Raw genomic sequence first — 72,089 nt, 5'->3', positions numbered from 1 at the left:
AGTTTTTTTTTTTATAAATAGACCCCCCTTTTTTTTGTCTGTTTAGAAAAGATAATAATAAAATCATTATAATAATAATACACTGGTGGTATTTTTTGCCTAAAAAATAAAATTAATAAATCAATAATTCCATAATCAATAATGCCAGAAAATCTAAGTATTGAGCCAAACATTCGTCCAGTGATTTTTTTTTAGAACTAGACTTTGTTTTTTTTGTTTTTTTTTTTTAAATACATTATACTGCCAGTATTTGTTGCCCAATAATAATAGAAAAATATTTAATAATGCCAGGAAGTTATTGTATTAAGCTACAATTTGTTTTTTTTATAAATCGGCCCCCCTTTTTTTGTCTGTTTAGAAAAAATAATAATAAAATAATTATAATAATAATACACTGAAATGTATTTGTTGCCTAAAAATAAAAGTGAATAAATCAATAATAATAAAGAAAATCAAAGTATTAAGCCAAACATTTGTCCAGTGACTTTTTTTTATAACTAGACCCCTTTGTTTTTTAACCACTTCCATACCGGGCACTTACGCACCTTCCCGCCCAAGCCAATTTTCAGCTTTCAGCACTGTCGCACTTTGAATGGCAATTTGCGCGGTCGTGCGATGTGGCTCCCTAACAAAATTGGCGTCCTTTTTTCCCCACAAATAGAGCTTTCTTTTGGTGGTATTTGATCACCTCTGCGTTTTTTTTTTTTTGCGCAACAACTAAAAAAAGACTGAAAATTTTGAAAAAAAATTACGTTTTTATTTTTTTCTGTTAATTTTTTTGTAAATAAGTAAGTTTTCTCTTTCAATTACGGGCACTGATATGGCGGCACTGATGGACATCGATGAGGTAGTACTGATGGGCACAGATGAGGTGGCACTGATTGGCGGCGCTGGTATGCGACACTGATGGGCACACATAGGCGGCACTGATGGGCACACATAGGCGGCACTAATGGGCACACATAGGCGGCACTGATGGGCACACATAGGCGGCACTGATGGGCACTCATGGGCGGCACTGATGGGCACTCATGGGCGGCACTGGGCACTTATAGGTGGCACAGATGGGCACTCATGGGTAGCACAGTTGGGTGGCACTGATGGATACTTATGGGTGGCACAGATGGGCACTGATAGGTGGGCACTGGGCATGGATGGGCACTGTGGGGTGGCACTGATGGACACTGTGGGGTGGCACTGATGGACACTTGGGGTGGCACTGATGGACATTGTGGGGCAGCACTGATCTACCCATGTTGCCAGTCAGTGCCCATTTGTGGGCACTGATTGGCATCTTTTTTTTAAGACTTTTTTTTTCAATGCTTTTTTTTTTTTTTGGCCCATCCTGGTGTTCCAGGGTGGGCTTCCCTGGTGGTCCAGTGTGGCGATCCGAGGGGGGCTGCGCTGATAAACAATCAGCGCGAAACCCCCCTGTCAGGAGAGCGGCCGATCGGCTCTCCTCTACTCGCGTCTGTCAGACGCGAGTGAGGAAGAGCCGATCAACGGCTCTTCCTGTTTACATCGTGATCAGCTGTGATTGGACACGGCTGATCACGTGGTAAAGAGTCTCCGCCGGAGGCTCTTTACCGAGATCGGAGATGCAGGGTGTCAGACTGACGGCCCGCATCACCGATCGGGCGCGCGCGGCATGAAATCCTGCAGGACGTCCATGGACGTCCTGTCAGGATTTCAGAACCACTTCCCGGACGTAAATCGGCCATAGGCCGGGCGGGAAGTGGTTAAATACATTATACTGGCAGTATTTGTTGCCCAATAATAATAGCAAATTAATTAATAATGCCAGGAAGTTAATGCCACTATTTGTTCAGTGTTTTTTTTATAAATAGACCCCCCTTTTTTTTTGTCTGTTTAGAAAAATAATAATAAAATAATTATAATAATAATACACTGGATGTATTTGTTGCCCAAAAATAATAGTTAATAAAGCAATAATGCCATAATCAATAACACCAAAAAAAATCTAAGTATTAGGTAAAAAAAAAAAAAAAAAATCATCCAGTGATTTTTTTTTTTTTTTTTTATAACTAGACCCCTTATTTTTAAATTAAAAAAAATTATACACAACATTGTTTTTGGTATTTGTTGCCCAACAGTAATAGTAAATAAATAAATAATATGCTATAATGTGTTTTTCTGTTCCTGAAAAACCTCAATCAGGAAAAATACAGCATTTCGCCTGCTAGGTGGAGCCGACGATCGTAGGAAATCGGCGTATTAAGCCAAATAAAGTTTTACAAATATAATAATTTTTTATTTATTTTTAAAAATAAATAATAAAATAATTATAATAATAATACACTGGATGTATTTGTTGCCCAAAAATAATAGTTAATAAAGCAATAATGCCATAATCAATAACACCAAAAAAAAAAATCTAATTATTAGGTTAAAAAAAAAAAATCATCCAGTGATTTATTTTTTTATTTTTTATAACTAGACCCCTTATTTTTAAATTAAAAAAAATTATACACAACATTGTTCTTGGTATTTGTTGCCCAACAGTAATAGTAAATAAATAAATAATATGCTATAATGTGTTTTTTTTCTTTTCCTAAAAGACCTCGAACAGGAAAATCGACGTATTGAGCCAAATACAGTTTTACAAATATAATAATTTTTTATTTATTTTTTATTTAAAAAAAAATAATAATTATACACAACACTGCTGGTATTTGTTGCCCCCCCAGCAATTATAGCAAATAACCCAATTAGATGTCTGAGAGACATCAGCAGCAGTAATTAGCGCTCTCCGGAGAATTCATTGTGTCTGTTTGAGGATAATTACAGAAAGTAGTTTTGTCACTGCGGCCTAATTATTATTTTTCTTTGTGCTGAAATAATTTCTAAATATAAATATAAATATATAAAAAATAAAAAATAACAGACAGTATTTGTTGCCTAGCTACAACAGTGAAGTAATTATATATATATTTTTTCTTGAGAATAATATTCTTGCAATCAGTGATCCATACTTTATTAAAGAAAAATATATGCAGCCCTAGATAATAAGTCTCCTGATGAAGCCATCGTATGGCGAAACGCGCAGAGAACTGGAATCTTTCCATTCACTGTATGGATATAAGTGATGACATGATGCTGATTTTTTTTTAAATGTTTATAATATAATTTTGATCTATTTTTTTTATCTGCGTTGCTTTGGCCACCTTTTTAAATATTCCATATTTCTTTTCTTGATACGAATTTACAAATCCAGGGATGTGGTGCCGTTGATTCTCAGACACTCGGCAATCTATTTTTACTTTTTTGCCAATTCAGTTCACACCGGTGCGTTCCAGTTCCAGAAAAAAAAAAGCGGAACATGCTGTATTTTTTTCCTGCACTGGAACGCTGTAAAACGCATTAAAAATGCATCAAAAACGCACCGGAACTCACCAAAAAATAAAATAAAAAATGCAACGGAACTCACGTGTCCTTACATAGGGCTGGTTCACACCACAAAAAAAACGCACTCCAGATCCGTTTTGGATACATCTCTGCATGAGCGTTTTTAACACATTTTTGGCGCGTTCCAGTGCGTTTTTGATGCGTTTTTTGGATGCTTTCAAGATCCTTTTTTTTTCTTCTTTTTTTCCTGTTTTTTTTCTTCACTGGGCTCTGGAGCGTTTTTGAGGCGTTTTCAGATGCTTTCCGGGTCCTTTTTTTTTCTTCTTTTTTTCTTGTTTTTTTTCTTCACTGTGGAGCGTTTTTGATGCGTTTTCGGTTGCTTTCCAGGTCCTTTTTTTTCTTCTTTTTTCCTGTTTTTGTCTTCACTCTGGAGCATTTTTGATGCGTTTTTTAGATGCTTTCCGGGTCCTTTTTTTTCCTGTTTTTTCCTTCACTGTCCTTTTTTTTCTTATTTTTCCTGTTTTTTCTTCACTACAGTACACTGGGGTCTTTTTGATGCGTTTTCGGATGCTTTCCGCTAATTTTCTTTTATTATTTTTCCTCTTTTTTTTTACCCACTTTACTTTTTTTCTTCTTTTTTTCCTGTTATTTCCTTCACTGTACTTGGGTCTGGAGCATTTTTGATGCGTTTTCGGATGCTTTCCAGATTTTTTTCTGGTTTTTTTCTTCACTTTTTGATGCATTTTCAGATCCTTTTTTTTTTTCTTATTTTTTTCCCCACTGTACTGGGGTCTGGAGCGTTTTTGATGCGTTTCCGGATGCTTTCTTTGTACTCGGGCATTGGCGGGTGCATCGGGGCAGCGGCGGGCATCGGAAATCAGCAGGCACATCGGGCAGTGACAGGGATCGACAGGGCCGCCATCAGGGGGGTACAAGCAGTACACCTGTAAGGGGCCCGGAGGTCCCCAGGGGCCTGGATGGCAACCCCCATTTTTTTTTTATTTTTTTTGTAATTTTCTTTTCTTTTTTTATTAAAGGGCCCAGAGGTCCCCAGGGCCCCAGATGGCTACCCCCCCCCCTTTTTAAATATTTTTTATATATATTTTTTCGTAAGGGGCTCAGAGGTGTTTTTTTTTGTTTGTCAGCACCCAAAGCCCCCGACCTCTCAATTTGCGGCGGCAGCACCCCCAGCTTCTCAATTTGAGGTAGCAGCACCCCCCCCCCCCCCCGGCTCTCTGCTCCAGGGGGCCATGACTGAAGTTGTGAGCAGCAGGGATCCAAAATCGGCAAATACATCAGGCAGCGCGGCAGGGATCGGGCCTTGCCCACCTAAAATATAAAGGTTACTCTGATGGGCTGGTGACAGGTACTTGGGTACTCTGGCGGGCTGGTGACAGGATTTCTACTGGCCAGAATCCGGCGTCCCCTAAAGTGGCCCTTTGTTTGAAAAAGTTTGTAGACCCCCCCCCCCCCCCTTTTCTATGTCAACAATTTCAGAAAATGCATCTTCATACAGAGGACACCTTGGCCACATAAAAGCTGAACGTATCTGCCGCGCGCCTTTCTTCTCTCTCCGCGACTCGGAGAAAACATGCCAAGCTTGCATTAGCCGTCCAATAAAGAGCGGCATTTGAATAAAATCTATAATTCCGTCTTGCAAAAAAAAAAAGAAAACTGAACGAATTGAAGGCCACTTCACACACACACACCAGAGAGGGGGATGTTAATCCTTTCAGAATATTTTCAAAGCTCGTCGCCATCAGTTCCTTATTCAGCTTCGGTCTCTTGACATTTGCCGATGATCAAAGCGTCATTGGATGGCGGTGGAAGACAAGCCCAATGGAGGGCTACAAGTGGAAATCACTTACGGCTAATGGAATAAAAGAAGAGAACCGCAGGTGTAGAGGCAGAAACTCCCCCCCCCCCTCCCCCCCATGCTTAAATCTTCGGCACACGTTGAGCTCCTAATGGGGATTATTTTGTTTTGAACAATGCAGTTGAACTTTCTGTGATTACCGGGATTTCAATAAATTTAAAAAAAATAATAATTTTACACAAATCACTGCAGGAATTATTTACTACATCGAAAGACTCGGTATGACCACCCAACATTTCTATGTGCTACTGTGGCCTGGTTTTCCGGTGTGCAAGCATACCCAGGGGGGCAGATTCATGTAGCTCTGCGGGTCTTTAGATCCGCTAGATCTACCTGGTTTGCGATCCGCCGGTGCAATTTAGCGAGGCAAGTGCATGATTCATCAAGCACTTACCTCGCAAACTGCACCGTCGGATCCTAACTCCCCCCGGCGGAATGCAAATTCCGCGGCGAGGGGGAGTGTACAATTTAAATCAGGCGCGTTCCCGCGCCGATTTAACTGCGCATGCGCCGGGGCGAAAAAGCCCAGTGTGCATGCTCCAAATGACGTCGCTACGACGTCATTGTTTGCGGCGGGTACGTCGTTTGCGGCCATCGGTATTCCCGATCGCGGTACGCAAACGACAAAGAAAATTTAAAAATCGACGCGGGAACGTCGGCCATACTTAACATTAGCTACCCCTCATAGAAGCAGGGGTAGCTATCCGCCGGAAAAAACCCAAACGCAAACGACGTAGAAAACAAGCGACGGGCGGGCGTACGGACGTGAATCGGCGGTTTTCCTCATTTGCATATGCGACGGGTAAAAAATCGCGACGACACCTAGCGGCCGGCGGGAGATTACAGCCTAAGATTCGACTGGTGTAAGTCACTTACACCAGTCGGATCCAAGGGAGATCTATGCGGAACTGATTCTTATGAATCAGTCGCATAGCTCCGACGGTGGGATCTCACAGCTCTGACGGTGGGATCTCACAGATACGACGGCGGATCAGGAGATCCGCCGTCGTATCTATTGATGAATCTGCCCCAGGGTGTTTATTCTGCCTTTATCGAATAGTGCTCGGTACCAGTGGCGGAACCCAGTGGCGTCACTAGGGTTGGTGTCACCCGGCGCGGTAAAACATGGTGTCACCCCCCCCCTCTGTCTAGGCTGCCCAGCACCAAGCAGGCAGCGCATGGGAATGGGGCGCACCACAAACCAGCCCCTGTAAATGATAGTATAGGGCAGTATAGTGGCAGGTTAGGGTAGTATAGAGTGGTATAGTGGCAGGTTGGTGTAGTGGGGTGGTATAGGACAGGTTAAGGTGGTATAGGGCATGTTGGGGTGATATAGGGTAGTTTGGGGTGGTATAGGGAAAGTTAGGGTTGCATAGGGCAGGTTGGGGTGGTATAGGGCAAGTTAGGGTGGTACAGGGCAGGTTGGGGTGGTATAGTGCAAGTTAGGGTGGCATAGGGCAAATTGGGATGGCATGGGAAAGGTTGGTGTGGTACAGGGCAAGTTAGGGTGGCATTGGGCAGGTTGGGGTGGTATAGGGCAAGTTATGGTGGCAAAGGGCAGATTGGGGTGGTACAGGGCAAGTTAGGGTGGCACAGGGCAAGTTGGGATGGCATGGGAAAGTTTGGGGTGGTACAGGGCAGGCTGGGGTGGTACAGGGCAGGCTGTGGTGGTACAGGGCAGGCTGGGTGGTACAGGGCAGGCTGGGGTGGTACAGGGCTGTTTGGGGGGGTACATGGCAGGCTGGGGTGGTATAGGGCTGTTTGGGGTGGTACAGGGCAGGCTGGGGTGGTACAGGGCAGGCTGGAGTGGTACAGTGCAGGCTGGGTGATACAGGGCAGGCTGGGGTGGTACAGGGCAGGCTGGGGTGGTACAGGGCAGGCTGGGGTGGGACAGAGCAGGCTGGGGTGATACAGGGCAGGCTGGGATTGCACAGGGCAGGCTGGGCATGTCAGCTAAAAAAAAAACAGGATGGTGTCACCCCTCTAGCGGGTGTCACCCGGTGCGGACCGCACCCCCCTAGCAACGCCTCTGGCGGAACCACCAGGGTCACAAAGGTGGTACTTGCGATTCCACCACTTTGGTGGTCCCAAGAAGTGTGTGCTACTGTGACCTAGTTTTCCAGTGTGCAAGCATACCCAGGGTGTTTATTCTGCCTTTATCGAATAGTGCTCGGTACCAGTGGCAGAACCACCAGGGTCACAAAGGTGGTACTTGCGATTCCACCACTTTGGTGGTCCCAAGACATGTGTGCTACTGTGACCTAGTTTTCCAGTGTGCAAGTATCCCCAGATGTTATTTCAGCCTCTATCAGGAGGCATCAAATCGAATAGTGCTCGGTACCAGTGGCGGAACCACCAGGGTCACAAAGGTGGTGCTTGCGATTCCATCACTTTGGTGGTCCCAAGACGTGTGTGCTACTGTGACCTGGTTTTCCGGTGTGCAAGCATACCCAGGGTGTTTATTCTGCCTTTATCGAATAGTGCTCGGTACCAGTGGCGGAACCACCAGGGTCACAAAGGTGGTACTTGCGATTACATCACTTTGGTGGTCCCATGGTGGTCCCAAGACGTGTGTGCTACTGTGACCTGGTTTTCCAGTGTGCAAGTATCCCCAGATGTTTATTCAGCCTCTATCAGGAGGCATCAAATGGAATAGTGCTCGGTACCAGTGGCGGAACCACCAGGGTCACAAAGGTGGTACTTGCGATTCCATCACTTTGGTGGTCCCAAGACGTGTGTGCTACTGTGACCTGGTTTTCAAGTGTGCAAGTATCCCCAGATGTTTATTCAGCCTCTATCAGGAGGCATCAAATGGAATAGTGTTCGGTACCAGTGGTGGAACCACTAGGGTCACAAAGGTGGTACTTGCGATTCCACCACCATGGTGGTCCCAAGACGCTTGTGCTACTGTGACCTGGTTTTCCAGTGTGCAAGCATACCCAGAGGCCCGGATTCACGTAGATCGGCGCATCTTTATGCCGGCGTAGCGCATCTCATATGCGCTACGCTGACGTAACTTAGAGAGACGAGTACCGTATTCACAAAGAACTTGCGCCCTAAGTTACGGCGGCGTAGCGTAAATGGGCCGGCGTAAGCCCGCGTAATTCAAAGTATGCTGGTAGGGGGCGTGTTGTATGGTAATGAACCGTGACCCCACGTAAATGACGCACCTATACGAACGGCGCATGCGCGCGCATGCTCAGTATCACGTCAAATTTTCTCCGTAAATTACGCCGGCTCAATGCTTAGTCGACGTGAACGTAACCTACACCCATCCCCATTCACGTACGACTTACGCAAACGACGTAAAATACGACGCTGTTCCGACGTTTCCGACGTCCATACCTTAACATGACTTACCCCTGCTTTATGAGGGGTAAAGTTACGCCGGTCGTACACCCTATACGTAAACAACGTATTTTATCAAGTACGTTTGTGAATCGGCGTATCTAGCTCATTTGCATATTCAACGCGGAAATATACGGAAGCGCCCCCTAGCGGCCAACATAAATATGCACCCCAAGATACGACGGCGTAGGAGACTTACGCCGCTCGTATCTTGGCTGAATTCAAGCGTAACTGATTCTATGAATCAGTCGCATAGATACGACGGTGCAATTTCGGACTTACGACGGCATACGTGGAGATACGCCGTCGTAAGTCCTTTGTGAATCTGGGCCAACATGTTTATTTTATCAGGAGGCATCAAAATCGACCAGGGTCACAACGGTGGTACTTGCGATTCCACCACCACAGTGGTCCCAAGACTTGTGCGCTACTGTGACCTGTTTTTTTTTTAGTGTGCAAAGTATCCCCAGATGTTTCTTCAGCCTCTTTTAGGACTCGTTCACTTGTTCACTAGTCATGTGTAATTTGTTTCATTCCGAATTCGTTTTTTTAACCACTTGACGTCCGCGCTATAGCCGAATGATGGCCACAGCGCGGACCTCAAATGCCGGGAGGCCTTCAATACACGTCCTCTCCTTCGCACGCGCGCACGCTGTGATAACTGAGTCACTGAGACTCGGGTGATCACGGATCCAAGTAAGGGGCTGGTCCCGGCCCCTTACCACATGATCAGGTGTCAGCCAATGACAGCTGGTCACATGATGTAAACAAAGCTCAGTAATTGTTTTTTTTTTATCCTCAAGCTGACAACATGAGGAGAAAAAAATGCCGATCACCGACTTTTGTGTAAGGGACATCGGTCCTCAGTGGAAGAGGCACATCCGCTTCATCAGTGCCCACCAGTACCGCCTGCCAGTGCCCCCTGTCAGTGCCCACCAGTGGAATATAGTGCCACCTATCAATGCCAATGAGTGCCACCTATCAATGCCCACCAGTGGTCCCAATCTAGTGCCACCTAGCAGTGCTGCCTATCAGTCTCACCTAGCAGTACTGATCAGTGCCCATCATTGCCACCCATCAGTGCTCATCACTGACACCTATCAGTGCCCATCACTGACACCTATGTGCCACCTATTAGTGCCAATTCTCAGTGCCCACCAGTGCCACCTATCAATGCCCTTCAGTGCCACCTCTCAGTATCACCTCTCATTGCCCACCAATTCTGCCTCTCAATGCCCACCAGTACCGCCTACCAGTGTCCCCTGTCAGTGCCCACCGGTGGAATAAAGTGCCACCTATCAATGCCAATGAGTGCCACCTATCAATGCCCACCAGTGGTGCCAATCAGTGCCTCATCAGTGCCACCTAGCAGTGCTGCCTATCAGTCTCACCTAGCAGTACTGATCATTGCCACCCATCAGTGCCCATCACTGACACCTATCAGTGCCCATCACTGACACCTATCAGTGCCACCTATAAGTGCCCACCAGTGCCACCTATCAATGGCATTCAGTGCCACCCATCAGTGCCACCTCTCAGTGTAACCTCTCATTGCCCACCAATTCTGCCTCTCAATGCCCACCAGTGTCGCCTACCAGTGCCCACCAGTGCTGCCTTATCGGTGCCCATCAGTGCAGCCCATCGGTGCTGCCTATCAGTGCCCACCAGTGCAGCCTATCGGTGCCCATCAGTGCAGCCTACGGGTGCCCATCAGTGCAACCCATCGGTGCCCATCAGTGCAGCCTCATCAGCGTGTATCAATGAAGGAAAAAAATTACCCGTTTGCAACATTTTCTAACAAATTAAAAAATGGTTATGTATTTTTTTTTATTCAGTCTTTTTTGAAAACTGGTCTGGGCAGGAAGAGGGGTTTACGTGCCCGGTAAGCAAATGTTTAATTAAGTTCGACAAATTCGGGGGGGGGGGGGGGTGGGTTTGTTTACCCGCCTCTTGAAGATTGACCACAAGTTCTCGATGGGATTAAGGTCTGGGGATTTTCCTGGCCATGGACCCAAAATTTCCATGTTTTGTTACCCAAGTCACTTAGGGCCAGATTCACAGCAGAGATATTCCATCGTATCTCTCTGAGTATCTATGCGGCTGATTCATAGAATCAGTTACGCATAGATAGCCATAAGATCCGACAGGTGTAATTGTTTTACACTGTCGGATCTTAGGATGCAGTACCGCGGCCGCCGCTGGGGGGATTTTGCGTCGTAAACCAGCGTCGGGTATGCAAATTAGGAGTTACGGCGATCCACGGCGGATTTTCGCGTTCGCTACGTCGTCGGTAGTCTAGTTTCCCGTCTCAATTTTAGTCGTCTTTTTTGGTGCCCTAACTTTACTCAGCACACGTATTGCTGTATAAAGTATGGCCGTCGTTCCCGCGTCGAAATTTAAAAATCAACGACGTTTGCGTAAGACGTCCGGGAATACGGAAGTACACTACGCACGTCGCCATTCGAAAAAATGACGTCACTTCGCGCAAAGCACGGCGGGAGTTAGGAAACGGAGCATGCGCACTAGGTCCAGCGCGGGAGCGCGCCTAATTTAAATGGCACACGCCCATTTGAATTGGCCCGCCTTGCGCCGGAGGCCGCCGGCGTAGTTTTCATCGCAAGTGCTCTGTGAATCAAGCACTTGCGATGAAAACTTGCGGCGCATGCCCAGTTCCTTCGGCGCGGGGACGCGCTTCATTTAAATGAAACACGCCCCCTACCCGCCGAATTTGAATTCCGCCGGGGTGATTTACGATGAATAAAGCATAAGAAAGAATAAAGCACTTGCCTGAAAAACTTGCGGCGGCGTAACGTAAATCAGATACGTTACGCTCGCCCAGTTTTACGCCATTCTACGAGAATCTGGGCCCTTCTGTCCTTAAAGCGGAGGTTCACCCTCAAAATTTACTTTTTTGCTAACCTATCTCTTGCCTTAATAAAGGCTTGTAGCGTTGTCATTTTTTCTTATTGTGTACACTTACCTGTCTTCAGCCGCACTTCCGGGTCTTCTTCCTTGCGGGGAGTGGGCGTGTCGCTCCTTTTCCCCCGACGGGGAGCTCTGCATAGATGATTGCGTCATCACCTTCCGAAAATATCCAACAGGGACTTGGCTCTTTACGGCGCTATACGGCGCCTGCGCCTGCCGCGTAGAGCTGACTGCGCAGGCGCCGTAAAGTGCCGAGTCCCCCTCGGATATTTTCGGAAGGCGATGACGCGCACGTCAATCATCTATGCAGAGCTTAGGAACGCCTACTCCCCGGGGGAGCGAGAACCCGGAAGCCGGGTGAATACGACGGAAAAAATAAGTACAGACCGAAAAAAAAAAAAATCCAGCATACTGTTGATGTCAGCAGTATGCTGGATAAAACAGTCTATAGATATTTCAGGGTGAACCCCCGCTTTAAGTGGTTAACCATAAACTACGTAGAGGGTTCTTTACTGTAAGAGCGGCAAGGATGTGGAATTCCCTTCCACAGGCGGTGGTCTCAGCGGGGGAGGGGCATCGGTGGTTTAAAAAAACTATTAGACAATCACCTGAACGACCCCAACATACAGGGATATACAATGTAACACTGACATATAATCACACACATAGGGGGGACTTGATGGACTTGCTGGGCCGCCATCAGGAAATGCTTCAGGAATGGGAAAAATGAGAAGCGGGGGGTGCCACAAATTGGTGGGGGGGGGGGGGAGTTGCCCTGGGGACCTTTGGGCCTCTTACAAAAAAATAAGAAATAAAAAAAAATTATATAAAAAAAAAGGGGTAGCCAATCTGGGGCCTGGGGGCCTCTGGTCCCTTTAATAAAATGGAAAAAGAAAAAAATATATATCAATTAAAAAAAAAAAATTATAAAAAAAGGGGGGTTGTCATCCGGGGCCCTGGGGACCTCCGGGCCCCATACAAGAAAAAAAAAAAAAATAGAAATAAAAAATATATATAACATTTTTTTTTTTTTTTTATAAAACAAAAAAGGGGGGTTGCTGGGACCTTTAACTACTTCCCGACCTCCTCATGTACATATACGTCAGCAGAATGGCACGGACAGGCACATGTACGTCCTCTGCTAGACGTGGGTGGGGGGTCCGATCGGGACCCCCCCCCCGGTACATGCGGAGGTCGGGTCCGCTCGGGGAGCGATCCGGGACCACGGCGCGGCTATTTGTTTTTAGCCGCTCCGTCGCGATCGCTCCCCGGAGCTGAAGAACGGGGAGAGCCGTATGTAAATATGGCTTCCCCGTGCTTCACTATGGCGGCGCATCGATCGTGTGATCCTTTTTATAGGGAAGACACGATCAATGACGTCACACCTACAGCCACACCCCCCTACAGTTGTAAACACACACTAGGTGAACCCTAACTCCTACAGCGCCCCCTGTGGTTAACTCCCAAACTGCAACTGTCATTTTCACAATAAACAATGCAATTTAAATGCATTTTTTGCTGTGAAAATTACAATTGTCCCAAAAATGTGTCAAAATTGCCCGAAGTGTCCGCCATAATGTCGCAGTCATGAAAAAAATCGCTGATCGCCGCCATTAGTAGTAAAACAAAATAAAAAAATAAAAATGCAAAAAAACTATCCCCTATTTTGTAAACGCTATAAATTTTGCGCAAACCAACCGATAAACGATTATTGCGTTTTTTTTTACCAAAAATATGTAGAAGAATACGTATCGGCCTAAACTGAGGAAAAAAAATAATTTATATATGTTTTTGGGGGATATTTATTATAGCAAAAAGTAAAAAATATTGCATTTTTTTCAAAACTGTCGCTCTATTTTTGTTTATAGCGCAAAAAATTAAAACCGCAGAGGTGATCAAATACCACCAAAAGAAAGCTCTATTTGTGGGGAAAAAAGGACGCCAATTTTGTTTGGGAACCACGTCGCACGACCGCGCAATTGTCTGTTAAAGCGACGCAGTGCCGAATTGGAAAAACCCCTTGGGTCTTTAGGCAGCAATATGGTCCGGGGCTTAAGTGGTTAATAAAAACAAAAAATATATATATATAAAATTTTTTATAAAAAATAAAAATGTTATAATAAAATAAAAAGGGGGTTGCCATCCGGGCCCCTGGGGACCTCCGGGCCCCTTACAGGTGTACTGCATGTACCCCCCTGATGGCGGCCCTGTAAACTTGTGTCTTTTTTCAACCTTACCTACTAACTGTAACTATGTACATACTATTGCTCCATTGTATTCTGTATTTTTTTATTTTTTTATTGAGCGACTTCCTGTACCTCTCCCGTATCTCTATAGTAATAAGCATTTCCCTTCTTTATCCAAAACAAATTTTGGCTGCAGCTGGGCAATAAATAGAAAACCAATGGGGGGGATGGGGGATGGGGGGGGAGTAATCGAGAACAGACAGCTGGCAACTCCATTGTCCTCCAGTATTTTATTTTGCCATACCAGTGAGTACAGACCGTGGCAGACGCGTTTCGGCGGTAAGCTTCGTTCACAGCACACATGGGGGAGGAAGTCGTGATCAGGAAAAAGTTTTATAGTGAGAGATAAAGATTTAGAAATCTGTTAGTATTATGAAGACAACGCAGTTTTTGGAATTTTAGAAATTGGAAGTATTTTATCTTCAGAGGTTGGACGCCTATGAGGCATCCAATCATAGCGGAGAACGAGAGGCAAAGCGGGCGGGAGAAGACAGCGGGGTCGGTGAAGAAATGGAGGGCACCAGACACCGCTCGCCGTCTGCCACCTGCCGTCACAGTGGTAACACTTGGGGCACAGTGGCTGCGTTTGATGGCACAGTGGCTGCGTTTGATGGCACAGTGGCTGCGTTTGATGGCACGGTGGCTGTGTTTGATGGCACAGTGACAGCGTTTGACAGGCAGAGTGGCAGCGTTTGATGGGCACAATGGCTGCGTTTGATGGGCACAATGGCTGCGTTCGATGGGCGCAGTGGCTGCGTTCGATGGGCGCAGTGGCTGCATTTGATGGGCACAATGGCTGCGTTTGATGGGCACAGTGGGTGCTTTTGATGGGCAAAGAGGCTGCGTTTGATGGGCACAATGGCTGCGTTTGATGGGCACAGTGGCTGCGTTTGATGGGCAAAGTGGCTGCATTTGATGGCACAGTGACAGCGTTTGACAGGCACAGTGGCAGCGTTTGATGGGCACAATGGCTGCGTTTGATGGGCGCAGTGGCTGCATTTTATGGGCACAATGACTGTTTGATGGGCACAGTGGGTGCTTTTGATGGCAAAAGAGGCTGCGTTTGATGGGCACAGCAGCTGGGTTTGATGGGCACAGCGGCAGAGTTTGATGGGCACAGTGGCTGCGTTTGATGGGCACAGTGGCTGCGTTTGATGGCACAGTGGCTGCGTTTGATGGGCACAGTGTCTGGGTTTTATGGGCACAATGGCTGCGTTTGATGGGCACAGTGGCTGTGTTTAATGGGCACAGTGGCTGTGTTTGATGGGCACAGTGGCTGCGTTTGATGGGCACAGTGTCTGTTTTTGATGGCACAGTGGCTACGTTTGATGGCACAGTGGCTGTGTTTAGTACAGTGGCTGCGTTTGATGGGCACAGTGGCTGCGTTTGATGGGCATAGTGTTTGGGTTTGATGGCACAGTGGCTACGTTTGATGGCACAGTGGCTGCGTTTAGTACAGTGGCTGCATTTGATGGGCACAGTGGCTGCGTATGATGGGCAAAGTGGCTGCGTTTGATGGGCACAGTGGCTGCGTTTGATGGCACAGTGGCTGCGTTTGATGGGCACAGTGGCTGCGTTTGATGGCCACAGTGGCTGCGTTTGATGGGCACAGTGGCTGCGTTTGCTGGGCATAATGGCTGCGTTTGATGGGCACAGTGGCTGCTTTTGATGGGCAAAGTGGCTGAGTTTGATGGGCACAGTGGCTGCGTTTGATGGCACAGTGGCTGCGTTTGATGGGCACAGTGGCTGCGTTTGATGGCACAGTGGCTGCGTTTGATGGGCACAGTGGCTACGTTTGATGGCACATTGGCTGCGTTTAGTACAGTGGCTGCGTTTGATGGGCACAGTGGCTGCGTATGATGGGCACAGTGGCTGCGTTTGATGGACACAGTGTCTGGGTTTGATGGCACAGTGGCTACGTTTGATGGCACAGTGGCTGCGTTTAGTACAGTGGCAGCGTTTGATGAGCACAGTGGCTGCGTTTGATGGGCACAGTGTCTGGGTTTGATGGCAGTGTCTGGGTTTGATGGCACAGTGGCTGCGTTTAGTACAGTGGCTGTGTTTGATGGGCACAGTGGCTGGGTTTGATGGCACAGTGGCTACGTTTGATGGCACAGTGGCTGCGTTTGATGGGCACAGTGTCTGGGTTTGATGGCAGTGTCTGGGTTTGATGGCACAGTGGCTGCGTTTAGTACAGTGGCTGTGTTTGATGGGCACAGTGTCTGGGTTTGATGGCACAGTGTCTACGTTTGATGGCACAGTGGCTGCGTTTAGTACAGTGGCTGCGTTTGATGGGCAGAGTGGTTGCGTTTGATGGGCACAGTGGCTGCGTTTGGGTACAGTGGCTGCGTTTGATGGGCACAGTGGCTGCATTTGATGGGCACAGTGGCTGCGTTTGGGCACAGAGGCTGGGTTTGATGGCACAGTGGCTACGTTTGATGGCACAGTGGCTGCGTTTAGTACAGTGGCTGCGTTTGATGGGCACAGTGGCTGCGTTTAGGCACAGGGTCTGGGTTTGATGGCACAGTGGCTGCGTTTAGTACAGTGGCTGGGTTTGATGGCACAGTGGCTACGTTTGATGGCACAGTGGTTGCGTTTAGTACAGTGGCTGCATTTGATGGGCACAGTGGCTGCGTTTAGTACAGTGGCTGCGTTTGATGGGCACAGTGGCTGCGAATGATGGGCACAGTGAGGCTGCAATTGATGTTTTTTTTTTTCAGATTGTTTGCGCCCCCCCCAAATTTTGAGCACCAGCCGCCACTGGATTGGACTTCATATCTCCCACCCCCCATGCTGAGTCTCACCCCATACACACATAATAGAGAATGTCATAAAAGTCGTGACAAGTAGAAGAAGACGTCTTTGTGGTTCTTCACCCGCATCTTCTATTGTAGGATTCCGGCATATTTGTTCATTCTGAAGATGCAACTTGTTCCCGTTTTATATTCAAGTGTTTACTACTATAAAGACAAAGGAAGGAGAGCGATGCTGAGAGGCCGCTGATTGATTTTTTACCTACTGTACATGGATGAGCTTCATACGTTTCCCGGCAATTTTCCTCTCTTGAAGAAGCCTATACAAAAAACACGATTTCTTCTTCATACGTCGCAGGACAAAGAGCATCTTCATCGTCATAACCAGTGGCGGCTGGTGTTTTGTTTGGGGGGGGCGGAAAGACCACCACCCCCCCCCCCCATGGCTGTTTGCCGGTCGGTCCTGCACCTACCCCATCGTGGCCGGTGGCAGGGAGCGTGGTGCAGCGGCTCAGCTCAGACTTCTCTACTCCATGGCGGCTTCCAGCTCCTCCCCCCTCCTCCGAGTCATCCAATAGGATCGCCTGTCCGTTCAGCCAATCTGGTGACCGGTGTCAAAACCTGCTTCCCGATTGGCCAGGAGGCGGAACAGCTTTACAACCGCGAATAACACACCTGGGCAGGGCTGGACTTCATCCAGACTGGCCCACTTTGACAGGTCTCTCCCATGGCGGCCGGACAAATCCCGCACCCCCCCCCCCCCCGGCCACCCAAGCCCCCTCTCCCCCTTCACTAGCCACTAGCCGTTCTACTTTATTAGAGTAGAACGGCTGGTACTGGTACTCTTATAGGCAGTACCAGTGGGGAAGCTAGACATTATTTCACCCGGGGCAAAGAATCAGTTCGGTGCCCCCCCCTTATGGGACAAGATTAGGCAGAAGTTAGAAACTCCCAGGCCATAGCTGTTGAGTCAGCTGTCTGTCCCCTCCCCCCATGCTCCTCTGTCGTCCCCCCTGCTCCTCTGGTCCTCCCCTGCTTCTTTGTCCCCCCCAGGTGAGCGCTGCGGGAAGGGAGTGACAGAGCAGCGGAGGAGGGGGGCGGCGGTCCGCTGTCACTGAAGCCGGCCCACTGAGCCATCGGCCCACCGGGAAACTCCCTGTAGTCCCAATGGCCAGTCCATCCCTGCACCTGGGTGGGTTTAGACTCTCTGCGACCCGAGTCCACCCTATATCGAACCCTATATTGAAGCCTATTAGAGCCTCTGGTTGGAATTCATGCGCCGGTGTCCTGAAAGGAGCCAGACGCATGGATAGGGAAGGCGGCGATGGACGGGGGGGCGGCCCTTAATGGACGGGATGCCCCCTGGTCATAACCATAGGGTTATGCTGCCACAGTTTAAAAAAAATTATTTACAATTTTGGGCCAGTTTTCCTGTGTTCTTAGTCCTTTGGGCTTTCCTAGCTGCTGCCCACCCGGGTGTATCTGCAGGCTGAGAGTCAATCAGTTGCCCGCCGGGTGAGGGGTGTTGTGGATCACATGGGCCCCCTAGAGTAGAGAACCGGGGGGGGGGGGCTGCTGCCGCCTGAAATTGAGAAGCGGGGAGGCTTCCATGAATTGAGAAGCAGGGAGGGGGGCCCTTTATTTATTTATATATATATATATATATATATATATATATATATATATATATATATATATATATATATATATTTATATATTTATTTTTATATATATATATATATATATATATATATATATACACACACACACAATTTTTTTTTTAGAAAAATAAATTACAAAAAAAGGGGGGTTGCCATCCGGGACCTCTGGGCCCTTTATAAAAAAAAAAAAAACCTCTAGGCCCTTTAATAAAAAAATAAAAATAAACATTTATATAAAAAAAGGGGGGGGGGGGGTTGCCATCCAGGGCCCTGGGGACCTCTGGGCCCTTTAATAATAAATAAATAAATAAAAAAGGGGGTTTGCCACATGGGGCCCTGGGGACCTCTGAGCCCTTTAATAAAAAAAAAAAAAATATATATATATATATATATATATATATATATATATATATATATATATATAAAATAATATAAAAAATAAATAAAAACATTTTATAAAAAAAGGGGGGTTGCCATCCGGGGCCCTCTGGGCCCTATAATAATAATAATAATAATACAGGGCTCAAAATTTCAAGCCCTGAGCTTCTAGCCAGGCCTCAAGTGTTACTCGCCATCAGTTGCCTTACCTAACCCATACACTGCCCCGCCCTTGTAGATTATCTCTTGGAATGACACTGTTAAATGTTTTATGCCGAATCAAGTTACACAATTAAATATTACCAACAACAACTTTAACAAAGAGGGACAGGGCACTGGGGCAAACCAGAGGGACATGGCACTAGGGCAAACCAGAGGGACATGGCACTGGGGCAAACCAGAGGGACATGGCACTGGGGCAAACCAGAGGGACATGGCACTGGGGCAAACCAGAGGGACATGGCACTGGGGCAAACCAGAGGGACATGGCACTGGGGCAAACCAGAGGGACATGGCACTGGGGAAAACCAGAGGGATATGGCACTGGGTCAAACCAGAGGGACATGGACTTTTTTACTTCTGCAAATATTGCTCTCCCTCTTCTTATGTACAAGACTCCCTCCTCCTCCTCTGCCTTCTCTCTAGAACCAGGTCTTTTCCCCCATTATCTTGCTGTCTCCTCTGCAACCCCCATCCATCCACCTCTCTCTCTCTCTCCCTCTCCTATTCTACCCACTCTCACAATCAGGAGCCCCTGTGTGCGGCTCCACACCTGCATGTCCCAACTTCCCCCTTTCATTGTCGGGCAGTGAGGAGAGGAGCTGCAGCACAGTGGGAGGGAGTACAATCCAGCACCGCGATTGACACACCTGCATAGCCATTGACACCACAACACAGCGCACACTGACACCGCACAGCATACTGCCGCTCTCTTGTCAGGGCAACTCTTGGTGAGCGCTGTGCTGCACTGCCTACCTGGGACACCCAGAGTGGTGATAATCGCAGTTCTCCAGCTCACTTGTTCCTTCCTGCTCTCTGCTCTCCAGCTACATTGGTCAGGTTGGGAAGCCAGGCTCAGAGAGGTCATACTATCAGGTCCCATGGCTTAACGAGAATTGTAAGGAGAGCTCCTGTGTACTGCTCTGCAGTGCTTTAAGTGGGCCGGAACGCGGCGGTACTCAGTACCGCCACTTCCAAAAATGGCCCTGGAGAGTACCAGCACCTCTCCGTGCGCCCAGTACGTGGGTTTCCGGTACCGGAACGCAGCGGAGAGCTAGCTACAGCATTGTAGTCAGGGGCGTCTCCAGGGTGGGGCCTGAGCAGGCCACGTCCCCCCCAATTTTACTGTGTGCCCCCCCATGTGCCCCCCAAGTAATGTTGTCTGTTTGTATTGCAGACAGAGGGCGAAACAGACCGGCTGTCCGCGATCCGTCTGCTGCGCTGAATGACGGAATCATGACTGTTATTGTCATGTGACGTCGCCACAGTGCCGCTAATTATCATGGGAGTTGTAGTCTCCGCGGCCGTGCGGGCGGTGTCGGCTACGTGCTTGAGTCAAGCTCAGCCTGCTCCTGGGGGGTGGAGACGAGTCAGTCAGTTACTGTGAGAGCAGCGGAGGCAGGCCGCGTGCTAGACCAGACCTCCCATTTGCCCGCCGACTTCAGTGCCTGCCTCGCTCTGCTGCCACAAGGTAGGTCAGGAAAAAAACGTAATTTGATGGCAATTGGAAATACCATTTTATTGGTGGTGATGGACAATTTTCATTTCTGTTAGCTCCCTCCCTCCATGTTACCTCCATGAGAGCTCATTATATATATATATTAGTGCTGTCAGTTAAACGCGCTATTAACGGCGTTAACGCAAACCCACGTTAACGCCGTCAATTTTTTTGTCGCGCGATTAACGAGGCGGCGTTCGGGGGTTATACCGGGATGATGCCTGCAGCCGCAGGCATCATCCCGGTACTGTTTTTTAGAGCCGGCGATCGGCTATCCAAACATAACAACCGATGCGGCTAAAAGCCGCTCGGTTGTTATGCCGGAGGAGCGGGAGGGGACATCCCCCCCCCCTCCCGCCGCCTTTCGCCGCTCTGACCGGGCCTCCCGTCCCCCCGGGAGACCCGATCCTCCATCCGCCGCGTTCTGTGTCCAGGCGGAGACTGACACTAAGCCGTAAGCGGCTTTGATTCAGTCTCCGCATTGAAACCACGGAAGCGACGTCATGACGTCACTTCCGGGTTTCTCGGCTGCCAATGGCGCCGGATTTAAAAAAGTACACAGTATTCAGAATCGCCGTTTTCGGCGATCTGAATACTTTGAAGTGCAAAGGAGGGCTCGGAGGTCTTTTAGACCCCCGATCCCTCCATAAAGAGTACCTGTCACCACCTATTACTGTCACAAGGGATGTTTACATTCTTTGTGACAGCAATAAAAGTGATCAAAATGTAAAAAAATTAAAAAAACACAATTTAATATTATAAAAAAATAAAAAATAAATAAGAAAACAAAAAAAATTTTTTTGGCGCAATTAATCGTGAGTTAACTATGACATTAATGCGATTAATCGCGATTAAAAATTTTAATCGCTTGACAGCACTAATATATATATATATATATATATATATATATATATATATATATATATATATATATATACTCTCATGGAGGTAACAGAAAAAAAAAACTAATTAATATTAGAAAACATGATAAAAAGATGACGTATTATTGAATACATAGTAAAAAGATTGTATATTCATATATAGGAGGCTTTGTTTTTTCTTTTTGCAAAATCCGAACCAATGTGTGTTCTATAGGTTAAAATATATATAATTGACCCCCAATATCTGTATATATATATATACACAGATATTGGGGGTCAATGATATATATTTTAACCTATAGAACACACATTGGTTTGGATTTTGCAAAAAGAAAAAACAAAGCCTCCTATATACTATATATGAATATACAATCTTTTTACTTTGTACAACATTTTGTTCAATACCCTTTTGCACATTTTATTTATGTTCAGTAGCTCTTTCTACAGTAGCTCTTTTTTCAGGGTACTTTCTAAGGGTATTTTCATGTTCAGTATTGGGGGGGGGGGGGGGAGCACCGGCGCCTAATAGAGTACCGGCACCTCTTTTGGCCCACTTAAAGCACTGCTGCTCTGCATGTGTGCAGCTCACCTGTGTGCGGCTCACCTGGGCACGCACCTTTCCTCTTCAGCCGCCAATCGCAGCGTGGCTCTAAGTGTAGGCACAGATTGGACTGTTGGTCATGCAGAACTGTTATCACTCGCCCCCAGCTTAAATCCACTCGCCAAATGCTAGCAGGCGAGTTGAAATTTTGAGGGCTGATATAATATATATATATATATATATATATATATATATATATATATATATATATATATATATAAAAATAAAAGAAATAAAAAAATATATAAAAAAATATATATTTTTTTATAAAAAAGGGAGGTTGTCATCCAGGGCCCTGGGGATCTCCGGGCCCCTGGGGACCTCCGGAACCCTTAAAACAAAAAAAAAATTGGCCCTTTAATAAAAAATAAAATAAAAATATTTAAAAAAATATATATATTTTTTTATAAAAATAAAAATAAAAAAAAGGGGGGTTGCCATCTGGGGCCCTGTGGGCCTCCAGGCCCCTGGGAACCTCCGGACCCCTAAAAAAAAAAAACCTCCGGGGCCCCTTACAGGTGTACTGCCTGTACCCCCCTGATGGCGGCCCTGTTAGCATATCCTATTGGAGAATGACTCACAAGTTTGGTTACTCTGGATTGGTACTGCTCCGTACACTCCAATGTCATTGTCGTTTATCTTTTTGTTCTCGTCAAAAAACTTCAATAAAAAACTTTAAACTTAAAAAAAAAAAAAAAAAGTTGCAATGACTGCCATTTTATTCCCTATGGTGTCTGCTAAAAAAAAAAAAAAAAAAAAAATATATATATATATATATATATATATATATATATATATTTAATGTTTGGGGGCTTCTCAGTAATTTTCTAGCAAACAAATGATGATTTTTGCATGTAGGAGAGAAGTGCCAGAATAGGCGCGGTATGGAAGTGGTTAAAATGGGACCGTAATGCACGCGGGAAGACACGGCACGAGCGGGCCACTGATTTGTACTTGGGAAATAACCTATTGATGTTTTAACCTTTTGTTGTATGAAGTTCATGGGATGTCGTCCATTTTTTGTATAGGAATGAAACACAAACTAACAATAAAGCTACATTTGTATTTTTGAGCTCCTGAGCCGCGTTTACAAACACTGGGGGGACCGGCTTAGGAAAGAACGCAATCTCGATAACTTAGGAAAGAACGCAATCTCGATAACTTAGGAAAGAACGCAATCTCGATAACTTAGGAAAGAACGCAATCTCGATAACTTAGGAAAGAACGCAATCTCGATAACTTAGGAAAGAACGCAATCTCGATAACTTAGGAAAGAACGCAATCTCGATAACTTAGGAAAGAACGCAATCTTGATAACTTAGGAAAGATCGCAATCTCGATAACTTAGGAAAGATCGCAATCTCGATAACTTAGGAAAGAACGCAATCTCGATAACTTAGGAAAGAACGCAATCTCGATAACTTAGGAAAGATCGCAATCTCGATAACTTAGGAAAGAACGCAATCTCGATAACTTAGGAAAGAACGCAATCTCGATAACTTAGGAAAGAACGCAATCTCGATAACTTAGGAAAGAACGCAATCTCGATAACTTAGGAAAGAACGCAATCTCGATAACTTAGGAAAGAACGCAATCTTGATAACTGAGGAAAGATCGCAATCTCGATAACTTAGGAAAGAACGCAATCTCGATAACTTAGGAAAGAACGCAATCTCGATAACTTAGGAAAGATCGCAATCTCGATAACTTAGAAAAGAACGCAATCTCGATAACTTAGGAAAGAACGCAATCTCGATAACTTAGGAAAGAACGCAATCTCGATAACTTAGGAAAGAACGCAATCTCGATAACTTAGGAAAGATCGCAATCTCGATAACTTAGAAAAGAACGCAATCTCGATAACTTAGGAAAGAACGCAATCTCGATAACTTAGGAAAGAACGCAATCTCGATAACTTAGGAAAGAACGCAATCTTGATAACTTAGGAAAGAACGCAATCTCGATAACTTAGGAAAGATCGCAATCTCGATAACTTAGGAAAGATCGCAATCTCGATAACTTAGGAAAGAACGCAATCTCGATAACTTAGGAAAGAACGCAATCTCGATAACTTAGGAAAGATCGCAATCTCGATAACTTAGGAAAGATCGCAATCTCGATAACTTAGGAAAGAACGCAATCTCGATAACTTAGGAAAGAACGCAATCTCGATAACTTAGGAAAGAACGCAATCTCCATAACTTAGGAAAGAACGCAATCTCTATAACTTAGGAAAGAACGCAATCTCCATAACTTAGGAAAGAACGCAATCTCGATAACTTAGGAAAGAACGCAATCTCGATAACTTAGGAAAGAACGCAATCTCGATAACTTAGGAAAGAACGCAATCTCGATAACTTAGGAAAGAACGCAATCTCCATAACTTAAGAAAAGAACGCAATCTCGATAACTTAGGAAAGAACGCAATCTCCATAACTTAGGAAAGAGCGCAATCTCGATAACTTAGGAAAGAACGCAATCTCGATAACTTAGGAAAGAACGCAATCTCGATAACTTAGGAAAGAACGCAATCTCGATAACTTAGGAAAGAACGCAATCTCGATAACCGAGACTCGCTTTGCTACATAGTTTACAAGTTGAGGTTCTTCACTTTGTTTTGCTAGTTTTGTGCAAAATATACATAAAGAAATAAAACAAAAAACAAAACACTTCAGTCGTCTCGCCTTTGATGTTGGATGAATGCAAAACTCTCTACACGCAATCTCAATAACTTAGGAAAGATCGCAATCTCGATAACTTAGGAAAGAACGCAATCTCGATAACTTAGGAAAGAACGCAATCTCGATAACTTAGGAAAGAACGCAATCTCGATAACTTAGGAAAGAACGCAATCTCCATAACTTAAGAAAAGAACGCAATCTCCATAACTTAGGAAAGAACGCAATCTCCATAACTTAGGAAAGAACGCAATCTCGATAACTTAGGAAAGAACGCAATCTCGATAACTTAGGAAAGAATGCAATCTCGATAACTTAGGAAAGAACGCAATCTCGATAACTTAGGAAAGAACGCAATCTCGATAACTTAGGAAAGAACGCAATCTCGATAACTTAGGAAAGAACGCAATCTCGATAACCGAGACTCGCTTTGCTACATAGTTTACAAGTTGAGGTTCTTCACTTTGTTTTGCTAGTTTTGTGCAAAATATACATAAAGAAATAAAACAAAAAACAAAACACTTCAGTTGTCTCGCCTTTGATGTTGGATGAATGCAAAACTCTCTACACGCAATCTCAATAACTTAGGAAAGATCGCAATCTCGATAACTTAGGAAAGAACGCAATCTCGATAACTTAGGAAAGAACGCAATCTCGATAACTTAGGAAAGAACGCAATCTCGATAACTTAGGAAAGAACGCAATCTCCATAACTTAAGAAAAGAACGCAATCTCCATAACTTAGGAAAGAACGCAATCTCCATAACTTAGGAAAGAACGCAATCTCGATAACTTAGGAAAGAACGCAATCTCGATAACTTAGGAAAGAACGCAATCTCGATAACTTAGGAAAGAATGCAATCTCGATAACTTAGGAAAGAACGCAATCTCCATAACTTAGGAAAGAACGCAATCTCGATAACTTAGGAAAGATCGCAATCTCGATAACTTAGGAAAGAACGCAATCTCGATAACTTAGGAAAGAACGCAATCTCGATAACTTAGGAAAGAACGCAATCTCCATAACTTAGGAAAGAACGCAATCTCCATAACTTAGGAAAGAACGCAATCTCGATAACTTAGGAAAGAACGCAATCTCGATAACTTAGGAAAGAACGCAATCTCGATAACTTAGGAAAGAACGCAATCTCGATAACTTAGGAAAGAACGCAATCTCGATAACCGAGACTCGCTTTGCTACATAGTTTACAAGTTGAGGTTCTTCACTTTGTTTTGCTAGTTTTGTGCAAAATATACATAAAGAAATAAAACAAAAAACAAAACACTTCAGTCGTCTCGCCTTTGATGTTGGATGAATGCAAAACTCTCTACACGCAATCTCAATAACTTAGGAAAGATCGCAATCTCGATAACTTAGGAAAGAACGCAATCTCGATAACTTAGGAAAGAACGCAATCTCCATAACTTAAGAAAAGAACGCAATCTCCATAACTTAGGAAAGAACGCAATCTCCATAACTTAGGAAAGAACGCAATCTCCATAACTTAGGAAAGAACGCAATCTCGATAACTTAGGAAAGAACGCAATCTCGATAACTTAGGAAAGAACGCAATCTCGATAACTTAGGAAAGAACGCAATCTCGATAACCGAGACTCGCTTTGCTACATAGTTTACAAGTTGAGGTTCTTCACTTTGTTTTGCTAGTTTTGTGCAAAATATACATAAAGAAATAAAACAAAAAACAAAACACTTCAGTCGTCTCGCCTTTGATGTTGGATGAATGCAAACTCTCTACACGCAATCTCAATAACTTAGGAAAGATCGCAATCTCGATAACTTAGAAAAGAACGCAATCTCGATAACTTAGGAAAGAACGCAATCTCGATAACTTAGGAAAGAACGCAATCTCGATAACTTAGGAAAGAACGCAATCTCCATAACTTAAGAAAAGAACGCAATCTCCATAACTTAGGAAAGAACGCAATCTCCATAACTTAGGAAAGAACGCAATCTCGATAACTTAGGAAAGAACGCAATCTCGATAACTTAGGAAAGAACGCAATCTCGATAACTTAGGAAAGAACGCAATCTCGATAACTTAGGAAAGAACGCAATCTCGATAACTTAGGAAAGAACGCAATCTCGATAACTTAGGAAAGAACGCAATCTCGATAACTTAGGAAAGAACGCAATCTCGATAACCGAGACTCGCTTTGCTACATAGTTTACAAGTTGAGGTTCTTCACTTTGTTTTGCTAGTTTTGTGCAAAATATACATAAAGAAATAAAACAAAAAACAAAACACTTCAGTCGTCTCGCCTTTGATGTTGGATGAATGCAAAACTCTCTACACGCAATCTCAATAACTTAGGAAAGATCGCAATCTCGATAACTTAGGAAAGAACGCAATCTCGATAACTTAGGAAAGAACGCAATCTCGATAACTTAGGAAAGAACGCAATCTCGATAACTTAGGAAAGAACGCAATCTCCATAACTTAAGAAAAGAACGCAATCTCCATAACTTAGGAAAGAACGCAATCTCCATAACTTAGGAAAGAACGCAATCTCGATAACTTAGGAAAGAACGCAATCTCGATAACTTAGGAAAGAACGCAATCTCGATAACTTAGGAAAGAATGCAATCTCGATAACTTAGGAAAGAACGCAATCTCCATAACTTAGGAAAGAACGCAATCTCGATAACTTAGGAAAGATCGCAATCTCGATAACTTAGGAAAGAACGCAATCTCGATAACTTAGGAAAGAACGCAATCTCGATAACTTAGGAAAGATCGCAATCTCCATAACTTAGGAAAGATCGCAATCTCGATAACTTAGGAAAGATCGCAATCTCGATAACTTAGGAAAGATCGCAATGTCGATAACTTAGGAAAGAACGCAATCTCGATAACTTAGGAAAGATCGCAATCTCGATAACTTAGGAAAGATCGCAATCTCGATAACTTAGGAAAGAACGCAATCTCGATAACTTAGGAAAGAACGCAATCTCGATAACCGAGACTCGCTTTGCTACATAGTTTACAAGTTGAGGTTCTTCACTTTGTTTTGCTAGTTTTGTGCAAAATATAAATAAAGAAATAAAACAAAAAAACAAAACACTTCAGTCGTCTCGCCTTTGATGTTGGATGAATGCAAAACTCTCTGATTGAAGTGAAGGGAAACGTAAGCGCCGCCTGTTGAAGGGAAATTGCCCAATTGCTCTTTGTATTGAACGCTAAACAATTCTATTTAACTACATTCACTAGGAAAATGGGAATGTATCAGCTTAGCATCAAACATTGGCTTTCCCGCTATTTCCCAGAGTGGAAATCAATGTGTGTATCAATCTCTTATCTCGCAGAGCGAATTTCATACGCGACGGCGTAGATTGCACCTTGCGTGCCTCCGGCGGTCCCAGCAAATAGATTTCTGCCTTAATAGGAAGGTTATAAAGATAATAGAGTGTGTGCTATGTACAATCTGTTCATAGATATATACTGTAGTATTCATGGGGGGGGGGGGGGGGGAATTATGGGTATATAATATTCATTGGGGGGGTCATGGATATATAATATTCATTAGAGGGGGTCATGGATATATAATAGCCATTAGAGGGGTTCATGGATATATAATATTTATTAGGGGGGGGGGTTCATGGGTATATAGTATTCATTAAGAAGGTTCATGGGTATATAATATTCATTAGGGATTTATTAGGGGGGTTCATGTATATATAGTATTCATTAGGGGGGGGTCATGGATATATAGTATTTATTAGGGGGTTCATGGATATATAGTATTCATTTGGGGGGGGGGTTTCATGGATATATAGTATTCATGAGGGGGGGGGGTTCATGGATATATAATATTCATTAGGGGGGTTCATGGATATATCATATTTATTAGGGGGGTTCATGGATATATATTATTCATTAGGGGGGTTCATGGATATATAATATTCATTAGGGGGGTTCATGGATATATAGTATTCATTAGGGGGGGTTCATGGCTATATAGTATTCATTAGGGGGGTTCATGGATATATAGTATTCATTAGGGGGGGTTCATGGATATATAATATTCATTAGGGGGGGTTCATGGATATATAATATTCATTAGGGGGGGTTCATTGATATATAATATTCATTTGGGGGTGTTGTCGCCACTGTGCCCCGCAATTGTAGCCACTGTGCCCCGAAATTGTCGCCACTGTGCCCAGTAAAATGCCCCCCCCCCCCGGCACTTACCTTTCTGGGGTCAGCCGTGCTTCTACTGTCCCTCGATGTCCCTCGTCCTGCCCTCCATGATGCTTCAGCCAATCAGGTTACCCATTACCAGAATCAGATTACCTGATTGGCTGAGACGCCTGTCAGTCTTATCCAAGGAACGCACCGCCGGTACGTCCCGAGGATGAGCATTCAGGAAGCCGACTACAGCCTGAGGGCCGCTGGCTCTGATAGGCACTTCCCCACAGCCAACCAGCTGCCGTTATTCAGCTGGCTGGCGCTCAACATCCGGCCAGCTCAATAGTGGGCGGCAGCGGCGAAAATATATAGATTCATACAATGCATAAATCTATATATTTTAGTGGCTGTGCGAGAGCCAGAGGGGGCGGCGCTCCGGCGCCCTCTATGGACGAACTGCTCCTGCTTCTGGCACCCCCCTCCCCCCACCTCACATGATGCCACAGTGCCCACCCCTTGCCCCGGCCCCTGAGTGGCTGAAGTTCAGATTTTTAATGGGTCCGGTGTGCTCATGTTGTTGGTATATTTGGAACCGGAGGAGAAAAAATAAAAATGACGTTGATTGTGGCAGCAAATTTTTAAAGGCTTTTGTCTCTGCCAGGCGCGAGCGATTGGCAGACGGTTCCGTCCAACGCCAGCGGCCGGTCGGTAATCTCCGCCATGTAGGACTTTTGCGCACGTTGGGAGATGGTTTGTGCAAAGCTTCTACTTTAGGGAATTACGTCTGGAAGAAAAACTGTTGAAATCTCCGTGTCTCCTGCCCGAAAGAACCTTTTAGACTCGGGAGCCGAAGGATTTGGAAGCCTTTGAATAAAATCGGAAGATTTTCCAGATTGAGGGTAATGGAGTTCTGCTGCCGGTTCTGATCCGGACCTTCGGAGAATAATCATTTTGTAACAACAACAGACTGAAAGCAGTTACAGCTTTCCAAATAAAACAGAAAATGAAATATATTAACCACTTAACCACTTAAGACCCGGATCAAAATGCAGCTAAAGAACCTTGCCCCTTTTTGCGATTCGGCACTGCGTCGCTTTAACTGACAATTGCGCGGTCGTGCGACGTGGCTCCCAAACAAAATTGGCGTCCTTTTTTCCCAACAAATAGAGCTTTCTTTTGGTGGTATTTGATCACCTCTGCGGTTTTTATTTTTTGCGCTATAAACAAAAATAGAGCGACAATTTTGAAAAAAATTCAATATTTTTTACTTTTTGCTATAATAAATATCCCCCAAAAACATATATAAATTATTTTTTTTACTCAGTTTAGGCCGATACGTATTCTTCTACCTATTTTTGGTAAAAAAAATATCGCAATAAGCGTTTATCGGTTGGTTTGCGCACAATTTATAGTGTTTAAAAAATAGGGGATAGTTTTCTTGCATTTTTATTATTTTCTTTTTTTTTTTACTACTAATGGCGGCGATCAGCGATTTTTTTCGTGACTGCGACATTATGGCGGACACATCGGAGACTTTTGACACATTTTTGGGACTATTGTCATTTTCACAGCAAAAAATGCATTTAAAATGCACTGATTACTGTGAAAATGACAGTTGCAGTTCGGGAGATAACCACAGGGGGGCGCTAATGGGGTTATGTGTGACCTGAAGTGTGTTTACAACTGTAGGGGGGTGTGGCTGTAGGTGTGACGTCATTGATTGGGTTTCCCTATATAAGGGAACACACGATCGATGACGGCGCCACAGTGAAGAACGGGGAAGGTGTGTTTACACACAGCTCTCCCCGTTCTTCAGCTCCGGGGACCGATCGCGGGACTCCAGTGGCGATCGGGTCCGCAAGTCCCGTAGTCCCGGAGTTTCGGACCGGGTCGCGCGCCCGCGACCCACGGCTGGGTACTAGTACAGGACGTACCTGTACGTACATGTGCCCAGCCGTGCCATTCTGCCAACGTATATGTGCAGGAGGCGGTCCTTAAGTGGTTAAGGAGCGCCGCACGACGATATACGTCGGCAGAGAGGCACGGCTGGGCACATGGACGTATATATACGTCCCCTTTAAAAACCCGTGAGTCGTGAGCGTGACTGCGCCGTGGGTATCCCGTGATCGGGTCACAGGAGCTGAAAAACGGGGAGAGGTGAGTGTAGACAAACCTTCCCCATTTTTCTCTGTGGCAATGTCAGTGATCGTCTGTTCCCTGATATAGGGAACGACGATCACTGACGTCACACGTCCAGCCCCGCCCCCCTACAGTTAGAAACACACATGAGGTCACACTTAACCCCTACAGCGCCCCCTAGTGGTTAACCCCTTCACTTGGAAATACTACTTTTCTGAGCCTTTTCAAGGCTCTCTGGCGCTCCCCCTGCCTTCTGGCCGCACGCGGTATTGCATGCCATTGAAGTCAATGAGGAACAAATTATTTTTGTTTCCATTCACCTCAATGGGGGTGAATTTGGATTACAATATGATATGAGAGTGTTTTGGATTACAAGCATTCTCCTGGAACGGATTACGCTCGTAATCTGAGGTTCCACTGTAATAACTAACTACCGTATTTATTGGGGTATAGCGCGCTCCCGCGTATAGCGCGCACCCCTAAAGTTCCCCCGAAATTCCTGTGGAAAAAAAGATTTTTGTACTTACAGTTTGGTGTCTTGCGCGGCGTCCATCGGCGGCCTCGTCGGGTCCGGCGTCTGTCTGCGGCTTCGGGTGTCCTCTTCGTCGGGTCCGGCGTCCTTCTGCGGTGTCTTCCCCGCTTTCCCGCGCCGAGTTTGAATACTGCGCCGGCATATACCGAGCGCAGTACACTCGGGAAGGCTCGGCTACTCTCGCGCTGACGTCCTGTACGTCCAGGACGTGAGCGCGAGAGGAGCCGAGACTGCCTGACTATACACGAGTGTACTGCGCTCGGCTGTACGGCGCAGTATTCAAACTCGGCACGGGAAAGAGGGTATCGGTGTATATCACGCACCCACGATTTTTCCCTGATTTTCAGGGCAAAAAAGTGCGCGGTATACGCCGATAAATACGGTAACTAATAATAACTAACTATTAAATTATAGGTATTGGAATTTCCTTTCCTTTCAGATATTCGAAGTTTAGGATTTTCATTCTTATTTCCGGAATTCCGTTCTTTAGAATTTTCGGCTCTTCATTCCTTTTTTCAGATTTTTGGATTTTCGAATTGACGCATTTTTCAAATTTACGAATTTTTGAATTTTTGTTTTCAGAAAAATTTGTTAAACGAGTTTCCGTTAATTAGAATATTTCCGAATTAACGAATTTGTCAAATCACTCCCACATTTAACCCCCTAGTGGTTAACCCCTTCCCTGCCAGTGACATTTACACAGTAATCAGTGCATTTTTATAGCTCTGGTCGCTGTATAATTGTCACTGGTCCCAAAACAGTGCCAAAATTGTCCGAAGTGTCCGCCGTAATGTCGCATAAAAAAAAATGTATATATGTTTTTGGGGGATATTTATTATAGCAAAAAGTAAAAAATATTGTTTTTTTTTCAAAATTGTGGCTCTATTTTTGTTTATAGCGTAAAAAATAAAAACCGCAGTGGTGATCAAATACCACCAAAAGAAAGCTCTATTTGTGGGGAAAAAAGGACGCCAATTTTGTTTGGGAGCCATGTCGCACGACCGCGCAATTGTCTGTTAAAGCGACGCAGTGCCGAATCGCAAAAAGGGGCCTGGTCCTTAACCACTTAACCCCCGGACCATATTGCTGGTCAAAGACCAGAGTACTTTTTGCGATTCGGCACTGCGTCGCTTTAACCGACAATTGCGCGGTCGTGCGACGTGGCTCCCAAACAAAATTGGCGCCCTTTTTTTTCCCCACAAATAGAGCTTTCTAGTTCCCTGCGAGAGAGCCGACATAGAGCTACGGGCTCTCGCGCAGGAGAGCCAACCTGCCGCCGTAGAATGACGGCGACAGGTTGGCAAGCAGTTAAGCTGCATAATGGTCCGGGTCTTAAGTGGTTAAAAAAAAGACCGGTAATAAAAAAATAAAAAAAAAGGAATAGGCCGAGCCTATTTCTGAGATTTGGTGTTTACAAGTTAATAAAAAAAAATTTTTGCTAGAAAATTAGAACTTAGAACCCCCAAACATTATATATATATTTTTTCTAACACCCTAGAAAATAAAATGCCGGTTGTTGCAATACTTTTTGTCACACCGTATTTGTGCAGCGGTCTTACAAGCGCACTTTTTTTTTAAGGTGCTCTTACCTCCAGTGGCATCCTTAATGATGTCATCCAGGGATGCCCCCAAAAGCCGTCCGCCCTTAAAGGGCAAATCTACCAAGGCCTTTTTTGAGGACTGGTCAGCCGACCAGCACTTCAGCCATATAAGGCGGCGCAGAACCACTGCGTAGACAGAAGCCCTGGAAAGCAAAGGAATCTAATCCATATCCGCCTCGCAGAGAAACTTCTGACCCTGAATCAACTGTTCAGCCAGGTCCCTAGAGGACTCGGAAGCACCCTGGACCTCCAGATCCTGCAGCAGGAGCTTTGCCCTTTCAGTTAGCGTCTGAGCTACCAGGGCTCCGGCCAGAGCTGGCCTTACCGCCGAACCCACCACCGAGAACAGGGAGCGGGCCACGGCCTCCACTCTCCTATCAGCGGGGTCCTTGAAAGCAGGAGCCCCCTCCACAGGCAACGTAGTAGCCTTACTCAGTCTGGACACCTGAGGGTCCACCGACGGAGGAGTGACCCACTTTTTTAAAAAAAGTCCTCCTCCAGGGGGTAACGGTAGCAAAGCTTTTTGGAACCGTAAAAACCTTCTGCGGTGTATCCCATTCCTTATACAACATATTGTCTAAATAAGGAACACAGGGGAATACCTTAGCGGTACGCGGTGGTTTGCGGAATCCAAAAGGGACTGACACCGCCGGTGTCTCCGCCACATCCTCTAAATGAAGAGTCTCACGCACCGCAGTAATAAGAGCTCCAACAAATTCCTTGTCAGCAGACTCTGCAGCAGAGTCATCCTCGCTGTCCATGTGGGTTAAGCCCGCATCCTCAGACATGACAGAACCAGAAGCAGCAACAGCGTTATCAGATTCTGCGTCAGAGATATCCCCAGAAACAGCCTCCGGGGGGGGGGGGGGGCTTTTTTACCCCCCAACCGAGCACTGGCTGCTTCAAACCTGGTGAGAAAAAGACTCCAGGACAGCCGACACCGACTCAACAGATGTGGCAGGGGAAGGGGCGCTAAGGGTTAATTCCGGCATTGTAAGGAATGAGGGGCCTGATTCAGGCTCCATATTGCCGTTGCCAATTTACCCCTACTGCCAAGGGCAGGAAAAAAGTCCCCCACAGGTCACCTCCCGGCCGCTAGAGCACAGTATGGGCCCCCTGAGACTCACCACCCTCTGGTCTGTGAAGGCAAGTGTGTGCTGAGGAGAAGCTGCAGCGCTGCGTCTGTCCCCTCAGATGATTTGCGGTCTTATTTCCCCGCCGAAACGGCCACTAGAGGCCGAACTAGTGCTGAAAACGGCGCCGGCCACAAGAAAATGGCCGCCGAATAATACAAGCGCGGCTCCGGCAAAATGGCCGCCGTTGCGCAGTTTTAAAAAGACAGTGTACCCAAAAATGACAGTACACCAAAACAGCACACAGCACACACAAAAATGCCCAGAATGTCCACCACAGTCCCCTGCAGTGACACAGAACAGCCCCAGCCATACCACGAGTGAAAAAATGAGGCCCCAGAGAAAAAAACCCCTGCACAGCCGTCACCCAAAGGGGGAAGGAGGGAGAGGAAGGGGAGAGAGGAAAGCAGGGGAAAACCCTCAGTCGACCTCCCAAGGGAAAACATTCCAGCCAGACCACTTACCTGAGTAAGGGGCCACTACTTACCTGTCCTGCGACTACCCGGCTGGAGGCATTCCGGACAGAACCAACGTCCGCGAACGGCATGGTTGTCAGCCAGACACACTGTGACAAAGCCATAGAGACCGGTCATATGTGTGCCCTAGAACCGAAGTTCCCCGGCCGCCCCTGGAGCAATGGGGCCTGTCGTGGACGTCCCAAAGCGGAGCTGAGGGCCGGCACACGCTCGAAGGCCGAACCTGGGGGGACTACAAGGGTCGAGGACCCAGCCTGTCACCCAGTCGGCTGTTGATAGAAGAATCGCAGGATTCAAAAATAAAAATAAAATAAAAAAGCGAGGAAAAAACTCGCAAAAAGCAAAAAAAATTTGCAAGAAAAAACTCCAGAGTCCAGGACTCCAGAGAGAGCCTGACTCTCCTGACGGTTAGGCAGAAACAAACTGAAGCTGCTAGAGCAGAGTGGGGGTTATGCCTGGGGGAGCCACGCCCCCTGGGAGGAGCGGCATGAAGGAAAGTTTTTAACACCTTAAGTGCTGTAGAATTCTGCCTAAATCTCCTGGTAGGAAGAAGCATAACCCTAAGGTCAATGAAGGCTGTGTCCGTCTATGAACGAAAGAGAAATGGATTTTACGGTGAGTACAAAAATCCTTTTTTTTAATTAAAAAATAAGACAACAGTAAAGGTAGCTCAATTTTTTTATTTTTATTGTGAAAGATAATGTTACGCCGAGTAAATTGATACCAAACATGTCACGCTTTAAAATTGCGCACACTCGAGGAATGGCGACAAACTTTTACTCTTTAAAATCTTTATAGGCGACATTTAAAAAAATTCTACAGGTTTCATGTTTTGAGTCACAGAGGAGTTCTAGGGCTAGAATTATTGCTCTCGCTCTAACGATCGCGGCGATACCTCACATGTGTGGTTTGAACACCGTTTTCATATGCGGGCGCTACTCACGTACGCGTTCGCTTCTGCGCGCGAGCTCATCGGGACGGGGAGCGTTTAAAGTTTATTTTTATTTTTTCTTATTTATTTTTTATTTTTTCACTGTTCTTTAACCACTTAAGACCCGGACCTTTAGGCAGCTAAAGGACCCGGCCAGGTTTTGCGATTCGGCACTGCGTCGCTTTAACAGACAATTGCGCGGTCGTGCGACGTGGCTCCCAAACAAAATTGACGTCATTTTTCCCCCCACAAATAGAGATTTCACCTCTGCGGTTTTTATTTTTTGCACTAAAAACAAAAATAGAGCGACAATTTTGAAAAAAATGCAATATTTTTTACTTTTTGCTATATTAAATATCCCCCAAAAAATATATAAAAAATCGTTTTTTCCTATAAAAAATTGGGTCACTTTTATTCCTATTACAAGAAATGTAAACATCTCTTGTAATAGAAAAAAGCATGACAGGTCCTCTTATATATGAGATCTGGGGGGTCAAAAGACGTCACATCTCATATTTACACTAAAATGTAATAAAAAAATAAAATTAAAAATAAATTGTCATTTGAAAAAAAAAAAAATGATAGAATGTCCCTTTTAAGTTAAGTTTTGACGTCTCTTCCACCCTGCAATGACTCGGAGACGGGCGGGGCCCATCTTCCCCTCACTCGTCTCCATGTCAGGCTAGGGACAGGTCCGGATCGCCTCCGCCATTACCGGCGACCACGGTAAGCAGGAGAGGGCACCGGAGTGAGGCGGGAGGGGGGGGCCCTCTCTGGCCGCCGATAAAAGTGATCTCGCGGCGAATCCGCCGCAGAGACCACTTTTATCTGAAAGAGAACCGCCGGCTCTTGAAGAGGATCCCGGGGTGATGGTCGCCAGCTGCTACCATAACAACGGTATTCCTCTTCAAAGACAGGACGTTTATAGTTGTCCGGTGGGAAGGAAGTGGTTAACCACTTCAGCCCCGGAAGGATTTACCCCCTTCATGACCGGGCCATTTTTGCGATTCGGCACTGCGCCGTTTTAACTGACAATTGCGCGGTCGTGCAACGTGGCTCCCTTTTTCCCTACAAGTAGAGCTTTTTTTTGGTGGTATTTGATCACCTCTGCGGTTTAAATGTCTTGCGCTATAAACAAAAAAGTCAGACAATTAAAAAAAAAAATAAAAAAAAAAAATATTTTTTACTTTTTTGCTATAATGAATATCCCCAAAAAATAAATAAATAAAACGAATTCCTCAGTTTAGGCTACAGAATTGCAATAAGTGTATATTGATTGGTTTGCGCAAAACTTATAGGGCCAATTCACAGTGAAAGTGCGCCGGCGTATCTACTGATACGCCGGCGTACTTTCAAATTTGCTGCGTCGTATCTTTAGTTTGAATCCTCAAACCAAGATACGACGGCTTTTGCCTTCGATTCGACAGGCATACGGCTTCGGATCGTAGGTGTAATACTTCAGCGCCCGCTGGGTGGCGTTCACGTCATTTTCCACGTTGGGTATGGAAATTAGCTATTTCCGTAGATCCACGAACGTACGAGCGGCCGGCGCATTTTTTTACGGCGTCTCTAGTCGGCTTTTTCCGGCGTATAGTTAAAGCTGGTATTTCGTTGCGTATAGTTAGACCTGCCATGTTAAGTATGGCCGTCATTCCCGCGTTTATTTTGATTTTTTTTTCTGTGTAAGTCGTTCGTGAATCGGGATGGACTTAATTCACGTCTAAGTTAAAAAAAATTACATTGTTGCGACGTCATTTAGCGCAATGCACGGCGGGAAATTTAGAAACGGAGCATGCACAGTTCATTCGGCGCGGGGACGCGCTTCATTTAAATTAAACATGCCCCCTTAATCGCTGATTTGAATTCCGCCGGCAGAGATAGACTACGCCGCCGTAACTTACAGCGAAAATCCTTCCAGGATTCGAACTAAAGCCAGGTAAGATACGGCGGCGTAGCGTATCTCTGATACGCTGTGCAGGTTCAGTCTCTGTGGATCTGCCCCATAGCGCCTACAAAATAGGGGATAGATTTATGAAAGATTTTTATTATTATACATTTTTTTTACTAGTAATGGCGGTGATCTGCGATTTGTAGCGGGTATGCGACATTGCGGCGGACACATCGGACACTTTTGACACTTTTTTGGGACCATTGTCATTTGTGCAGCGATCATAACTAAAAATAGCCATAATTTTTTGCGCTATAAACAAAAGAAAAGGCGGAAATTTGGAAAAAAAAAACACAATCTTTTTTACTTTTTGCTATAATAAATATCCAAAAAAATAAAAAATCTTTATCAGTTTAGGCAGATACAAATTCTTCTACATAATGGGCTAGATTCATGTAGAGTTACACCGGCGTATCAGTAGATACGCCGTCGTAACTCTGAATCTACGCCGTCGTAAATTTAAGCCTATTCTGGAAACCAGATACGCTTAAATTAGGCTAAGATACGAGCGGCGTAAGTCTCCTACGCCGTCGTATCTTAGGGTGCATATTTACGCTGGCCGCTAGGTGGCGCTTCCGTAGTTTTCGGCGTAGAATATGCAAATGACCTAGATACGCCGATTCACAAATGTACGTACGCCCGGCGCTATTTTTTTACGCCGTTTACGTTAGGCTTTTTCGGCGTAAGGTTACTCCTGCTATTAGGAGGCGCAGCCAATGTTAAGTATGGACGTCGTTCCCGTGTCGAGTTTTGAAAAATTTACGTCGTTTGCGTAAGTCGTTTGCGAATAGGGCTGGACGTAATTTACGTTCACGTCAAAAGCAATGACGATTTGCGGCGGAATTTCGAGCATGCTCACTGGGATTTTTTCACGAACGGCGCATGCCGTCAAATACGCGGGGTCAAAGTAAATTTAAATAAAACACGCCCACACCATCCACATTTGAATTACGTGGGCTTACGCCGGACCACATACGTTACGCCGTCGTAACATAGGGTGCAAGTTCTTTCTGAATACGGAACTTGCGCCCTAATTTTCGGCGGTGTAACGTATCTGAGATACGTTACGCCGCGCGGATAGATACTCCATTGTATCTGAATCCGGCCCAATCTTTTTTACTTTTTGCTATAATAAATATCCAAAATACAAAAAATAAATAAAAAATTCTTCACCAGTTTAGTCAGATACAAATTCTTCTACATAATGTTGGTAAAAAAAAAAAAAAAAAAACGTAATAAGCGTATATTGATTGGTTTGTGCAAAAGTTATAGGGCCAGATTCTGGTAGAAGTTTTCATCGCAAGTGCCTGATTCACAAAGCACTTGCGATGAAAACTACGCCGGCGGCCTCCGGCGCAAGGCGGGCCAATTCAAATGGGCGTGTGCCATATAAATTAGGCGCGCTCCCGCGCCAGACCTCCTGCGCATGCTCCGTTTCTTAACTCCGGCCGTGCTTTGCGCGCCGTGACGTCATTTCTTCGAACGGCGACGCGCGTAGCGTAATTCCGTATTCCCGGACGGCTTACACAAACGACGTTATTTTTTAAATTTCGACGCAGGAACGACGGCCATACTTTAGACAGCAATACATTTGCTGACTAAAGTTAGGGCACCGAAAAAGACGACTAACTTTACGACGGGAAACTAGACTAACGGCGACGTGGCGAACGCGAAAATCCGTCATGGATCCGCCGTAACTCCTAATTTGCATACCTGACGCTGGTTTACGACGCGAACTCCCCCCAGTGGCGGCCGCGGTATTGCATCCTAAGATCCGACAGTGTAAAACAATTACACCTGTCGGATCTTAGGGATATCTATGCGTAACTGATTCTATGAATCAGTCGCATAGATAGAAACAGAGATACGACGGCGTATCAGGAGAAACACCGTCGTATCCCTTTGGTGAATCTGCCCCATAGAGTCTACAAAAAAGGCGATGGATTTATGTCATTTTTAATATTTTTTATTTTTTTACTAGTAATGGCGGCGATCTGCGATTTTTAGCCGGACTGCGACATTAAGGCGGACACATCGGACACTTTTGGCACTATTTCGGGACCAGTGACATTTATACAGCGACCAGAGCTATAAAAATGCACTGATTACTGTATAAATGTCACTGGCAGGGAAGGGGTTAACCACTAGGGGGTTAAATGTGGGAGTGATTTGACAAATTCGTTAATTCTGAAATATTCAAATTAACGAAAACCCCGTTTGACAAATTATTCAGAAAACGAAAATTCGGGAAATTTTGAAACATTCTAATTAACGGAAACTCATTTAGCAGATGTTTCTGAAAACAAAAATTCGTAAATTCAAAAATGCGTAAATTTGTAAATTCATCAATTCGAAAATCCCAAAAAATCTGAGAATTCGAAAAATCGAAAAAAAATTGTAAATCTGAAAAATAGGAATGAAGATCCAAAAATTCAAAAGAATGGAAATCCAGAAATAAGAATGAAAATCCGAAAGGAAAGGAAATTCCAATACCTATAATTTAATAGTTAGATATTATTAGTTAGTTATTACAGTGGAACCTCGGATTACGAGCATATTCCGTCCCAGGAGAATGCTCGTAATCCAAAGCATTCGCATATCAAAGCGAGTTTCCCCATTGAAGTCAATGGAAATTAAAATAATTTGTTCCGCATTGACTTCAATGACATGCAATACCGCATGCGACCAGAGGTGGGCGGCGCCGTTCAGAGCCGTTTGGAAAGAATCGGAAATACTACGTTCCCGAGCCTTTTCAAGGCTCTCCGGCGCCGCCCACCTCTGGCCGCATGCGGTATTGCATGCGATTAAAGTCAATGCGGAACAAATTATTATTATTATTTTAGTTTACATTGACTTCTATGGGGAAACTCGCTTTGATATGCAAGTGCTTTGGATTACAAGCGTTCTCCTGAAACAGATTAACCTTCGTAATCCGAGGTTCCACTGTAATAACTAACTAACTAATAATATCTAACTATTAAATTATAGGTATTGGAATTTCCTTTCCTTTCGGATTTTCATTCTTATTTCCGGATTTCCGGCGCCCCCCCCCACCTCAGGCCAAACGTGGTACTGCGCACCGCTTTGGCCTCCTGCTCGTTTTGCGAGACGACAATCTCAAACCGAGTTAGGATTTTTCAGAATACTCAGCGCTCATATTGCCAAACGCTCGTTAACCGCGTTACTCGCAATCCGAGGTTCCAAAGTATTTCGGATTTTCCAATTTTTTAGGTTTTTCGTTTTTTTTTTGGGGATCTTCGAATTACTGAATTTATGAATACCGCATCTAAATGAATGAAACATAACGAATTAATGAATTTTTATTCAAAATAACGAATTTTGATCATATAACCAATCACCACAAAAACGAAGAAGAAAAAAAAAAACGAACGAAATGAAAAACGAACAAATTTTGGGCACACGGATGGCAATAAAAACCTGACCAGGGTTCTAACCTTCCCACCACTATCTCCAGAAGTATAGCTTTGCATACTTTGTAGGGAAGATAGATACAATGTACATTGGAAGGATTACTTTTGAAAAGCTAATAAAGTATTTTTTTTCTAGTTTTGGATAGAGTGGCGAGGGTTAGAACCTCTGGCAGGTTTTTACTGCAGTTTTTGTCCCCCATTATGTATAACCCCCCCCCCCCTATCTATTTGCCCTGGGGACTGTTATGAAAGTGGACTTGGGAGAGGAGCTTCGTGGTTGGCTGTATCCAGTGGTGGCTGGTGCTCAATTTTTTTTGGGGGGGCGGGGGCACAAACAAACTGAAAAATTCTGAACCCCCCCCCCCCCATCAAACGCAGCCTCTGTGCCCATCAAACGCTGCCTCTGTGCCCTAAATGTTGCCACTGTGCCCCAAATGCAGCCTCTGTGTACCAAATGTTTCCACTGTGCCGATTAAATGCTGCCACGGTGCCCCAAATGCTGCCACGGTGCCCCAAATATTGCCAATGTGCCCCAAATGTTGCCACTGTGCCCCAAATGCAGCCACTGTGCCCCAAATGCAGCCACTGTGCCCAAAATGCTGCCACGGTGCCCCAAATGTTGCCAATGTGCCCCAAATGTTTACACTGTGCCCCAAATGCAGCCACTGTGCCGCAAATGCTGCCACTGTGCCGCAAATGCTGCCACTGTGCCGCAAATGCTGCCACTGTGCCGCAAATGCTGCCACTGTGCCCCAAATATTGCCACTGTACCCCAAATGCTGCCACTGTGCCCTAAATGCTGCCACTTTGCCCATCAAATGCTGCCACTGTGCCCCAAATGCTGCCACTGTGCCCCAAACGCTGCCACTTTGCCCATCAAATGCTGCCACTGTGACCCAAACGCTGCCACTTTGCCCATTAAACGCTGCCACTTTGCCAATGAAATGTTGCCACTGTGACCCAAATGCTGCCACTGTGCCCATTAAATGCTGCCACTGTGCACCAAATTCAGCCACTGTGCCCCAAATTTTGCCACTGTGCCCCAAATTTTGCCACTGTGCCCCAAATGTGGCCACTGTGCCCCAAATGCTGCTACTGTGCCCATCAAATGCTGACACTGTGCCCATTAAACGCAGCCACTTTTCCCATCAAACGTTGCCACTGTGCCCCAAATGTTGCCACTGTGCCCCAAATGCAGCAGTAACCCCCCCCCTCCTTTTCCCTCCCCCTCCCTCCCCTATCTCTTTGGTAGCGCAGTAATACCTTACCCACACACCCAGGAAATACCCCCCCATCAAAAAAACAGCGATTTTTTTGAGCCTCCTCCCACAAATATGCCCACACAGGAAAAAGTTGATTGGGCTACTCATGTTACATATTACCACGGACGCCAGAGCGAGAGCGATCATTTTAGGACCCTTATTCGCGGTTAATTCTAAACCGATGAGTTCGAGATTCATTAAAAAAATTTTTTACTTTTTAAAATATTTCTATCAGTTTGTGGTTTTGAAAAACCTCTCAGCGGGTTTGGTCCTTGCGGTATATTGCTCTTTTCCAATTCTATTTTTTTCCAACGCTAATTTCATTTACCAAAAGGAACATTTTACCGTAATTCGATTATTACTAACGAGGCGTCTCTAATGAAGGTTAACGGGAAAGGGAATTAATGGTCATGAGTTGGAAAGATTCACATCTTATGAACAACATGTCTTATTATTATTATTATTATACCCACGCGCCGCATTCACTATCGGCGACAATCATCCCCCAACGTTAACCCCTTACAGGACTTTCCAGTGAAGAGGAGAATGTGGCCGGTGGCAACGAAGACAGGAGACCCTTGTGGGCTCTATCAACTCAATACAGCCGACTCCGACAGAGTTGGTGGCCCCTCGGTCGTTGGCAGGTTTTTCACTTAACCACTTAAGACCCGGACCAAAATGCAGGTAAAGGACCCGGACAGTTTTTGCTATTCGGCACTGCGTCGCTGTAATTGACAATTGCGCGGTCGTGCGACGTGGCTCCCAAACAAAATTGGCGTCTTTTTTCCCCCACAAATAGAGCTTTTTTTTGGTGGTATTTGATCACCTCTGCGGTTTATATATTTTGCGCTATAAACAAAAATAGAGCGACAATTTTGAAAAAAATTCAATATTTTTAACTTTTTGCTATAATAAATATCCCCAAAAAATATATAAAAAAAATATTTTCCTCAGTTTAGGCCGATACGTATTCTTCTACCTATTTTTGTTAAAAAAAATCACAATAAGCGTTTATCGATTGGTTTGCGCAAAATTTATAGTGGCCCAGATTCAGGTACGATTTGCCCCTTTTTTACGGAGGCACAGGGCAGCGTTTTTGCCCTGCGCCCCCGCAAATTATCTGCGTTGCGCGCGATTCACGGAGCAGTAGCTCCGTAATTTGCGCGGGCGCTCTGTAAAACTCGCCGGCGTAAGCGCGCGTAATTTAAATGATCCCGTAGTTGGCGTGGATCATTTAAATTAGGCGCGTTCCCGCGCCGAACGTAGTGCGCATGCTCCATCGGGAAACTTTCCCGACGTGCATTGCGGTAAATGACGTCGCAAGGACGTCATTTGCTTCAACGTGAACGTAAATGGCGTCCAGCGCCATTCACGATTCACTTACGCAAACGACGTAATTTTTAAAAATCGCGACGCGGGAACGACGGATATACTTAGCATTGGCTGCCCCTGCTAATAGCAGGAGCAGCCTTACGCAGAAACCGACGAACGCAAACGACGTAAAATGCGAACGCAGGGCGCGCGTACGGTTGTGAATCGGCGTGAGTATGCAATTTGCATACTCTACGCTGACCACTACGGGAACGCCACCTAGCGGCCATCGTAAGAATGCAGCCTAAGATATGACGGCATAAGAACCTTATGCCAGTCATATCTTAGGCTGCAGTCGGCGTATCGAGCTTCCTGAATACAGAAAAGTCGTTACGCCGGCGCAACTAAGCAATTGCGCTGCGTAACTATGGATACGCAGACGCAATTGCCTACTGAATCTACCCCAGTGTCTTTATTTGTATTATTATTATTATTATTTTTTGTACAATTTTATTTTTATTATTTTTTTTTTTAAATATATATATATTTAGGAGCCCTGTTGGGGGCTTTGGTGAAATATCAGTAGTCTAAACAGACCCCTGATGTCTAACTTTTGAGACAGAGAAAGGGACTGAGGACAGAGATTGCCCAGTCCCTTTCTCTGCAGCCAGGCAGCAGGGGGAATCTGCACAGTACAGGGTGATTAGGGTGTGCCCAGGCACACCTTACACCCTATGTGCGCACGCCTATGGTTTTGGGATATACTCGCCGTATAAGACGACCCCCTTCCTACTAGTCTTTCTGGAAGCTGAGGGGTAGCCAGAACAACCGCTGACAGGAACAGGCTTTTTTCAGATCTCACTGTGCCATTACATTACATTACATGCCTCACTGTGCCATTACATTACATGCCTCACTGTGCCATTACATTACATGCCTCACTGTGCCATTACATTACATTACATGCCTCACTGTGCCATTACATTACATGCCTCACTGTGCCATTACATTACATGCCTCACTGTGCCATTACATTATATTACATGCCTCACTGTGCCATTACATTACATGCCTCACTGTGCCATTACATTACATGCCTCACTGTGCCATTACATTATATTACATGCCTCACTGTGCCATTACATTACATGCCTCACTGTGCCATTACATTACATGCCTCACTGTGCCATTACATTACATGCCTCACTGTGCCATTACATTACATTACATGCCTCACTGTGCCATTACATTACATGCCTCCACTGTGCCATTACATTACATGCCTCCACTGTGCCATTACATTACATGCCTCCACTGTGCCATCACATGCCTCCACTGTGCCATTACATTACATTACATGCCTCACTGTGCCATTACATTACATTACATGCCTCCACTGTGCCATTACATTACATTGCATGCCTCACTGTGCCATTACATTACATGCATCACTGTGCCATTACATTACATGCCTCACTGTACCATTACATTACATGCCTCCACTGTGCCATTACATTACATGCCTCCACTGTGCCATCACATGCCTCCACTGTGCCATCACATGCCTCCACTGTGCCACCACATGCTTCCACTGTGCCACCACATGCCTCCACTGTGCCACCACATGCTTCCACTGTGCCACCACATGCCTCCACTGTGCCACCACATGCCTCCACTGTGCCTCCACATGCCTCCACTGTGCCTCCACATGCCTCCACTGTGCCTCCACATGCCTCCACTGTGCCTCCACATGCCTCCACTGTGCCTCCACATGCCTCCACTGTGCCGGCCAAGACGATCTCCCTACCTTACTTTCTTTTCAGATTTTGGCTTCCAGGCTGCGGGCATCCATGATTCAAAAGCCACGCCCAGGGGTGGACTGACAACTCATGGGCCCCCCGGGCAATAAAAGATTATGGGGCCCCCGGGCGATAGAAGATTATGGGGCCCCTGGGCTTACAGATGGCCACCACGCCAGGAGGCAGTGCAGAGGCGGGGCAGCTAAAATCTCGGGATTTTCACATCAAAAGCATGTCGGTATCGTACATATCAGGGACAGATGTAAAAAAAACACAGATTTTTACATACTGTCCCTGGTTTTACTGAGCTTGGCAACCCTGATGGGGCCCCCTAGTGGCATGGGGCCCTCAGGCAGTGCCTGAGTGCCTCAATGGTCAGTCAGCCCCTGGCCGCGCCTCCTCCTCAGACTGTTCCGTGATAGGCGGAACACTCATTTTCCCAGCAGGGCCTCAGGTACCGGTGTATAAGGCGACCCCCGACTTTGGATGCATTTTTTTGCATCCAAAAGGTCGTCTTATACGCCGGAAAATACGGTAATTGTTTTTCGGAAACCCCAGCCCAGCATTACCGCATCATAACGGTTTACCGCGCGTAACTACCCTGAGTGTCTCGCAGAGTGTTCTCGTGTTCCCCGACTGCAGGAAGAAGAACATCCCCTTGACGTCTGGGTGCCCATCAAACGCAGCTACTGTGCACATCAATTGCAGCCACTGTGCACATCAATTGCAGCCACTGTGCCATCAATTGTCGCCACTGTGCCATCAATTGTCACCACTGTGCCCATCAATTGTCACCACTGTGCCCATCAATTGTTGCCACTGTGCCCATCAATTGTTGCCACTGTGCCCATCAAGTGCAGCCACTGTGCCCATCAAATGCAGCCACTGTGCCATCAATTGTCACCAATGTGCCATGCGATCAATTGTCGCCACTGTGCCATCAATTTTCGCCACTGTGCCCATCAATTGTTGCCACTGTGCCCATCAAATGCAGCCACTGTGCCATCAGTTGTCACCACTGTTCCATGCCATCAATTGTCGCCACTGTGCCCATCAATTGTCGCCACTGTGCCCATCAATTGTTGCCACTGTGCCCATCAAACGCAGCCACTGTGCCCATCAAATGCAGCCACTGTGCCATCAATTGTCACCACTGTGCCATCAATTGTCACCACTGTGCCCATCAATTTTCGCCACTGTGCCCTGTAAAATGCTGCCACTGTGCCCATCAATATTCGCCACTGTGCCCTGTAAAATGCTGCCACTGTGCCCTGTAAAATGCCCCCAAAGGCATTTACCTTTCTGGGGTCAGCCATCCTGCTTCCACCGTCCCTCGATGTCTTCTCCCGCCCTCGATGACGCCTCAGCCAATCAGGTTACCGGTAACCAGAACCGTCGAACCTGATTGGCTGAGACGCCTGTCATTGTTAGCCAGGGAACACACCCCCCCTTTGTTATGAAGCCCATAAAAAGCTCTAGAGACGCCAATTACCTTCAGAAGTCACAAAATTAGTGAAATGACGTCCACCTGTGTGCAATCTAAGTGTCACATGACCTGTCATTACATAGACACACCTTTCTGAAAGGCCCCAACACCTAAGCAAGAGGCACCACTAACCAAACACTGCCATAAGGACCAAGGAACTCTCCACACAAGGAAGGGACGATGTTGTGGAGAAGTACAAGTCAGGGTCGGGTTATAAAAAAAATATCCAAATCTTTGATGATCCCTAGGAGCCCCATCAAATCTATCATCACCAAATGGAAAGAACATGGCACAACGGCAAACCTGCCAAGAGACGTCCGCACACCAAAACTCACGGACCGGGCAAGGAGGGCATAAATCAGAGAGGAGCACAGAGACCTAAGGTAACCCTGGAGGAGCTGCAGAGTTCCACAGCAGAGACTGGAGTATCTGTACATAGGGGGACAATAAGCCGTACGCTCCATAGATTTGGGCTTTATGGGGGAGTGGCCAGAAGAAGAAAGACATTACTTTCACCAAAAAAACAAAATGGCGCGTTTTGAGTTTGTGAAAAGGCACGTGGGAGACTCCGAAGATGTATGGAGGAAGGTGCTCTGGTCTGATGAGACTAAAATTGAACTTTTTGGCCATCAAAGAAAACGCTATGTCTGGTGCAAAACCCAACACATCACCATCCCCACCGTGAAACATGGTGGTGGCAGCATCATGCTGTGGGGATGTTTTTCAGCAGTCAGGACTGGGAAACTGGTCGGAGTTGAGGGAAAGATGGAGGGTGATAAATACAGGGATATTCTTGAGGAAAACCTGTAGTACTCTGTGTGTGATTTGATGCGAGGACGGAGGTTCACCTTCCAGCAGGACAATGATGACCTCAAACACACTGCTAAAGCAACACTTGAGGGGTTTAAGGGGAAACATGTAAATGTGTTGGAATGGTCTAGTCACAGCCCAGACCTCAATCCAATAGAAAATCTGTGGTCAGACTTAAAGGTTGCTGTTCACAAGCGCAAACCATCCAACTTGAAGGATCTGGAGCAGTTTTTTGCAAGAAGGTGGAATGGGGGGGGGGGGGAATCTCAGTGGTGAGATGTGGGAAGATCATAGAGACTTATCCAAAGAGACTCGGAGGTGTGATAGGGGGCCCTACAAAGTATTGACTTAAGGGGGGTGAATAGTTATGCACATTGGCCCGGATTCAGAAAGAATTGCGCTCTATTTGTGGAGGCGCAGGGCAACGATTTTGCCCTGCGCCCCCGCAAATATTTTGCGCTGCCCTCGATTCACGGAGCAGTAGCTCCTTAAATTGCGAGGGCGCGCCGGCAAAATTGCCCGGCGTAAGCGCGCGCAATGTAAATGATCCCGCCGGGGGCGGGAATCATTTAAATTAGGCGCGCTCCCGCGCCGAGCGTAGAGCGCATGCTCCGTCGGGAAACTTTCCCAACGTGCATTGCGCCAAATGAAGTCGCAAGGACGTCATTTGCTTCAAAGTGAACGTGAATGGCGTCCAGCGCCATTCACGATTCACTTACGCAAACGACGTAAAATTCTAACGTCGCGACGCGGGAACGCCGGGTATAGTTTAGCATTGGCTGCCCCTGCTATTAGAAGGGGCAGCGTTATGCTAAACACGCCGTACGGAAACGACGTAACTTGCGTATGCAGGGGGCGCGCAACATTGTGAATCGGCGTAAGTATGCAATTTGCATACTATACGCTGACCACAATGGGAGCGCCCCCTAGCGGTCATCGCAAGAATGCAGCCTAAAATCTGCGTGGCATAAGAGCCTTATGCCACGCAGATTTTAGGCTGCAGTCGGCGTAACGACGTAACGAGTTCTCTGAATCAGGAGAACTCGTTACGCCGGCGCAAGTCAGCAAGGCGCAATTGCTTACTGAATCTGGGCCATTGACTTTTTCTGTTATTTTTTTCTATTTGTAGTTTGCTTCACAATAAAAACAAAAAATAAAATCCAAAGTTGTGGGCGTGGTCTGTAAATTAAATGAAGCAAATCCTCAAACAATCCGTGTTATTCCAGGTTGTGAGGCAACAAAACACGGGAAAAAAACAAGGGGGGTGAATACTTTTGCAAGGCACTGTAGTATATTCTTGATGACACACTTATTAACTATATGGTTTAATAGCAAGCTGCACTCGAAACTCTTTAATTACGTTCTTCTTTCCAGTCCCGCATTTTGCAGATCTGTCCCGGGGGAACCTTAATACCAATACAGTGTCCCGGAATAAAACTGACACAGACCCCCCCCCCAGAGCTGATCTGATGCCCCCAAAAAAGGCCGCCATATTGCCGCTTTACTCACTGACAGTACTTGTCCTGGCCGGGAATGTCTGGAGAGGCACAATCCCCGCCCCCTGCTTGTGATTGGAGAAATCATAAATCCCGCCTCTTGTTTCCAATCACTGTAGAGCCAGTGTCCCATCATTGGTGTCAGTGGGAGGAATAGTGTCCCATCATTGGTATCAGTGGGAGGAATAGTGTCCCATAATTGGTGTCAGTGGGAGGAATAGTGTCTCATCATTGGTGTCAGTGGGAAGAATAGTGTCCCATCATTGGTGTCAGTGGGAGGAATAGTGTCCCATCATTGGTGTCAGTGGGAGGAATAGTGTCCCATCATTGGTGTCAGTGGGAGGAATAGTGTCCCATCATTGGTGTCAGTGGGAGGAATAGTGTCCCATCATTGGTGTCAGTGGGAAGAATAGTGTCCCATAATTGGTATCAGTGGGAGGAATAGTGTCCCATCATTGGTATCAGTGGGAGGAATAGTGTCCCGTCATTGGTGTCAGTGGAAGGAATAGTGCCCCATCATTGGTGTCAGTGGAAGGAATAGTGTCCCATCATTGGTGTCAGTGGGAGGAATAGTGCCCCATCATTGGTGTCAGTGGGAGGAATAGTGTCCCATCATTTGTGTCAGTGGGAGGAATAGTGTCTCATCATTGGTGTCAGTGGGAAGAATAGTGTCCCATCATTGGTGTCAGTGGGAGGAATAGTGTCCCATCATTGGTGTCAGTGGGAGGAATAGTGTCCCATCATTGGTGTCAGTGGGAGGAATAGTGTCCCATCATTGGTGTCAGTGGGAGGAATAGTGTCCCATCATTGGTGTCAGTGGGAAGAATAGTGTCCCATAATTGGTATCAGTGGGAGGAATAGTGTCCCATCATTGGTATCAGTGGGAGGAATAGTGTCCCATCATTGGTGTCAGTGGAAGGAATAGTGCCCCATCATTGGTGTCAGTGGGAGGAATAGTGTCCCAATCATTGGTGTCAGTGGGAGGAATAGTGTCCCATCATTGGTGTCAGTGGAAGGAATAGTGTCCCATCATTGGTGTCAGTGGGAGGAATAGTGTCCCATTATTGGTATCAGTGAGAGGAATAGTGTCCCATCATTGGTATCAGTGGGAGGAATAGTGTCCCATCATTGGTATCAGTGGGAGGAATAGTGTCCCATCATTGGTGTCAGTGGAAGGAATAGTGCCCCATCATTGGTGTCAGTGGGAGGAATAGTGTCCCCATCATTGGTGTCAGTGGGAGGAATAGTGTCCCATCATTGGTGTCAGTGGAAGGAATAGTGTCCCATCATTGGTGTCAGTGGGAGGAATAGTGTCCCATTATTGGTGTCAGTGGGAGGAAAAGTGTCCCATCATTGGTATCAGTGGGAGGAATAGTGTCCTATCATTGGTGTCAGTGGGAGGAATAGTGTCCTATCATTGGTATCAGTGGGAGGAATAGTGTCCCATCATTGGTGTCAGTGGGAGGAATAGTGTCCCATCATTGGTATCAGTGGGAAGAATAGTGTCCCATCATTGGTATCAGTGGGAGGAATAGTGTCCCATCATTGGTGTCAGTGGGAGGAATAGTGTCCCATCATTGGTGTCAGTGGGAGGAATAGTGTCCCATCATTGGTATCAGTGGGAGGAATAGTGTCCCATCATTGGTGTCAGTGGGAGGAATAGTGTCCCATCATTGGTATCAGTGGGAGGAATAGTGTCCCATCATTTGTGTCAGTGGGAGGAATAGTGTCCCACCATTGGTGTCAGTGGGAGGAATAGTGCCCCATCATTGGTATCAGTGGGAGGAATAGTGCCCCATCATTGGTGTCAGTGTGAGGAATAGTGTCCCATCATTGGTGTCAGTGGGAGGAATAGTGTCCCATCATTGGTATCAGTGGGAGGAATAGTGTCCCATCATCGGTGTCAGTGGGAGGAATAGTGTCCCATCATTTGTGTCAGTGGGAGGAATAGTGTCCCATCATCGGTGTCAGTGAAGGGAATAGTGCCCCATCATTGGTGTCAGTGGGAGGGTGTCCGGTGTTAGTTTACTGGTACATTTTGTCTGTAAAAGTGAAGGAACACTTTAAATGTTTTCTAGACTTTTGAGGATATTTTAGCTTTTTATAAGAACTCCGTAGAAGGATAATGTCTGAACATGAAATGACCTTTTTTTTGGAGTGTTTTTTGTTGGTCTTGTCAGTGTTTTTCTGTTCTCTGATTGGCTGAGCGTGATTGTAAGAACTAAAACTTTGCTCAGCTGAAGCCTCAATTTGCGGCTCTCCTGTCAGGAGATACATCGATGACATTCAGAGAGCGAAGGATAAGAAAGTGATTATACAGGCGCTGACCTTTACTTATTCGCCATGAAAAGGTTCGCTAATTGCCGCCAGACATTTCACTTGTCGGCTTTTAAATATAGTGAAGGAAATAACATAAAGCACTTCATTAAAGAAGATCGCAACCTGAAATCAGAAGTACAAGTACGGATCTCAGAAGAAGAGACTCAAGACTTCCCGACTGAAAAAGAAATATGAAAAATGTATCTTCTCCGGATAATTACTTTACTAAGAAAAAATCCAAACCCCGGACTTATTATAGGTGCAGCACCTTCCTAGGTAGACTGGTAGGAAAATTACATTTTTGGCTCCACTCTAGAGACTGCAGTGGTGATTGATTGATTAGGTCTGTTCAGGGTTCCTGAGCTGCAGTGGCAGCTGGTGCTCTATTTTTGTTGGTGGGGGGCCCAAACAAACTAAAAAAAAAAAAAACATCAATTGCAACCATTGTGCCCATCAAACACAGCTACTGTGCCATCAAACGCAGCCACTGTGCCCATCAAACGCAGCCACTGTGCCATCAAGCGCAGCCACTGTGCCCATCAAACGCAGCTACTGTGCCCATCCAACGCAGCCACTATGCCCATCCAACGCAGCCACTGTGCCATCAAACGCAGCCACTGTGCCCATTAAATGCAGCCACTGTGCCATCAAACGATCAAACGGAGCCACTGTGCCCATCAAACGCAGCTACTGTGCCCATCCAACGCAGCCACTATGCCCATCCAACGCAGCCACTGTGCCATCAAACGCAGCCACTTTGCCCATTAAATGCAGCCACTGTGCCATCAAACGCAGCCACTATGCCCATCAAAGGCAGCCACTGTGCCCATCAAATGCAGCCACTGTGCCCATCAATTGCTGCCACTGTGCCCATCAAATGCAGCCACTGTGCCATCAAACACAGCCACTGTGCCCATAAAACGCAGCCACTGTGCCCAGCAAATGCAGCCACTGTGCCCATCAATTGCCGCCACTGTGCCCATCAAATGCAGCCACTGTGCCCATCAAATGCAGCCACTGTGCCCATCAAACGCAGCCACTGTGCCCATCTAACGCAGCCACTGTGCCATCAAACGCAGCCACTGTGCCCATTAAACGCAGCCACTGTGCCATCAAATGTAGCCACTGTGTCCATCAATTGCCGCCACTGTGCCCATCAAACGCAGCCACTGTGCCCATTAAACGCAGCCACTGTGGAAAGCAAACGCAGCCACTGTGCCATCAAACAGAGCCACTGTGCCAATCCAACGCAGCTACTGTGCCCATTAAACGCAGCCACTGTGCCCATCTAACGCAGCCACTGTGCCCATCTAACGCAGCCACTGTGCCCATCAAATGCAGCCACTGTGCCATCAAATGCACCCACTGTGCCCATCAAACGCAGCCACTGTGCCCATCAAACGCAGCCACTGTGCCCATCAATTGCTGCCACTGTGCCCATCAAATGCAGCCACTGTGCCCATCAAACGCAGCCACTGTGCCCATCAAACGCAGCCACTGTGCCTATCAAACGCAGCCACTGTGCCCATCAATTGCCATCACTGTGCCCATCAATTGCCATCACCGTGCCCATCAAATGCAGCCACTGTGCCCATCAATTGCAGCCACTGTGTCATAAAACACAGCCACTGTGCCCATCAAATGCTGCCACTGTGCCCATCAAAACGCAGCCACTGTGCCCATCAATTGCCGTCACTGTGCCCATCAAATGCAGCCACTGTGCCCATCAAACGCAGCCACTGTGCCATCAAACGCAGCCACTGTGCCCATCAATTGCTGCCAGTTTGCCCCATCAATTGCCACCAGTTTGTCCCCCCCCCCCCTTTGCCCGGAACTTACCTGTCTCGGGTCAGCGCATTCCTTGATGTCTTCTCCCGTCCTCTTCTGCTATGATTGGACGCCTGATAGGCATCCAATCACAGCGCCTATCGCTTCAGCCAATCAGGTGACAGGTAACCAGACCTAGTATTAGGGAAGCGATTTATTCCCTGTTGATTGATTTGGTCTGATCAGGGTTCCTGAGCTGAGAGTTTGATTGCTTTCCCCTGCCTCTGGAAGAAGAAGCTTCCAGAGCAGAAGGAAGGAGATTCAAGTATCAAAAGACCAAAACTAAGAGATTCTTGAGAAGCCAAATGGACCGCAATTGGTGGTGACCATCAGCTCTCAGCCACAACAGGAATGCTCTGCCAGTGCCGCCCTCTTCCAAACGGGAATCTTGAAACAACGCAAACAAAACAAAAGCAAAAGGGCGCAAAGATCTAGTGCATTATAGTCAACATTCCATTAACCCCTTAGTGACTGGGGGTAAAACAAATGTTAATGCCCTAGCTCAATTTTTCAACTTTGCCATTGGTATTAGTAAATCTCTACATATCATCGCAACTTCTTTGTGTATCCAGATAGGCTCTAATAGGCTTCAATATCGGGTGGGCACGGGTCGCAGAGGATGAGTCCGGAGCCCACCCAGGTGTGTTACAACAGCAAATGAAACACAGATCCTCAATCCAGCCAATCAGAAGCGAGTGTTTTCCGATGGCCGCAGGAAAACGGGAGGCCGCCAGGCAGGGGAACCCGCCGCTGAGCAGGGGAAGCCGCCGTCGAGCAGGGGAAGTAGCCGGTGATGGGGTAAGTCCAACCCGGGGGGATAGCATACTGTTTGCCGCCCCCTAAAAAATACATTTTTCCACTGGTCCCCATTCTAGGTCGCGGACAACGCTTCCTCCGGGCAGCGGTTTCACCCTGGTGCTTCACGGCGGCTACCCCTGCATCTCCTCCCTCCTCCGCTTCTCCGTTGAACCAAACGGGTGATGGGTCTCAGGACCCGCTTTGTGATTGGCCGGGAAGAGAATCAGGAAGACAATAGGGAATATTAATTATCTATTGTAACACAACTGGGCAGAGAGCTCTGTGCCCTGAGCCCACCCTTTTTATAAGCCTATTACAGCCTCTGACTTTAACCACTTCCATAAAGGGCACTTACGCAGCTTCCCGCCCAAGCCAATTTTCAGCTTTCAGCACTGTCGCTCTTTGAATGGCAATTGCACGGTCATGCTACACTGTACCCAAACAAAATTGGCGTCCTTTTTTCCCCACAAATAGAGCTTTCTTTTGGTGGTATTTGATCACCTCTGCGATTTTTTTTTTTGCGCAACAACTAAAAAAAGGCTGAAAATGTGGAAAAAAAATTACGTTTTTATTTTTTTCTGTTCATTTTTTTGTAAATAAGTTTTCTCTTTCAATTACGGGCACTGATATGGCGGCACTAATGGGCACCGATGAGATGGCACTGATGGACATCGATGAGGTAGTACTGATGGGCACAGATGAGGTGGCACTGATTGGCGGCGCTGGTATGCGACACTGATGGGCACTCATAGGCGGCACTGATGGGCACACATAGGTGGCACTGATGGGCACACATAGGCGGCACTGATGGGCACACATAGGCGGCACTGATGGGCACACATAGGCGGCACTGATGGGCACTCATGGGCGGCACTGGGCACTCATAGGCGGCACAGATGGGCACTCATGGGCGGCACTTATGGGTGGCACTGATGGATACTTATGGGTGGCACAGATGGGCACTGATAGGTGGGCACTGGGCATGGATGGGCACTGTGGGGTGGCACTGATGGACACTGTGGGGTGGCACTGATGGACACTGGGGTGGCACTGATGGACACTGGGGTGGCACTGATGGACACTGTGGGGCAGCACTGATTTTCCCAGGTTGCCAGTCAGTGCCCATTTGTGGGCACTGATTGGCATCTTTTTTCTTTTTTTGAATGCTTTTTTTTTTTTTTTAAACGTCTTTTTTTTTCCCAGGGTGGGCATCCCTGGTGGTCCAGTGTGGCGATCCGAGGGGGGGCTGCGCTGATAAACAATCAGCGCGAACCCCCCCCCCTGTCAGGAGAGCCGCAGATCGGCTCTCCTCTACTCGCGTCTGTCAGACGCGAGTGAGGAAGAGCCATCAACGGCTCTTCCTGTTTACATCGTGATCAGCCGTGATTGGACACAGCTGATCACGTGGTAAAGAGTCTCCGCCGGAGGCTCTTTACCGAGATCGGAGATGCAGGGTGTCAGACTGACACCCCGCATCACCGATCGCCGCGATGCGCGCCCGCATGGGCGCGCGCGGCATGAAATCCTGCAGGACGTTGTGGAACGTCCTGTCAGGATTTCATAACCACTTCCCGGACGTAAATCTGCTATAGGCCGGGCGGGAAGTGGTTAATCATGTGCTTCTAAAAAAAAAAAAAACATTGCAATCTATGCGTCCGCCGCCCCGCATGTAGATTATGGGTTCGGATGCATGGATGAGGGGGTGGCCCCGCCTGTGCACCCCGTGTGGATGTCCCACCACTGCCTAGGAACCCTTGCTAATTCTCCAGAATGTGTGTACCTAGAAATGTAAAATTAGTAGATTGATCCAATAGGCGCAGCGGCGCGCAGCTCACGTTCGGGGCTCTTCAGATAATAAGGAGATTGCAACTGTAGCAATTGCGATGTTAAAACAAGAAAAATGTCAGGATGAGTCATCCGCGTTTTAATGGATATTTTTTTTCCTGTTTGACTTCTCGCCCCATAAAGGCAGACTTGTGTTTTGATTTCGAGTTTTAGAGTAGATTGTAGATTTACTCATTTTTTATTTATTTTTTTCCCTTGGCTGTGCAACTGTGCATTTTAACGAGCAAATAGAAAGAGTAACCAACGTGAAATGTCAATAGGAGGAAATGTCAATCCCACCTTGCTTGGGATTACAGCAGAATAATCAAGTTGGTTTTGTAAAGCGGAGAGAAAAAAATCTTCGCTGTTCTGTCCTCTAATGGCGGAACCAACCCCCTAAAGTATCCAATGTGTACAAGCAAATATGTTTTAGGTTAAATAAACCGAATCTGGGCACTTTAAGGTGTTTTTCAGATTCGGCGTTTACAAGACTAAGGCTGCTTTCACATTGAGGCGTGCAGCCGCGGTGACGGTTACGGCTACAAATAGCGCGGCTATACCGTCGTATTTACCGTGATATTCGGGCGCTAGCGGTGAGGTTTTACCGGTATTACCACGCTTTCCCATTGATTTCAATGGGAAGGCGCGGTATAGGAGCGGTGAACACACCGCTCCTATACTGCGGTAAAGATGCGGCTAGCAGGACTTTTGGTGCGCTCCTGCTAGCGCACCGCTTCAATGTGAAAGCCTTCGGGCTTTCACATTGAACACTACAGGGCATGTTTTTTCATGCGGTATAGCAGCGCTATTTTTAGCGCTGTACCGCATTAAAAACGCCTCAATGTGAAAGGGGCCTAAAACTGTTTTTTTTTGCTAGAAAATTACTTTAAACCCCCAAACATTATATATATTTTTTTCTAACACCCTAGAGCAGGGGTGTCAAATTGGCGGCCCTCCAGCTGTTGCAAAACTACAAGTCCCATGAGGCATTGCAAGGCTAACAGTTACAAGCATGACTCCCACAGGCAGAGGCATGATGGGACTTGTAGTTTCGGAACAGCTGGAGGGCCGCCAGTTTGACACCCCTGCCCTAGAGAATAAAATGGCGGTCATTGCAATACTTTTTGTCACACCGTATTTGCGCAGCGGTCTTACAAGCGCACTTTTTTTTGGAAAAAAAACACTTTTTTGAATTAAAAAATAAGACAACAATAAATTTGGCCCAATTTTTTTAAATATTGTGAAAGATAATGTTACGCCGAGTAAAAAGGATACCCAACATGTCACGCTTAAAAATTGCGCCCGCTCGTGGCATGGCGTCAAACTTTTACCCTTAAAAATCTCGATAGGCGACGTTTAAAAAATTCTATACGTTGCATGTTTTGAGCTACAGAGGAGGTCTAGGGCTAGAATTATCGCTCTCGCTCTAACGATCGCGGCGATACCTCACTTGTGTGGTTTGAACACCGTTTTCATATGCGGGCGCTACTCGCGTATGCGTTCGCTTCTGCACGCAAGCTCGTCGGGACGGGGCGCTTTAAAAACATTTTTTGTTTGTTTTCTTATTTATTTTTATTGATTTTATAATTTTTTACACTGAAATAATAAAAAAAAAATGTATCACTTTTATTCCTATTACAAGAAATGTAAACATCCCTTGTAATAGAAAAAAGCGTGACAGGTCCTCTTATATATGAGATCTGGGGGGTCAAAAAGACGTCACATCTCATATTTACACTAAAATGCAAAAAAAAAAAAAAGGAAATTGTCTCTTTAAGAGGCTGGGCGGGACTGACGTTTTGACGTCACTTCCGCCCAGCAGAGCTATGGGGACGGGTGGGGGCCATCTTGCCCTCACTCGCGTCCTCACTGAACAGGCGGCAGCATCGGATCTCCTCCGCCGCTACCGACGGCTCCGGTAAGCGGCGGAGGGCGCGGGAGAGCGGTGGGAGGGGGGGGGGCCCTCTCCCGCCACCGATAACGCCGATCTCGTGGAGAATCTGCCGCGGAGACCGCCGTTATCGTTTACACGCCCGCCCACTGAAGAGATGGATATCTCGGTTGTGGCAGCAGCTGCTGCCGTTACCGAGATATCCATCTTTAAAAACAGGACGTACATTTACAGTGGGCGGGCGTTAAGTGGTTAACCCTTTCATGACTAAGCCTATTTCTGACATTTGGTAGTTAAGCACTTGACCACCGGGCCTATTTTGGCACTTTGCACTTCATGTAAAAATCACAATTTTTTTTGCTAGAAAATTAATCAGAACCCCCCAAACATTATATATATATTTTTTTTAGCAGACACCCTAGGGAATAAAATGGCGGTCATTGCAACTTTTTTTCTCACGCGGTATTTGCGCAATCATTTTTCAAATGCCTTTTTTTTGGGGAAAAAAAAACGGTTTCATGGATTAAAAAAATAACAAAACAGTAAAGTTAGCCCAATTTTTTTGTATAATGTGAAAGATGATGTTACGCCGAGTAAATAGATACCTAACACGTCACGCTTTTAAATTGCGCACACTCGTGGAATGGCGCCAAACTTCGGTACTTAAAAATCTCCATAGGCGACGCTTTAAATTTTTTTACAGGTTACTATTTTCGAGTTACAGAGTAGCTCTAGTGATAGAATTGTTGCACACGCTCTAACGCACGCGGCGACACCTCACATGTGGGGTTTGAAAGGGCGTTTACATATGTGGGTGGGACTTGCAGGCATGTTCGCTTCTAAGCGCGAGCTACCGGGGACAGGGGCGTTTTAAAAAACATTTTTTATTTAATTTTTATTTTACCTCATTATTTTATTTTTACACTTTTTTTTTTCTTTTTTTTTTGATCACTTTTATTCCTATTACAAGGAATGTATACATCTCATGTAATAGGAATCACTGTGACCGGTCCTCTTTATGGAGAGAGGCGGGGTCAATAAGACCTTCCCCTCCCCCCACATCTCTCCTCCAGGCTTACAAGCATTAGATCGGTGAAATAAATTCACCGATCACATGCCGACAGCCGCGATTGCGGCTTTGTTTACTTCCGGGTACTGGCCGTGACATCATAACGTCGCGCCCGGACCTCCGACGGTCATCGAGATGACTGGTGACCATCTGGTCACCAGTCATCTCTATGCTTTCCCAGCGAGTGCAGGCCGATTCAATCTCCGGGCCCTCGACGGCACAGGAGAGCCCGGAGAAGCATCGGATGGCGGCGGGAGGGGGGACATCCCCTCCCGCTGCCTATAAGAACGATCAAGCAGCGGAACTGCCGCTTTGATAGTTCTTATCGTGCGCAGAATCGGCGGCTGAAGACAGAGATATCTGAATGATGCCTGCAGGTGCCCCATCATTTAGATATCACCGCACAAAGTGGAGGATGTCCATAGACGTCCTCGGTCGTCAAGAGGTTAAAATCCATATTTTTTGCTAGAAAATTACTTAGAACCCCCCAAACATTATATATATATTTTTTTTTTTCCACAGAGAATCCAGAGAATAAAATGGCGATTGTTGTAATATATTATGTCACACGGTATTTGTGCAGCAGTGTTTTAAACGCAACCTTTTGGGAAAAATTTAATTTTAGGAATTTTTAGAAAAATGAAAAAGTAAAGTTAGCCCAATTTTTTTGTATAATGTGAAAGATGATATAACGCAGAGTAAATAGATACCAAACATGTCAAGCTTTATAATTGCGCACGCTCGTGGAATGGCGACAAGCTACGGTACCTAAAAACCTCCATAGGCGACGCTTTAAACTTTTTTTAAGGTTACCAGGTTAGAATTACACAGGGGGTCTAGTGCTAGAATTATTGCTCTCGCTCTGACGATCGCGGCGATACCTTACATGTGTGATTTGAACACCGTTTTCATATGCGGGCGCGACTTCTGTATGTGTTTTCTTTGTTGCGCGAGCTCGCGGAGAGGGGGGCGCTTTAAAAAAATAAAAAGTTTTGTTTCTTTTATTTATTTTTATAATATCAAATTGTGTTTTATAAAAAAAAAAAAATGTTGATCACTTTTATTGCTGTCACAAGGAATGTAAACATCCCTTGTAACAGTAATAGGTGGTGACAGGTACTCTTTATGGAGGTATCGGGGTCTAAAAGACCCCCGATTCCTCCTTTGCACTTAAAAGTATTCAGATCGCCTAAAACGGCGATTCTGAATACTGTGTACTTTTTAAATCTGGCGCCATTGGCAGCCGAGTAGCCCGGAAGTGACGTCATGACGCCGCTTCCGTGTTTACATTGCGGAGACTGAATCAAAGCCGTTAACGGCTTCGTTCCAGTTTGCTGTTAGCACTGGGGGCAGCGGATCGCGGATCGGGTCTCCCAATGGGACGGGAGGCCCGGTCAGAGCGGCGAGAGGCAGTGGGAGGGGGGATGCATTATGCATTAAGGTGAAAAAACATCTGACGATTACTGGCCCCCCTCAGCCCCCCCCCCCCTGTTTTACTTACCTGAGCCCTGGAAAGTCCCACGTCGCGAACGCGCTCTTCCTTTGCCCGGGCTTCTCGTCTCTTCATTGGATAGATTGATAGCAGCACAGCCATTGGCTTGCGCTGCTGTCAATCAAATCCAATGACACGGGTGCTGGGGGGCGGGGCCGAGTCCTGTACCCGGCGGCTATGGACGCCGAATACAGGACCCGGGAGCGCGCTCGCAATGTAACCCCCTTGGCAGAGCACTTTCCAGAGGGGGTTATCTGAGGTGGGGAGGAGCCGAGAGAGCCGCCGGGGAACCCCAGAAAATTCAGTTCGGGGCCACACTGTGCAAAACAAACTGCACAGTGGGAGGTAAGTATGATATGTTTGTTATTTAAAAAAAAATATTCAAACTTTTACAACCACTTTAAGGATCGCAAGATTTGCCCCCTTAATGACCAGGCCATTTTTTTGCGATATGGCACTGAGTCACTTTAACTGACAATTGCGCGGTCTTGCGACATTGTACCCAAACAAAATTAATGTCCTGTTTTTACCCACAAATAGAGCTTTATTTTGTTTGTATTTGATCACCTCTGCCGTTTAGATTTTTTGTGCTTTAACCACTTCAGCCCCGGACCATTTGGCTGGCCAAAGACCAGGCAACTTTTTGCGATTCGTCACTGCGTGGCTTTAACTGACAAGTGCGCGGTCGTGCGACATGGCCCCCAAAACAAAATTTACGTCCCTTTTTCCCCACAAATAGAGCTTTATTTTGGTGGTATCTGATCACCTCTGCGGTTTTCATTTTTTGCGCTATTAACAAAGAAGAGCGACAATTTTGAAAAAAATATTCAACATTTTGTACTTTTTGCTATAATAAATATCCCCAATTTTTTTTTTTTAACTATTTTTTTCCTCAGTTTAGGCCTATACGTATTATTCTACACATGTTACTGCAAGTTTAATGCCATATACTTCATTTCATTACTGTAAGTCTAACGCCATATATTTCATTGTGTTACTGCAAGTTTAATGCCATATAGTTCTGTACGTTACTGCAAGTTTAATGCCGTATATTTCATTGTGTTACTGCAAGTTTAATGCCATATAGTTCTGTGCGTTACTGCCATTTTTACACTGTATATTTCATTGTGTTACTGCAAGTTTAACGCTGTATAGTTCTGTGCGTTACTGCAAGTTTACCCCATATAGTTCTGTGCGTTACTGCCATTTTTACACTGTATATTTCATTGTGTTACTGCAAGTTTAACGCTGTATAGTTCTGTGCGTTACTACAAGTTTAACGCCATATATTTCATTGTGTTACTTCAAGTTTAATGCCGTATAGTTCTGTGTGTTACTGCCAGTTTAACGCCATATAGTTCTGTGCGTTACTGCAAGTTTAACGCTGTACAGTTCTGTGCGTTACTGCAAGTTTAACGCTGTATATTTAATTGCGTTACTGCCAGTTTAACGCCATATAGTTCTGTGCGTTATTGCAAAATTTAACGCTATATAGTTCTGTGCATTACTGCAAGTTTAATACCATATAATTCTGTGCGTTACTGCAAGTTTAATGCTATATAGTTCTGTGCATTACTGCAAGTTTAACACCATATAGTTCTGTGCATTACTGCAAGTTTAACGCCATATAGTTCTGTGCGTTACTGCAAGTTTAACGCCATATAGTTCTGTGCGTTACTGCAAGTTTAATGCCATATAGTTCTGTGCGTTACTGCAAGTTTAACGCCATATAGTTCTGTGCGTTACTGCAAGTTTAACGCCATATAGTTCTGTGCGTTACTGCAAGTTTAACGCCATATAGTTCTGTGCGTTACTGCAAGTTTAACGCCATATAGTTCTGTGCGTTACTGCAAGTTTAACACCATATAGTTCTGTGCGTTACTGCAAGTTTAACGCCATATAGTTCTGTGCATTACTGCAAGTTTAACGCCATATAGTTCTGTGCATTACTGCAAGTTTAACGCCATATAGTTCTGTGCATTACTGCAAGTTTAACACCATATAGTTCTGTGCATTACTGCAAGTTTAACGCCATATAGTTCTGTGCGTTACTGCAAGTTTAACGCCATATAGTTCTGTGCGTTACTGCAAGTTTAACGCTGTATATTTAATTGCGTTACTGCCAGTTTAACGCCATATAGTTCTGTGCGTTATTGCAAAATTTAACGCTATATAGTTCTGTGCATTACTGCAAGTTTAATACCATATAATTCTGTGCGTTACTGCAAGTTTAATGCTATATAGTTCGGTGCATTACTGCAAGTTAAACACCATATAGTTCTGTGCATTACTGCAAGTTTAACACCATATAGTTCTGTGCATTACTGCAAGTTTAACGCCATATAGTTCTGTGCGTTACTGCAAGTTTAACGCCATATAGTTCTGTGCGTTACTGCAAGTTTAACGCCATATAGTTCTGTGCATTACTGCAAGTTTAACGCCATATAGTTCTGTGCATTACTGCAAGTTTAACGCCATAGAGTTCTGTGCATTACTGCAAGTTTAACACCATATAGTTCTGTGCATTACTGCAAGTTTAACGCCATATAGTTCTGTGCATTACTGCAAGTTTAACGCCATACAGTTCTGTGCGTTACTGCAAGTTTAACGCCATATAGTTCTGTGCGTTACTGCAAGTTTAACGCCATATAGTTCTGTGCGTTACTGCAAGTTTAACGCCATATAGTTCTGTGCATTACTGCAAGTTTAACGCCATATAGTTCTGTGCATTACTGCAAGTTTAATGCCATATAGTTCTGTGCGTTACTGCAAGTTTAACATCATATAGTTCTGTGCGTTACTGCCAGTTTAACGCCATATAGTTCTGTGCATTACTGCAAGTTTAACACCATATAGTTCTGTTCGTTACTGCAAAATTTAACGCTATATCGTTCTGTGCATTACTGCAAGTTTAATACCATATAGTTCTGTGCGTTACTGCAAGTTTAACGCCATATAGTTCTGTGCATTACTGCAAGTTTAACGCCATATAGTTCTGTGCGTTACTACAAGTTTAACGCCATATAGTTCTGTGCGTTACTGCAAGTTTAACGCTGTACAGTTCTGTGCATTACTGCAAGTTTAACACCGTATATTTAATTGCATTACTGCCAGTTTAACGCCATATAATTCTGTGCATTACTGCAAGTTTAACACCATATAGTTCTGTGCGTTACTGCAAGTTTAATGCCATATAGTTCTGTGCGTTACTGCAAGTTTAACGCCATATAGTTCTGTGCGTTACTGCAAGTTTAACACCATACAGTTCTGTGCGTTACTGCAAGTTTAACGCCATATAGTTCTGTGCATTACTGCAAGTTTAACGCCATATAGTTCTGTGCGTTACTGCAACTTTGAAGCAAGTGGAATGCAGTTTAAATGAACAAAAAAAAATGGAAAAAGGATAGTCTGGTCACGTTACGGGACCATCTTCTTCTCCAATCACAGAGTTCTCTTTGCAGCGTTGCAGTGCTAAGCTTTAAGAACTCAATGGGACACGAAAAGGATGAACAGTAAGGCTCCTTTCACAGTTGCAGTGGTGTCCGCTGCCCCACTGAAATGCGATCAGCGGTGGATCTTTCTTTTCTGAAGGCAGTAAAAGGTGGTTTGTACACAGTCAATTCTGCCGCCCCCTGATGCCTTTATTTCTGCTTGCCAAGTGGCAATTTTGCACGGTGGTAACGTGGCACAACTGTGAGCCAAGCCTTTATGGCACGGCCCCCATTCACTTACATGTGGGAGTGCATGCAAATCAACGGCCTGTTTTTACCCCCCCCACGGCAGCAACAATTAAGATGCAGCTCTAATAATCAACTTGAATATGTAAAAAAAATGTATATGGCTTCCCATATGTCCGTATGAAAATATAACTTAAAAAAGTAAAATAAAATTGCAGTATATAATATAATATATATATATTGAGATATATATATATATATATATATATATATATATATATTAGTGCTGTCAGTTAAACGCGTTATTAACGGCGTTAACACAAACCCATTTTAACGCCGTCAATTTTTTTATCGCGCGATTAACGAGGTTCACCCTTTAAAACATTTTTTTTTTTTGTCAGCACGTACCTCTTAACCCTTTCACGCCGACGGGACGCATATATGCGTCCTCGGCATTCGGGGGTTATACCGGGATGATGCTTGCAGCCGCAGGCATCATCCCGGTACCGTTGTTTAGAGCGGGCGATCGGCTATCCAAACATAACAACCGATGCGGCTAAAAGCCGCTCGGTTGTTATGCCGGAGGAGCGGGAGGGGACATCCCCCCCTCCCGCCGCCATTCGCCGCTCTGACCGGGCCTCCCGTCCCACCGGGAGACCCGATCCTCCATCCGGCGCGTTCTGTGTTCAGGCGGAGACTGACACTAAGCCGTAAGCGGCTTTGATTCAGTCTCCGCATTGAAACCACGGAAGCGGCGTCATGACGTCACTTCCGGGTTTCTCGGCTGCCAATGGCGCCGGATTTAAAAAAGTACACAGTATTCAGAATCGCCGTTTTCGGCGATCTGAATACTTTGAAGTGCAAAGGAGGGCTCGGAGGTCTTTTAGACCCCCAATCCCTCCATAAAGAGTACCTGTCACCACCTATTGCTGTCACAAGGGATATTAACATTCCTTGTGACAGCAATAAAAGTGATCAAAATGTAAAAAAATAAAAAAAACACAATTTAATATTATAAAAAAATAAAAATAATAAGAAAACACCCAAAAAAATTTTTAAAGGGTGAACCTCCTTAATCGCGCGATTAATCGTGAGTTAACTATGACATTAATGCGATTAATCGCGATTAGAAATTGTAATGGCTTGACAGCACTAATATATATATATATAAAGAAAGAATATACTGTGTATTTCCTTTTAGAATACCTCCAGGTTCTATAAGACTCCAATTCTTTGTAATTTTCTCATCTTAAACTCCGTCTTTCAGCTAATTACATTAGCGGCCATTATCATTCATCTGCATATCTATTGATTTCAATGTTCAAAGGCATTCGGCATGCTGCCCTGAATAATAAAGCATGAAATTAAAGGACAGGACAAAATGTTATTAAATCCATTCCGGGAAAGACAGGATCATCACTTAGAAATTAACTACTAATGACTGACTCGGACAGATGCATTTATTATACAGATATTCGTTCAAAGTCATCCTACCTGTGCGGATGGATAAAGAGCTCTTTCCAGTCTTTGGTCACATGATCTTTACTATACAGGAGCGTTCAATTCTAAGGGCGCCTTCACACCTTGTCTGATTTCCTGGGGGGGGGGAGGCATTATACCACTTCCAGACTCCGTCTGTTTTGACACTTTTTGTTCACATGTAACAACCAGTATTTTTCACTAGAAAATTACTTAGGACCCCCAAATATTTTATATATATATACGTGTATATAGCCACAGTGCTATGTGATAGTGTCACCAAGGGCACTTTTCCCAGTAAAATGGTGCAGGAACACAACCAGTGGCGGCTGGTGCTCCAAATTTTTGGGGGGTGCAAACAAACTGAAAATGCCGCCAGTGTGCTGCCAGTGTGCCCATCAAATGCTGCCAGTTTGCCCCATCAGATGCCACCAATGTCCTACCAGCGTGCCCCATCAATTGCTGTTAGTGTGCCCATCAATTGCTGCCAGTGTGCCCCAACAGTTGCCGCCAGTGTGCTGCCAGTTTGCCCCATTAAATGCCGACAGTGTGTTGCCAGTTTGCCCCATCAAATGCCGCCAGTGTGCTGCCAGTTTGCCCCATCAATTGCCGCCAGTTTGCCCCATCAAATGCCACCAATGTCCTACCAGCGTGCCCCATCAATTGCTGTTAGTGTGCCCATCAAATTTTTGGGGGGGTGCAAACAAACTGAAAATGCTGCCAGTGTGCTGCCAGTGTTCCCATCAAATGCTGCCAGTTTGCCCCATCAGATGCCACCAATGTCCTACCAGCGTGCCCCATCAATTGCTGTTAGTGTGCCCATCAATTGCTGCCAGTGTGCCCCAACAGTTGCCGCCAGTGTGCTGCCAGTTTGCCCCATTAAATGCCGCCAGTGTGTTGCCAGTTTGCCCCATCAAATGCCGCCAGTGTGCTGCCAGTTTGCCCCATCAATTGCCGCCAGTTTGCCCCATCAAATGCCACCAATGTCCTACCAGCGTGCCCCATCAATTGCTGTTAGTGTGCCCATGAAATTTTTGGGGGGTGCAAACAAACTGAAAATGCCGCCAGTGTGCTGCCAGTGTGCCCATCAATTGCTGCCAGTTTGCCCCATCAAATGCCACCAATGTCCTACCAGCATGCCCCATCAATTGCTGTTAGTGTGCCCATCAATTGCTGCCAGTGTGCTGCCAGTTTGCCCCATCAGTTGCCGCCAGTGTGCTGCCAGTTTCCCCCATTAAATGCCGCCAGTATGTTGACAGTTTGCCCCATCAATTGCCACCAGTGTGCTGCCAGTTTGCCCCATCAATTGCCGCCTGTGTGCCCATCAATTGCTGCCAGTGTGCTGCTAGTATGGCCCATCAAATGCCACCAGTGTGCTGCCAGTTTGCCCCATCAAATGCTGCCAGTGTGCTGCCAGTTTGCCCCATTAATTGCCACCAGAGTGCCCATCAAATGCCGCCAGTGTGCTTCCAGTTTCCCCCATCAGATGCCACCAGTGTGCTGCCAGTTTGCCCCATCAATTGCCGCCAGTGTGCTGCCAGTTTGCCCCATCAAATGCCGTCAGTGTGCTGCCAGTTTGCCCCATCAATTGCCACCAGTGTGCTGCAAATCAGTCTAGTGCCCCCATAAAGCGGCCGCACTACTGCCAGTATACTAATACTGGCAGGGCCACCATCAGGGGGGGCAGCCCATACACATGGAGGAGGCTAGGGCGGCAGACCCCAATCAATGGGTTGTTTTGTGGGTGAGCAGTGTTCCGCAACTGGGGGGGGGGTGGGCTTTGCGTCGCTTCTAGTTTTGACTGTCCTATCATAACAGTGGACCTCCCATCTGAGTTCTCAGCTAGAGAGAGAGAGAGACAAGGTGTCACGTCGGGAGGCTAAAAACGTTCAAAAAGTCAGCTGACGGGCTCCATAGCAAAACAGAAAGTCAGAGTAAATCCCTGCAAATTAGGGACTCTACTGCCCCCCCCCCCCCAAGGCCCTCAGAAGTAGTGTCCCCACTGGGAAATGTCAGGGGGTGTGAGGGTGTGGCCTTGACAGGAAGGGGTGGGTCATATTAAAATTAGGGGGTGTGTGCGTTTCGTCAGGCCTAGGGCAGCACAAAACCTAAATACACCACTGGGGTGCAGAAGAATTTTTTTATGGGTTGCTCATCACTGCACCCATCACCAGAGGCGTAGCTTGAAGCTTGTGGGCCCCGATGCAAAAGTTGACCTGGGCCCCCCCCATTACCACCCACCACTTCCACCATCGCAGTAGTCAGATACACCCTGTGCAGATTATGGCTGACTGGCTGTGTTGTAAACGAATGTGATTTCAGCCCTGCGGAGGAGGAACAGTATAGATTGCTGTAATGGGAAAGGAGCTCAACAGCTGGGCATAGCATCCAGGGCAGAGGGGGTGGCCAGGGGGCTTTGGGGGGAGGGTGCAACTTAGATCTGGGGGGGCAAAGCCATGTGACACAAAATATAGTTAAGGGATTTGTTTTGGCAATTTCTGAAGGTTTCTCTGTCAGTGTTGCATACCCCCCAACATTTGAAAAATCTACTGCGGGACATTCTTGTTGAGCGGGGGGTGGTATGGGTGCCGCGGATCAAAGTTGTTGATGCCGCGGATTGATGTTGCTGGGGGGGGGTGATTGCCATGGATTGAAGTTGTTGAGCGGGGGGGTGATTGCCGCAGATCAAAGTTGTTGTGCGGGGGGGGGGGGGGTGATTGCCGCGGATCAAAGTTGTTGAGCGGGGGGGGGGTACTTGACGCGGATTGATGAAGTTGTTGCCTCTCCTCTCACCTGTGCTCAGCCTGTCAGTTCTCCGCTTCCCTTCAGCTGCCGCAGTCCACACACTGCTCCGGTCAGCATGTCTCCCCTCAGACCTTTTTCTTCTTCTTCCGTGCTTCCTGTGCGGGAAAATTAACTCCTTCCCGCCGGGACTGCGGGAAGATGCAGTCTGTGCGGGAAGTTCCCGCAGAATCCTTGCGGGTTGGGAGGTATGATGTTGGCAGGTGTTGGGGGAAGGTCACCTCCCATGGGTGTGTGTCTTTTCACCAGTTGTCAGATTGTCATTGTAGGGGCCCCAGAGCATTTTGTTGCCCAGGGGCCCATGATGCTGTTAAGACGGCCCTGGGGTAGACGGAAATCCCCGGGTGGGTGGGGGGTACAGAGAATCCCAGCTGGTGACTAAGAGATACTGAGCGGTGTATTACCTCACCATCGGTCCCATCATGGCTATAGGATGGCACTCTTCTCCTGTTGCCTCTCTAAGCACGGTTACCATTCCATGTTGCCAGCACACGGCACAGACACTTCCCCATCCTGGGCTGTTCTCACCTCGTGCTCCTCTCCATTCAGGAAATGCCTCACAGCTTCTCCCCAGCCAATGAGATTGGAGGGATGTGGACTGTAGAAGGCAAAGTAGAAGCCCAGTTCTGGAGCGTGGCTGTGGGGCCCTAGGGCAGATCGGAGCTGGACTTTGTAGAGGATATGATAATATGACAGGGAGGCTGCTGGGGCCCCTTGGCGCTAGGGGCGGGGGTTGCGATTGTGACCCCTGCAACCACTTATGCTACGCCCATGCCCATTACAACCCTACTAAATGAATGCTCTTTTCTTATTATTATCCTTTTATAGGAAAGTCAGACCCAAGTGCCACCGTCTGCTGTCTGGACCCAATCAAAGATCTTTCTATCATAGGGGATTCAAGTACCACACAGAAGTAGATGAACAGACCGAATAAGGACACCTAATGAGAGTTATAATGGTTTCTGGTACACGAAAAAATAAAATAAAGGTACCCATTAGGTTCTGAAGTCTGGCTGTCCCTTTCCAAATAGGCTCTTCAAACCAACTTAAGGGTCATTAAACTCGATGATCTGAACTAATTTGAAGCAAGTCTACAAATGTGGTTATTGGGAGAGGTCACAAAGAGATTGCATTTCCTAATAGGCACTCGAGGAGCAGAGAGAGTCAAACATCCAGCAACAGAGAAAGAAGTCTCCAGGAAAGAATTACCTGCCGTGTTTTCTGAGGTCTCATGTACTTTGTATTATCATAGTTATCACAGCTTCCCAAACACCCCACGTGCTTTGCTGGTATAGACTTGGGCTGGGTTCTCGCTGGAGGACGCAGTGACGTGGTAACTTCGCTATACGCCACGCGTAATCCATGTCTCCTGCGCTAACAAACCGCCCTTTCAGCCTTTTGGTATAAATACATCTTAGTACACCCCTGTTTCCCGTATCTTCCCAAGTAAACAGACATGACCAGTAGGGATGAGCCGAACACCCCCCTGTTCGGTTCGCACCAGAACTTGCGAACACACCAAACGTTTGTGTGAACTTTAGAACCCTATTAAAGTCTATGGGACGCGAACGTTTGAAATCTAAAGTGCTAATTTTAGAGGCTAATATGCAGGTTATTGTCCTAAAAGGTGTTTGGGGACCCGGGTCCTGCCCCAGGGGACATGTATCAATGCAAAAAAAAGTTTTAAAAACGGCAGTTTTTTCGGGAGCAGTGAATTTAATAATGCTAAAAGTGAAACAATAAAAGTGAAATATTCCATTAAATTTCGTACCTAGGGGGGGTGTAAAGTCAGCATGTGAAATATTGCATGTTTCCCGTACATAGAACTGTCCCTGCACAAAGTGTCATTTCTGAAAGGAAAAAAGACATTTAAAACCGGACTTGCGGCTATAATGAATTGTCTGCTCTGGCAATTCAGAGAGGATTCATTCATAAAAAAAAAAAGCGTGGGGGTCCCCCCAAATTCCATTACCAGGCCCTTCAGATCTGGTATGGATATTAAGGGGAACCCCGCCTTCAATTTAAAAAAAAATGACGTGGGGTTCCCCCCAAATATCCATTCCAGACCCTTCAGGTCTGGTGTGGATTTTAAGGGGAACTCCACCCCAAATTTAAAAAAAAAATGGCGTGGAGTTCCCCCAAAAAGCCACACCAGACCCCTTATCCGAGCATTGATACATGACCCAGGGGACATGTATCAATGCAAAAAAAAGTTTTAAAAACGGCAGTTTTTTCCGGAGCAGTGAATTTAATAATGCTAAAAGTGAAACAATAAAAGTGAAATATTCCTTTAAATTTCGTACCTAGGGGGGGGTGTAAAGTCAGCATGTGAAATATCGCATGTTTCCCGTACTTAGAACTGTCCCTGCACAAAGTGTCATTTCTGAAAGGAAAAAAGACATTTAAAACCGGACTTGCGGCTATAATGAATTGTCTGCTCTGGCAATTCAGAGATAATTCATTCATAAAAAATAAAAAAAAGCGTGGGGGTCCCCCCAAATTCAATTACCAGGCCCTTCAGGTCTGGTATAGATATTAAGGGGAACCCCGCTGTCAATTTAAAAAAAAAATGACGTGGGGTTCCCCCCAAATATCCATTCCAGACCCTTCAGGTCTGGTGTGGATTTTAAGGGGAACTCCACCCCAAATGTAAAAAATAAATGGCGTGGCGTTCCCCCAAAAATCCACACCAGACCCCTTATCCGAGCACGTTAACCTGGCCGGCCGCAGAAAAGAGGGGGGGACAGAGTGCGGCAACAATTCATTATAGCCGCAAGTCAGTTTTAAGTGTCTTTTTTTTCTTTCAGAAATAACACTTTGTGCAGGGACAGTTCTAAGTATGGGAAACATGCGCTATTTCACATGCTAACTTTACACCCCCCCCCCCCAGGTACGAAATTTAAAGGAATATTTCACTTTTATTGTTTCACTTTTAGCATTATTAAATTCACTGCTCCCGAAAAAACTGCAGTTTTTAAAACTTTTTTTTGTATTGATACATGTCCCCTGGGGCAGGACCCGGGTCCCCAAACACTTTTTAGGACAATAACTTGCATATTAGCCTTTAAAATTAGCACTTTAGATGTCTCCCATAGACTTTAACAGGGTGTTCCGCGGTTTTTCGAATTTGCCGCGAACACCCCTAATTGTTTGTTGTTCGCGAACAGGCAATGTTCGAGTCGAAGCTCATCCCTAATGACCACCATCCTTACATCCTTGGCTCCACAGCTCCAAGACCCTTCTGGAGAACCTGTGTGTTGTTTATTCATAGTACTTAAAGTGGAGTTCCAACGACAATGAATATTTTTATTTTTTAATCACTTCAGCCCCGGACCATTTTGCAGCTAAAGGACCGGGCCCCTATTTGCTATTTGGCACTGCGTCGCTTTAACTGACAATTGCGCGGTCGTTCGGCGTGGCTCCCAAACAAAATTGGCGTCCTTTTTTCCACACAAATCGAGCTTTCTTTTGGTGGTATTTGATCACCTCTGCGGTTTTTATTTTTTGCGCTATAAACAAAAATAGAGCGACAATTTTGAAAAAAAGCAATATTTTTAACTTTTTGCTATAATAAATATCCCCAAAAAAGATATAAAAAAACATTTTTTCCTCAGGTTAGGGCGATACGTATTCTTCTACATATTTTTTGTAAAAAAATCGCAATAAGCGTTTATCGATTGGTTTGCGCAAAATGTATAGCGTTTACAAAATAGGGGATAGTTTTATGGCATTTGTATTAATAATAATTTTTTACTACTAATGGCGGCGATCAGCGATTATTTTTGTGACTGCGACATTATGGCGGACACATTTTTTGACACTTTTTGGGACCATTGTCATTTATACAGCAATCAGTAGACATGTGCATTCGGTTTCGTCCAAATGCATTTTCGTCCGAATTTCAGGTATTATCGTTATCGTTTTAACAAACGATAACGAAAGCACAGAAAACAAAAACTGAAAGATCCGACATAAACA

Source organism: Rana temporaria, chromosome 3, assembly GCF_905171775.1.
Source record: "Rana temporaria chromosome 3, aRanTem1.1, whole genome shotgun sequence".
Lineage (NCBI taxonomy): Eukaryota > Metazoa > Chordata > Amphibia > Anura > Ranidae > Rana > Rana temporaria.
Note: the sequence above shows the minus strand (reverse complement) of the source record.